The sequence below is a fragment of the Cupressus sempervirens genome, chromosome 9 (genome assembly GCF_028749045.1).
Source record: "Cupressus sempervirens isolate cs-2001-9-10 chromosome 9, ASM2874904v1, whole genome shotgun sequence".
NCBI lineage: Eukaryota > Viridiplantae > Streptophyta > Pinopsida > Cupressales > Cupressaceae > Cupressus > Cupressus sempervirens.
This window is the reverse complement of record NC_143126.1, coordinates 599,312,327-599,384,415: the sequence shown is the minus strand read 5'-3', so window position 1 is coordinate 599,384,415 and position 72,089 is coordinate 599,312,327.

Here is a 72,089-nt window from a genome sequence, read left to right as displayed (position 1 = left end):
ATGGTCATTTATAATGATTGTAAAAAAATACCAATTTATTAAAAAATATATATTTTTTTTTACAAATCTGAATATTTTGATCAATTTAATTAATAATACATATTAACTATAAAAATACTTTATATTTAATGAAGTCCAATAAATAATCTAGTTACTATTTTAAAACATAATATTATATATACAAAAATTTCAAGCTAACTAACCAAGTTTGTAAGTTCACATACTTTATTTTGATACATATTCTAATTAATAAGAATATATAATAAACAATATAGAAATGCATGTATTATAGACTAATTTTAAAGACAACCATCTAACAATTATTAGTAATAGAAAGTTTCTAAATTTATATTAAAATATTCTAAAATTTAGAGACATTCATATATTACCATTGAAAATATTCTAAATCATAAATATTATAAAACATCACATATATTTATTGTACATTAAAGTAGTATATTGCTAGCCAAGAGCCTGCAACACATTGGTAAGTTGTGAACCATTCGTCAGGGAGGTCTTCAGTTCAAATCCACTTGAACTTAACATATATTAACCTGAACAAGTTATAATAAATAAATATTAAATAATCTAGGCTTCAACCCATTACCTATCAAAATAAAATAAAGTACTATATTGTTTATATAAGAATTTTATAGTGTATTAATAATTTAAAGTGTCATATTTATGATTTTTTGAAAATATAGTCTATCAATTAGCATGGTTTAATTTTCATGTTGTCATATATGATCCAAAAGTGAAAAAAAATATATTACCAAGTATCAAATTCTAGGCTTGGTCTAGAAGGCACAAAATTGGCCATAATTTTGGATCTACTTTTTCTTAGATTGGATTTTTAGACACCTAAATCCTATTACACAATTTGTATCCTGTTTAGTTATTTGTTAAGGATTATTAAAATTAAATATTAAATATTAAATAAGTTTATGTCACCCCCTAGGTAATTATTTCAATTCATTAACCATGTTCAAATTAATTATCTAATTGATAACCCATAGTTTGATATAATTGTTTAAATCCCTATTAATCTATTAAGTTGAATAAATATAAAATCCTATTTTAAAATTTAATTTCCAAATTCTCCTTCTGATTAAATAATTCCTATTTAATTAACCTTAGCCCAAGCCTAACACTTAACCAAACTCTTGACCCTTGGTTCTGATTTAACCCAACCTACTCACCCATACTTAACCCACTTAATGCATTAATTAGCATTGATTAATTAAGTGAACCACTTTTATCCACCATAAACTCCCACTTGTACCCTAATCAAATCCTAATCTAATCCTAATCTCACCCTAATCATTTGCACTACCGTAAGTATGAGGATTAAGAAATTCTAACCCAAACATAAGTCAACTCTTGTCACATCCTTACATCGCCTAATCTCAAAATCTTATGTCAAACTTAAATGCTCTTACATCCCTCTTACACACTCCTTCCATATCTTACACTTTCCCCCCCTCTCTCATCTCCTAAAATAACCATATTCCCCCATCTTCATGAGTCTCTCTCCTTGTGATACTTCTCACTATGAGAGTAATTTGAGAAAACATAATTCATGTACTGTCTCAAATACATCCTACCCACTTCTAAGATTTTTTTCTCAATATTAGATACCAACCATCCATTCCACCTTCCCTTTGCCTATAGATTGAATTCTCTTCACAAATCATCCACCATTAAGAAGAAAAATTATAACACTAGTTCAAGAGCTCAAATCTATCAAAATATCATTATTACTCTAAAATCCCTCAATAAATCCTCACTTGAATCTCTGTTGTTAATAAATCTATCACCTATTGAATTTTGAACATACCATTTGAGCACAAATCCACTCCATATTGAAGGCTTCTTAGAGGGAAAGGTTTTCATCCTCTTTGGTTTATTTTCTTGTATTATGTACATCTAGTCTTAAACATAGTAATATGATTTATTGTTGAACGTTTAGCTTGCTTTCCCAATGATTAGTTTTTATTTCTTACAATGCCCAATCACATGAAGATAATACTTAAATAGAGAATTTAAATATTTAGAGAAAAAATACATTTTCTTTTTCAAATGTACAATTGTGGAAGCAACATGTTTTCTTTTTAAAAAAATATTAAGAAGATATGTAGATATTTAGATAGACAATAGTAAAATTGATAGGCTTTCTCCTATAGAGATTCCTATTAGTTTGTTTAGACTTCTCGATAGTCTTATGTCAAAAATAATGGGCTGACATGATTTTTTGACAAACAAGAACCTTCTTGCATGTAATCTATTGGAAACTTACAATTGGAACAATTGTTGTTTTGTCATTGATGTCAACTATTGATAAGAAATTTCTACCTAATCTAAATGTCATATCTATTTGATTGATGAATAGTGTTTGAGAAATTTCTCATAATAATAACACCTAAAGGAAAGTTTGAGTTATGAAAAAGAAGCTACAATTGGACATTTATCTAGATAGAATTTGATGAGACAAAGTGATTGTTTATATCAAGAAAGCTAAATGAAGTCAAGCAATAGAGTAAAATAATAAGGAATCTTGAGTGATGCTTGTGTCAATCGAGCCACAATAAGTGCCGAAAAAATCTAGTGTTGACCAAGCATCAATATCGACCAAGTAAGATAGTTGATGTTAAGCCAAAAGTTTTACAATGACTAAGTAATTCAGTGATGATTGAATCTCATAGTTTAGTGATTACCAAATAAAAATGTTGAGAATGAATTTGAGAAAATCATGATTCCTAGCCCACTCAGTTTATTTCTTGGGAGATGTAAACTGTGTTGAAGATAGGATTGATGAGTTGGATCATTAAATTTAAGGCAAGGATTAGGTAAAGACGTAACATACAAATCTAAAGAAGTTTCTCAAGGATAATTAAGAATATGGATAGATACAATGAATTATGTTTAAACCTATTGTAAACCCTAAGATCTATGATGATTGTCAAAAATGGTATAGCACGAATTTCCTATTTAAAGAAGTAAAGAGCCAAAAATGAAAGAGAGAGAGGAAGAGGCACATAGAGGATGGTGGATTAGAGTCACATGTGGGTGAATACAAGTGTCAGAGTGAATGTGAAGAAAAAGGAGATTCATAGATGTTGCTGATATTGATAAGTAAATCTAAGCAGATGGCTTAAGTTTTGTTGAGATGAGAAGGTTGATTTCTTGATGGGTTGCCAAGAAAATCAAGAACAAATATGAAAATGGGAAGCTTATTAGTGAAGGAAAAATATGTATCAAATAGTGCTCTGAATTGACAAAGTGAGTTGTAATCATATAGATCAAAACCTACTATTTTCTTTCTAATTATTGTAAATGGTTTGTATTGAAATCCTTTTAATATAAGTTCACCTAAAAGTCATTTGAAAGACTTAGCAGTCTATGTAAATCCTTTAATAAGGTGATATTCTAAATGGAATGATCAGAATCCTCTGACAAGGCCATTACTAACTAGGTGATTCAATCCTCTAACTAGGTCACATTTAACAATGCATATTGTAAATGTTTAACAGGGTTGGATCCTAACAGAGCTCACTTCGAAATAGTGAAAAGTGGTGACATGTTGCTGGTGGTTTTTTAAAAATTTCATTTCCATGTAAAATCCTAGTATCAAATGCATGTTGAACACTTTATATGTTTTACATTTAATAAAGTTTACATTCAACAAAATATGTTATGTTTGAGACAATATTTTTATCAATACAATAGAGACTGAGCAACAATATGATAAGCAAAAAAATGAATGTTTTATTGTTTAAATGTTCATATGGTACTTATGGACCTTGAGTAACTGATTCACCCCCCCTCTTAGTTATTTTAAACATTGCTAATAGTAATTAGTAGATTAGTTCTGAGTCAACAATCATCAATATTGTCCCATATTAGGGTTAAATCAAAATATGTGAAAGGATGACAATACTAGTATTATGCAACCTTGAAACCCAAGAAAATCTTGCAACCTTGAGCACTTGTAAAGATGAATATAAACAAACTATCCTCAAAACCCAAAGCATATTTGAAATATTTAATCATAAAAGAAAATGGATATAATTTAATTGAAATGCACATTTTTTATTTTCAAGTTTTGTAAATAAGATAGAAAAACACCCACACACATATTTAAACAAAGCTAAATTCCAAAATACACTTTTGGTTTAAAAAAAGTAATATGGTTCTATAAAGCAGGTGACATAAGGGATTTAAATAAGGTAAGAGTAAATACCCGAGATACAAGGCCACCTTGTCTAGGAGGTCTCTTCATATCCACAAGTATAGATTTGGTTAAAATTTCTAGAAGCACAACACCAAATTGTATATGTCTTTTTACTGCAAATAAAAAATGTTATAAGAAAATTTTCTACATTAGCATTACAGTGACATCATTACATATATATATATATATCAACATAACCCTATATATATATATATATATATATATATCAACATAACCCTTGCACCCTTCTAAGATGCAAGTGCTTATTATGTGATGTTTAAATTAGCCAAGAAGTGCATGTTAGATAATTATATGATACCAATTGATCCTTTGTATGCAATCCACACCATTTCTTAGAATGGTAGAACTATCTAATTTAAATAAAATCCTATTGAATTCAAGCAACCCATTTTATCCTTTTATATCTATATAGAGAAATTTTATCTTTATATAAAGTAATTTTATATCTATATAGAGGAATTGAATAGTTTTAGATTCTATTGCATTTAAAGAAAAATCTAATCTTCTCTTGATATAGTTGAACATTACATTCTCAAAACACTCATGGGAGTAATTTTCACAATTTGACCATAATAGTGCACTGTATGGATGGAGATATGGAGGGCGGTGACGTTAACATAGATAACAATTGCACATAGAGGATGTTACCCCCCTAAATTTAGTATTTACTCAATTTTAACAAGATGTAGCTAAGCTCCTTATAGTTGACCAATTTTCAAAATTCACAAAATATACCATATTTTTACCAAAATTTTACCAAAAATTCTTGATAATTTGCATGGTTAATGTTAAAAATAACAAGAAATTTGCAAAAATAATTGCTATATGTGCATAAATCTAGAAAAATAAAATCAAAATATGGATTATGTCTGAAGCTTAACCCACACCATTTTAATATGTACCTTTGGTAAATAGACAAAGAATTAATTACAACTTTGTAGTTAGATATGGTAGGAGGAAACTGTTGCTTAACAAAAGTCATTATCCATTTTCTAATCCGTGAAGATTCAATTTTTAGTCCCTACCATTAAGGTAGGAGACTAATGTTTTCAATAGATATTTTAGCATTAATATATTTCTTGAAAACTTGGAAATGGAGAAAAATTTCATTAGAAACTATAACCTTTCAATTTTTCTGAAGTTAATGTCACGTAAAAAACAATTTTTTTTTTTCCTATTGGTTGTTGGCAATTTTCTTGGTAGTCTTATTCTTTTATTCATGGGAAAATTGATAGAAATTTGTTGGAAATTACATGTGACTTATTAACAAAGTGATGCTTGAGAAAAGTGTTCTTTCATAGTTGCATGCTATGGGGATTTGCAGTGTACTTTTTTTGATGACCCTCCACTCATTTGTTCATTTTTGTATTTAAAATAAATTTTAAAATAGTGTTTGGTTGCATGTGGTGAGGTGGAGGTTAATTGAGTTGCTTGGTGCACAATGACTTTAAATGTAGGAATATTAAAAGTTCTCTACACTAGATGCTCCAAACATGTAGTGAATTTCTTGCTTGTCTTTGTGAATATTTTACACTGTAAGTTTTTTTTGCTTTTCTTACCATTTCCATTATGTTACCATTATGATTAGTGTTTAGCATTTAATTTTCTCTTTTCTCATTTAATAGTTTTAATAGTGCCAAGATTATTGTATGCACTTTGAATTCAACTATGGCTTCTTAAAGTATTCTGTTAGATTGTGTATTAAAAAATAAAAGTGTGATTGGCTTACTCATAGTTATTTATGTTGAACTATAGTGTAAATGAATTGTGGTCTAGAAATAAATTTGTATGGGATCCTAATGTATATGTGAAAATGTTGGCTATGCTAACACATACACTTCAACATGGTCCTTATTTGCGGATTCATCCCGGAATGAACATTGGATTGTTCATCCAAAAATTAGCCGGAAAAGTAACCTATTGCCTTCTATCTAAAGGGAATTTCTTGTTAGATATCCTTTGATTGGAGGTGTTAAGCAACCAGACCCTCTAAGAACGAAGGATTTAAAAGAAAGTGTGACTAATCTATATGATATGGAAGTAATCTAGATGAAGTGCAAGCAATTAATCTAGGAAATAGAAGGCATTTATCTAAATGTATGCATTGTTATTTTAAATGAGAATTTAAATGCAATAACAATATGAAAGCTAGAAATTTGAGTACTCAATTCGACAGCAATTCAATACTATTCAAATTCCAACCTCTATAATGAGGAAATGAGGGTCTCTTAAATAGACTTTCCTGGAATCCATCAACGGTTGAAATCGATTTTAATCAACGATCAGGATTGAAAATGAAGTTCAGTCATAAAGGAAGATTCCCAAATCAAAGGGAGTTAACTGACTCAAATCTAAGTGTAAGAGTCAGTCAACTCAGATAGACTTTAGTGTAAAAGCAAGTGATCTGGGTCACTTCTAATTTGATCAGCAGTGAACTGGGAATTTCCTTTTTGAACTGAAGAGAGATTTTGGAGAGATATTTAATTTAACAAAATGAGATATGCTCTCATAATTACCTTTTTAATTTAATTAAATAATTCTATTTAATTAATTAGAGGCACTTTTCTTATTTAATTAAATAACTTCATTTAATTAATTAGGAATAACTTCCCATTTAATTAAATAACTTTGTTTTAATTAATTAGAAGTAAGTTCTCTATTTAATTAAATAATTTTGTTTAATTAATTAAAATAGGCATATTTATTAAATTAAATAAATTTAATTCCATAGTACATTAGCCTTAGGATATAATTTAACTTAATTAAAATATAAGTACTTAATAATTAAATTAAATATCAATAAATAGGTTTAATGTGACTAATAAGAGTAAATACTATAGGAATTAAATAATAAGCATGATGAATGCAAATTAGGGTTTTCTGCATTTGACAATTAAGTCAAGTAGCAAGCAGCAGAATAAGAATTTGCCTAGTGAAATAGGACTTAAGATTCATCAAAAATAGACCAGAATTGGTATCATGGCAATGAGCCAATTTTGGGGTATTACATTTTGCCCCTCTTTGAATGAATGTGCGAGCAACACGTTCAATTCAAAGAAAAATCAAAAAGCATGATGCGAAGATGAGATTGTTTCTAAAGTCTATGACATAGAGACCAATGTATAAGCTTTTAAGGACCATCTCTAGAATAGAGCTTAATCCTAAGGGATCCAAGTAGAGCACTTAGATACCTAATATTGATAGCATTTAAAAGACTATCTCCAGAATGGAGTGTAATCTTTAAGGATCTAGACAGAACGTCTAGATACTTAAAATTAATAAGCATTTAAAAGGTTTCTTCAGAATGAAGTTTGACCTTTAAGGATCTAGATAGAACACTTAGATACCTGAGATTGAAAACATTTAAAAGATCATCTCCAGAATGGTGCTTAACATTTAACAATCTAGATAGAAGACTTAGATACCTGAGATTAAAAGCATTTAAAAGATCATCTCCAGAATGGAGCTTAACCTTTAAGGATCTAGATAGAACACCTAGATACCTAAAATTGATAAGCATTTAAAAGATTATCTTCAGAATGGAGCTTAATCTTTAAGGATCCAGATAGAATGTCTAGATATCTGAGATCAATAGCATTTAAAATATTGTCTCCAGAACGGAGCTTAATCTTTAAGGATCCAAATAGAACACCTAGATACCTAAGATTGATAGCATTTAGAAGACTATCTCCAAAATAGAGCATAACCTTCAAGGATCCAGATAGAACACCTAGATACCCAAGATTGAAAAAAAAGATAACAAGGTCCAATCATGAGTCATAGAATCATCCCCAGAACGAGGCTTGATCCTTAGGAGTCGAGGTATAGACTATCCCAATACCTGTCCATCGAACTCCGAGAAGAGTTGTTCTAAGGTTGATCAATTGATGAAAAGATAAGATGGATAGCAAAGATTCTAGATAGAAAGGAATAAGATGCCTCGAGTTATGAGATGCCCTGAATGATGAGGACATAAGATGGGAACGAGATGCGTTGAGCAATAAATATTCAATGATGTAATCATCCTGCCCATTCAGGAGCAAAGTCAAAAGATGACACACCAGAAATATGATATGAAGTAGTATATCATGAGATTAGAAGAAATATGAGAATTAATAGAATGTAGAAGAGATTAAAACAATTTGAAGAAAAGAGAAGTGATCAGAATGATCTAAAGAAAATTCAGAGTTGCTATGTAACAATTGCGAGGTCTAAAAGACCAATTTTGACCAAAAGTTGACCAAATTTAGCCATAGTTGACTTGAGTTGACTATTTCCAAAATGGATTTTGAAAATATGGAGAATGTAGAGTTGAAAGGATGCCAAGAATCACAAAGTATCAAAAAGATTTGGGCTGCACAAGTGTTCGATCGCATTGGTCCCCAAAATTTTAAAACACATTTTTGAGGCTCTTAGGTGTGTCAAATTTCAAATTTGATCCCGAAAATGGTTTCATAATGGTCAAATTAGCTAAGGGTGTGATTTTTGCACAAATCTGAGCACTTTGAAAATTTTGGTCAACAACTATATAAGGGCCTGAGGGGTCATTTTCAATTCATTTGTGCTTTTTGTCTTCTATTGATTTGAGCTCTGAGAGAGACATGGCAATGAACATGAGATATCATCAATTTGAGTGCTCTAGACGACATAGCCAACCAACAGACTATAGACCACTAGTGAGTCATTGATTCCCTTCCTTCGTACTTTTTCTTTCATGTATTTCGATGTCATTTATTGCATTTATTAGCATGTTTTAGGTTTGTCCAATCGGTCTTCGTGTGAAACCTATCTCTTTTTGCGCAAAGATCTTCTTTCTTCGCATGAAGAAATAGGGTGCACTATTTCTTTGGGCGCAGTGGGGAGGATCTTCGTGCGGGAGACACTATATCTTGCGCAAAGAATGAGATTCTTTGCATGAGGCGATTCGTTTCTCGCACAAACAACTCTTTTCACATGCAGAGAGCTCTTTTCTTGTGCGGTGACGTGATTCTTCATGCGAAGAAAGAATGTTTTCGTGTGAAATTGGGATAGCTTCGCATGAGATTTCATGAATTTCATGCGAAATCCCATGATATTCATGTTTAAAATTTTTATTTTTGTGCTCAAAAATTGCATTTTAATTGTGTCTATCACTTCTTGTTGTGCGTGCAGAAGGTCTTTGGTGACGTTGCATTCATATTGCATTACCCACCATATGGGGAGTTATTACGGAGTCTTGATGATGTTGATCGGGCACACATTGCGTGATTGGGTTTATCTTCACTATGTCAGATTCCAGCCATGATGGTGAATCATGACCTTCTCACTACACTGGTAGAGAATTTCCATTTGGAGATGAACACATTTCATTTACTAATGGGTGAGATGAAAATTACCTCGAAGGATATATGGAGGATCCTGAGGATCCCATTTCACGGTGCCCAGGTCGTCTATGATATAGTGCCCTGAGCAGGGATAGAGGCACTATCTATTGTTTTTGAGAGAGAGCTACTGAGGGGTAGGGCCATCAGTTGGGATGAGATGATGCACACCTATGGACCAATGTACAGGCTGGCATCTATGCTAGCTATATTTTTGAGTTGTTTCTTATGTCTTGACAAAGGACAACATGGCTTGGAGTGCAGGTGGGGAGTCATGCTCTACAGGATGCTAGAGGCACCAGAGATCTTTGGGTGGGGTCAGTGCATGTTGGCTCACCTTTTTCATGAAATGCACGAGGTTGTCTTCCATGAGAAGAAGACCATGGCAGCTGGAGTATATGTGTTGTAGATCTAGGCTTGGGAGCATCTTCCCGTATGCATGCCAATTTTTGAGGATGCTAGAGAGCCCATGAAGCTATATATATGCAAATATCGAGGGCACATTACCCAGGTCCACTTGGGTAAGACTGAGAACTGGCAAACACATCTTGATGATCTTGTGTCCATTGTATGGTGACCCTGGAGAGAGACAGAGTATTGGGATGATTCCCCTAGAGAGCTACCATGGATGTTCAGTTCTTGATGTCTAACGGATAGAATTACATTAGTTATTGAGAGGTTTGTGATTTCATGAGTGTGGCAGCAGTATGGCTGACCACATGACATTTCTACTGAGTACTGTGCCTATGCAAGGTTGCAAAATGATGTTGAGCGAGGATGGCTAGCACAAATGGATCTAGGGTGGTCCATGATAGATATTCATAGCCTACCTGTAGTTCAGTGGGACTACCTGTCAAAGGTAGTAGATGCAGGGATGATGCCTGTGTATTAGGCATTTTTGATCAGCCATCCATTTCCACTATTTATAGATCTAGTGGGTATGGCAGGGTAGGCATAGAGGCAGGTGCCCTAGTAGCAACAGGCATAGCCATAGCCACCAGGTCAACCACAATAGCAGTCACGGGTCTGGCATTGGGTACAATAGATGCAGATTCCCCCATGTCATATGGGATTAGACCCAGGTGCTGAGGGCAGTGGGACATAACATAGTCAGCGACAGAGATAGAGGATAGAGGAGTAGGCCCCTTAGTAGGAGGCTCTACAGCAGTAGGTGCCACCACAGTGGGAGGCACCACCATAGCAGTAGGCATCAGAGATTCTGGATGAGGATATGCTGAATGAGCTAGTAGGTGGGGTGCAGTACATAGTATGATGGTACCGAGAGTGGATTCATGTGGCCTCCTGATAGTTGGGAGAGTTACAAATTTCAGTGGCAGTCTGAGATGCATAGCTGGTAGAGAGACAACAGGATACAGATTGATGGAGAGAGCGTGCTGAGACTGTGGAGCAGAGATTGGAGTTGGCATAGGATGAGGTCCACTTTTAGTCAGCTTGGGCCACCTACTATTATGCTGCATATATGAGTGCAGTACCAGATGAGACATTGCAGGTTCAACACTTTTCTCAGTATGCACAAGAGTCTGGAGGCACATGACCTCCTACCAGACTAGATATGCCATCGCTGTCATTGCCACTTGCTGCTCTTACTCCTTCTAGAGGCGAGGGTACAGGATAGAGTTAGACACTCTATGCCTAATCTCTGATTTTGATCCTTGGCTATGTATCAATTGGTGTGCCAGGACCACATGTATCATTTTTGATCGATTACGCTCGTATAGCGCCCATTTTTGTACTGATCCATTCTTTTGATATATATATATATATATATATATATATATATATATATATATATATATATATATACAAGATCTTGAGTTGAGTAATAGTGTACATATCAATATCTATTTTCCTTTACTTTGATGTACATGAGATGTCAATATGATGATGATGAGATGCATGTTTGATTTTGATTATGATGCCTATGTATTGTGATGTGGTGTGATGTGATGTGATTATGAGCATGTAGAGTAGATATCATGAGAATATGGATGCAATGCATATGGAAATGGACTGACATCTCATGTAGTGTTGCGTGTCTTTGCTTGACAGTGACAGGTATTCCATTTAGGAGTGCAAATTGACGAACCAAAAACTTGTGCAGCCATGGAGGAACTTGATACATGTGGAGATGCCCCCAATCCTTCATCACAAAGGGTAGGAATAGAATGACCATCAAATTACATGCTTATGCAAGTGAAGAATGTAATGCAAGACTAAGTGAAATGCAACCTTAGGTCTGGTTACAAGCCTCAATATTTAATCATCATCGGATATAAAACAAAGCTTGTAGGTCATACAATTCCCACTGACATTGCAATCATGGAAATATGAATATAACATACATTATTGGTTTGTTGGGATGGAATGTAAGCATTCAAGGCACAAGAAGCTAGAATGCCCAGAACATTTGTCCCTTTTAATATAGCAAGTTAACATAAGCATTAGAGCATAAACGCTAGGATGACCTAAATGTTGCTTTTATGATAGGCACACCAAACACACGCGAGATCCCTTTTATGCTAAGTATTTAGTATTCATTCTATCTGCAACAAAGCTTGCATTCATAACTTGAGACAAAAGTGTGCTAGATATACTCGTAGTGACCCGTACATTCACTTAGCAGGATGAGTATCAATATTTACTGTAGCATGAAGAGTTCACTCCAACAAACAAGGAGAAGAACCAACATTATTGGTGTATTCATATAAAAGGAGTCAAGGTACACATAGCCATCCAATACGAGATGGAGGCTCTTATAGTGGACACCCCTTTTATAGGAATAGATCAACTTGTTGGAACTAAACCATAGACAGAAAGCAAAGAAAATATCATACCCCCAGTCATTACTTCTCTAGTCAAAGATGACATCATCGAGTTGCTTGAGGAGATATGATAAAGAAAAACAAAGAAAACAAAGAAAATGTTCAGTATATCTAGACAAGTATGTTGTTTTGAAACTATTATTTGTCATGGGATTGATGTCAAGTGTCAATGTCCAGAACATGTTTGAAGGAAATATCTTCAGCAGGGTGACAACAGTAGGCAAACGCAGTCAGAATTACTGGTGACTATCGCGAAGGAGATTCTATGAGGAGAATCTCAAAAAGAGTGATACTAGCGACAATAGGCAGATGTAGTGAGAACCACTATGACTTTTATGAAGGAGACTCTATGAGGAAAATCTCAAAAAGAGTGACACTAGTGACAATAGGTAGATGCAGTGAGAACCACTGGTGATTGTCGTGAAGGAGATTCTATGAGGAGAATCTCAAAAAGACTGACACTAGTGACAGTAGGCAGATGCAGTGAGAACCACTGGTGACTATTGCGAAGGAGATTCTATTAGGAGAATCTCAAAAAGAGTGATAGTAAAGGGGAATGCCCCTTAGCTATGACAAGACTCAATCCATGGATACATGAGCAGAAAATAGAAAAATCAGGAAAGAAAAAGCATGAAAGCGACTGTACAGAAAGCCTGAAGGTGCACTGTGAGATGAGTGTTGGGAACAAGAGGTGCTTGTTTACTAGGTTTTCACCTTCTTGGTAGGATTTTCCTTTTTTTGCTACCATGATGCCTATTTCTAGGTTTTCACCAGTGGCACTTTTTTCTTGTTTTTCAAATTTTTTGGTATTTTTCTTTTTTTTTGATTTTTTTTGTATTTTTTTTGTATTTTTTTTTTTTTTTTTTGGTGTTACTAAGGTGCCTATTGCTAGGTTTTCACCAGGGTAACAATTTTTTTTAGGACTTTTTCTAAGTTTCTAGATTTTTTTTTTCAGGACATATAGATATGTACAAAGAGCTTGCTGATATTAAATCAACTGTAAAACTACTTCAGGTGGAGTGTGTTGACAAGTTCTTTAAGCATGTCTCCTTTGGTTGTGGAAAGCTGATAGGTGCCAGATCCATATACTGCAGTAATGATGTAAGGATCGAGCCAGTTTGGTTCAAACTTTCCCTTTTGTACTCATTTTTGTTGATTCTTAGGGTTCTCTCTCAGGATGAGATCACCTAGCTGGAAGTCAAGTGGCCTGACCCTCCAATTGTAGCTTCTTGCCATTCATTGTTGATATGCTCGTAGATGATCACATGCCATTTATCATCATTCATCTAGTAACACAAGCTCTTGAAGCTGAGCTATCATGTAGTCATCATCAGTGATAAGGCCCTTCATAGAGATTCTCAAGGTAGGAATCTCAACCTCTATTGGAAGCATATCATCCGCCCCATACACCAACGCAAAGGGAGTCATGCCCGTTGGAGTCCTGATGCTTGTCCTATATGCCCACAGGGATGGATTGATCTGTAGATGCCAGTCTCTCCCCAATTTGTTGACTGCGTGATGGAGAATTTTGAGGATCACCTTATTGGATGCCTCAGCCTAGCCATTACCCTAGGGGTAATAAATGGAAGACCAATGTTGTGTGATTCTAAATTTCTTGCATAGTTCCTTGAGGTCTTTGTTCTTGAATTGTCCTCCATTGTTAGTAATGATTGAGGAGGATACACCATATCTATAGATGATGTAGTTTGTGATGAAAAGTGCTACAATTTTTCCATCAGCAACTGTGAGAGGTATTACCTCTACCCATTTCGTGAAATAATCTGTAGCCGTGATGATGAAATTATGTCCATTAGAGGAGGTTGGGTGAATCTGCCCCACCAAGTCGAAGGCCCATTGTTGAAATGGCCATGTTGTAGTAGAGGGAATCAACTCTCTGGCTAGAGCATGAATGAGATTCCCATGTAACTGACATTGCTTGCAGGACCTAGCATACTTCTAACACACACACTTCAACATGGTCCTTATTTTCGGATTCATCCCGAAATGAACATTGGATTGTTTATCTGAAAATCAGCTAGAAAAGCGACCTGTTGCCTTCTATCTAAAGGGAATTGCTTGTTAGATATTCTCAAATTTGAGGTGTTAAGGAACCAGACCCTCTAAGAATGAAGGATTTAAAAGAAAGTGTGACTAATCTATATGATATGCAAGTAATCTAGATGAAGTGCAAGCAATTAATCTAGGAAATAGAAGGCATTAATCTAAATGTATGCATTGTTATTTTAAATGAGAATTTAAATGCAATAACAATATGAAAGCTATAAAGTTGAGTACTCAATTTGACAGCAATTCAATACTATTCAAATTCCAACCTTTGTAATGAGGAAATGAGGGTCTCTTAAATAGACTTTCCTAGAATCCATCAACAGTTGAGATCGATTTCAATCAATGGTCGGGATTGAAAATGAAGTTCAGTCGTAAAGGAAGATTCCCAAATCAAAAGGAGTTAACTAGCTTAGATCTGAGTGTAAGAGTCAGTCAACTTAGATAGACTTTAGTGTAAAAGCAAGTGATCTGGGTCACTTCTAATTTGATCAGCAGTGAACTGGGAATTTCCTTTTTGAATTGAAGAGATATTTTGGAGAGATATTTAATTTAATAAAATGAGATAGCTCTCATAATTACCTTTTTAATTCAATTAAATAATTCTATTTAATTAATTAGAGGCACTTTTCTTATTTAATTAATTAGGAATAACTTCCCATTTAATTAAATAACTTTGTTTTAATTAATTAGAAGTAAGTTCTACATTTAATTCAATAATTTCATTTAATTAATTAAAATAGGCATATTTATTAAATTAAATAAATTTAATTCCATAGTACATTAGCCTTAGGATATAATTTAATTTAATTAAAGTATAAGTACTTAATAATTTAATTAAATATTAATCAATAGGTTTAATGTGACTAATATGGGTAAATACTATAGGAATTAAATAATAAGCATGATGAATGTAGATTAGGATTTTCTGCATCTGACAATTAAGTCAAGTAGCAAGCAGCAAAAATAAGAATTTGCCCAACGAAATAGGAATTAAGATTGATCAGAAAAAGACCAGAATTGGTATCATGGCAATGAGCCAATTTTGGGGTATTACACCTAAAATGCTTACGTTCATTACCCAATGCTTCATTCATACTTTATAATTCTCAATTTTATATATCCATTTTCTTTTGTGGGATGCTTTCATCAAATGATACTAAATTGATGATTTTAACAATGTTTAACTTCCAAGTTGTGGGCAGTTCTAAATAATTAGTATTTCAGGTATTTGTTTGATTTGGATGATCCCTAGTTGGATTATCCAAGATTCTTTTCTGATATTGATTAGAGTTCAATGAGAGGCCCTCATTCCAATTCAGATGTTTATGAATACTAATGTGATCACCCTTAGACCTAGGATTATACTTACTCATCTCACTTAGATTGGCATTGCTTCCATGGGTGAAATTATTTTTTCATTCATCTCCTAGTATAGGTCTATGATTAAGCATATATTTGACAGGTTTGTTAGTTACCCTAATTTTTGATCTAGTAGATGGTCTAGGGTTACCAAGTGGGGCCCTATTCACACCTAAGGCTATATTATGGCTTGTGATTATAGATGTCCTAACTTGGTTGATCCTTTTGATTGAGGCTTTATGTTGAAAACATATTGATATAGGTATGATAAATATGTTTCAATTATTGTTTTGTCACTGATGTCAAACCTTCTACTTGCTAGTAAGACAATTGCTTATAAGATTTAAGTTCTCTCATTTATTTGATTGATGAAGAGGATTTGATCAAATGAGGTAACAATAGCAGCTAGAGGAAAGGTTGAGTTACGATATGAAAAAGGAGTATAAGAATCAATTAGGACACTGATATTATAGTGCATTGATAATCTACTTAAGGTTGCAAAGGTTGGTTACATTGAGTAAGATTAGAAGAACAAGTTAAATGAAGTTTTTCTGCCAAGCTTGACTGAGTGGATAGTAAGTGTCGAGAAAAGTTAGTGCAAACTGAGTAGAAAATCAATTGGAGCTAAGCAAAGTCAATTTTAGTGAATGCTGAGTGAAATAGTGTAAGCTAAGTAAATTTTAGTTGATGTCAAGCACCAATAAAATTTAGTTCATGCCAAGTGTTTTGATAGAGGATGCCGAGAAATGTAATATGTGCCAAGCATTAGAAGCCAGTTAATGCCAAGTGTCAACATTATGAGAAAGATTGAGAATTCAATGAATCTAAGTTGACAAGTTTGATTTCTTGGATTGTGTGAACTGTGTGGAAGATAATATTGATGACCTAGTTGCATAGAATTCATGGTGAACCATTCTGAGGTGAATACAAAGAGAATTGAAGGAGAATCTTCTAGAAGGGAATGAAATGGAAAGAGTGGTAGATTCATTGAATCCTACCTAATCTGACCTAATCCTAAAATGGAAAATGGAGGATAAATGAAAAAATTTCTTAATTCTCTACTCATAGAGATGGCTGATCAAAAGAAAAGGTTGTCATGTGCGTGAACCTAAGGAAGACAAGGAGTCCAAGGCATTGCTTTATTCAATGACCTAAGAGAAAAGTATGTATTGGAAAACAAAGCAAGAAGGCTTAAGGGTGTGGATTCTTGAATGGTAAACAAGCTATCAAAGCTGAAGTGTATGAAAGCAAAGCATACTGGAGGACTAAAATAGAGATCTATAATTTTCAAGTGTGTTGTAAGTTGTTATCAGATCAAACCTTACTGTTGCTCTCTAATCATTGTATCAGTCTACGGTAAATCCTTTAGATTAAGGTTGACCTAACATTCATTTGTAAATTCTTTAACTAGTTGGCATTCCAAGTGAATGATCTAAAGTCCTCTAACAAGGCTCACTCCTAATAAGGTGATTGGAATCCTTTACCCAAGTCACATTTAATAGTGTGCATTGTAACCTTTAACAGGGTTGGCCTTTCACAGAACATCACTTCAAAAGAGTGAGAATGAGTAGCATGTTATTGGTGGTTTTTCCCAAATTGGGTTTCTATGTTAAACATTGTGTCAAATGTGTTATTGAATTTGTTATGTTTCATGTTTACATTTCTACAAATTGATTTGATAGTAACCTATAAGTTTAAGTGATTGCATAATGTAATTGATGCATGGATGATGAATTTTTTTTATGGATATGGGTTAACAAGAGCTATGAAAAGTTTTAATTATACATCTGGACCTTGGATAACTGATTCACCCACCAGTTCTAAAGACTTTCAATAATTGGTATTAGAGCTAATATGCTTAAAAGGACTAGTTTGAAGGTACTAGAAGCATACAGATTAAGATGTCAAAAAGAGAAGTACCCAAGCTTAATAGAGATAACTTTCCTACATGGAAAAGCCTGATGAAGCTACACCTAGGAGGTGTTGGAGCTCATGCACAATCTACCATTACTATTGAGCATATTAATCCTATTGGAGCCCTAATTACTAAAGATCTAAAAAAAAGAAATAACACAACTAGAAAATGTTGGAGATTGCCTCTACCCTAAGATATGCCAATTGTGATGATATCAAAGGTTGTGATAGTGCAAAGAAAGTGTGGGATTCTCTACACACTATCTATGGAGGTGACAAGAATGCACTAAGAACCAAAGCTAAAAGTCTCAGAGGTAAGTTCAATGAAATGAGAATGCAAGAAGGTGAGAATATTGCTCAATATTGATCTAGGATAAAAATGTTGTTAGTGCAATAAGAGGAGCTACTGGTAAAATAGATGATGATACTATACTAAGAAAAGTTTTGAGAACAAAGCTGCCTATTTATGTTAATAGAGTTTTTGCAATACAAGAATTGAGCTGTATGCCAAGGAATGATTTAAATCTTGAAGGTCTAGTAGGTAGGCTCATTAATTTTGAGTTATCTAACTTTGATAATTATAGACCAAAAAATATTGAATCTTCTTTCAAAGATAAGCTGTCATTAAAGGAACCTAATGAGAAGAAGAAGAAAAAACATGTGTCCAATGATAGTGATACAAATGAGGAAGATGTAGATAAACTTGAAACACTATTAGCAAGGAGATTTCATAGAGGTAAAGGCAAGTTGAAAGGTATGTTACCTATCATGTGTTTCAATTGCAATGAGGTTGATCATATTGTTGCTAGATGTCCAGAGAAGAAGAATTAAAAAAGTGGTGACAAGTACAAAAGTAGAAGAGATGATGACAACAAAAACTAAAAAGAAAAAGGCAACAGGTCTTGCTACATTGTTAAAGTGGAAACAAAATGATGATGATGAAGTGGTGTATGTTGTAATGAAGGAAGAATTTGGCGAGGATGAGGCAACTACATTAGTTTCTTGTATGAACAAGATTGACATATAGATCATTGATAGTGGGTGTTCACATCACATGACTAGAGATAAAAGTAAGTTCATTACCTTAAAATAATATGATGGAAATCATGTAACGTTTGGTAGTGATGCACCATGTTTTATAAAAGGAAAAGGTTCTATGAACCTCTCAGAAAATATTTTATGTGACAATGCTTGCTATGTTGGAGGACTTAACTATAATTTGTTGAGTGTGTCACAACTGAATAATTTGGGATATAAGGTTGAGTTTGAGAAAAAAATTGCTAAGATATATTATACTAATGGAAAACTGATCAGAAAAGGTGATTAAACTAGAGGTAATCTATTCTACCTTGATATAGAGGATGCTACTTGTTTATTTGTAGAATTTGATGATGTGTGGCTATGGTACAAGAAGTTATGTCATGCTAATTTTGATAACTTGGTTAGTATAAGTAACATGAGAAGAGTCAGAGGTTTTCCTAAGTTGAGGAAGCCTAGCAATATAATTTGCAAACAATATCAATTAGGCAATATGAAAAAGACAAGATTTAAGAGTAAGACTCATACCTCTAAAGGAATATTAGAGATTGTTCATACTGACTTGTGTGGACCAATTGAATTGCAAAGCTACAAAGGAGATAAGTATATTATGCTGCTTGTTGATGATTATTCTAGAATGATTACTGTTATGTTTTTGAAATAGAAATCTGATGCTCTACAAATACTCAAGTGGTAGTTAACAAGAGTTGAGAAGGAAATAGGTAAAAGTCTAAAATGTTTGAGACTTGATAGAGGAGGAGAATTTACATCAAATGAGTTTGAGATGTTTTGTAATGATAAAGGAATCAAAATGTAGACATATGCTCCTAGAACCCCTTCACAAAATAGAATTGCTAAAAGGAGGAATAGATCTATAATGGACTGTGCTAGAAAACTCATGATGGAGAAAAATGTTGCTTTGAAATACCGGAGAGAAGCTATAAGTACTATTGTTTATACCTTGAACAATGTACAAGTCAAGAAAGGTACTCATTCAATACCTGTTGAACTATGGTATGGTTACTCACCAAATGTAAAATATTTTAAGGTATTTGGAAACAAATGCTATATTCTTAAAGATTTTAGGAATGGTAACGTAGATGAAAAAAGTGAAGAGGGTATATTTCTTGGTTATTCAATAAGAAGTAAAGCATATAAGTGTTTAAATACTAACACTAACAAAGTTGTGGAAAGTGCAAATGTGAAATTTGATGAATATATAGAAATTTATGAGGTTGAACTTATGATGGAACCAAAAGAATAGAAATCATTTATATACTTTTATGAAGGCATTCCTGTTGATGAAAATGTTGTAAATCAAGTTGCAAACCAACAACAAGTTTTAGTGACTACCGAGTCACATACTATGAATGGTGAGTTGCATTCAAGAACTGAGCTACATTCAAGTACTAAGTTACAGAATGAAGTTGAAGCACATTCTGATTCTGAAATTAGTGTACATGAAAGAGATGTTGAACTACCTTATAGAGAGGTTCATGTTGATTCAGAATTTGAGAGACCAAATATAGAAGCGAGAGCTAAACCAAGATTGTCTAATTATGTCAAGAGACATCACCCTAGTGCACAAATCATTGGAGATAAAGATGATAGACCAATGACAAGGAACAAGTTGAGAAATGATACATGTTTTATGAGCATGCAAGAACCTAAAATAGTGAAGGATGTCTTAGAAGATGTGGACTGGAGTAAAGCCATGGAAGAAGAGATTGGACAAATTGAGAAAAATAAGACATGGACTCTAGTTCCTAGACCAAAAGGAAAAAATGTGATTGGTACCAAGTGGTTATACAAAAATAAGTTAGATGAAAATGGTGAAGTCACAAGGAACAAGGCAAGATTAGTCTGTGAATGATTTGCACAAGAAGAAGGGATAGACTATGGAAATACATTTTTCCCTATTGCATGACTAGAAGGAGTAAGAACTTTGCTTGCTTACTTTGCATACAAAGGTTTCAAAGTTTAAAAAATGGATGTTAAGTCTGTATTTTTGAATAGTATTTTAGAGGAATAGGTGTATATAGAACAACTAGAAGGATTTTTGATGCTAACAACAAAAACATGGTATGTAGACTACACAAAGCTTTATATGGTTTGAAGTGCCAAGAGCATGGTATGAAAGACTTTATAATTATCTAGTGAAGATTGGATTTGAAAGGATTGATGATAATAACAATCTATACTTGAAGATAGAAAAAGGCAAAGGTATTTTGTTATCTAAAATTTTTGTTGATGATATCATATTTGGAGCTCAAGATACATTATGTAATGCTTTTGTAAATTAAATGATGAAATAATTTGAGATGTCAATGGTTGGAGAGATCAATTTCTTTGTGGTTTGCAAGTACATCAAATGAAATATGGTATATACATCACTCAGTCAAACTATGTAAAGGAGATACTAAAAACTTTTGGATTGGAGGATTCCAAGCCAGTAAGTACACCTATGGTGACAGGACATAAATTGTTAATGAATGATGATTTAGCTGAGGTGAATTAAACATTATAAATGTATATGATTGGTAAATTAAAATATGTAGTACATAGAAGACTTGATATTGCATTATCTATAGGGATAGTTGTGAGATTCTCTATTAATCCTAGGGAGAATCACTTGATGGCAATTAAGAGAATAATGATATCTAAAAGGAACATAGGACTATGGTCTATACTATAAGAAAAATGAGAAATTTGAATTGAGAGCCTATACTGATGCTGATTAGGCTAGAAATATTGATGACAGAAAAAGCACCAGTCGAGGAGCATTTTTCTTAAGCAAAAGGCTGGTTACATGGACTAGCAAGAAATGAAATTGTATCTCTCAATCTACTGTTGAAACTAAACATGTTTTTGTTGTAATAAAATTATACCAACATTTTATGGATTAAAAAACTACTCAAAGGTATGAAGGAGGAAATCGCTGAACCTGTGAAACTTTATTGTGATAATACAAGTGCTATAAATATATCAAAGAATCCTATGATGTATACAAAGCCTAAGCACATTGCAATCAAGTATCATTACTTGAGAGAATTATTTCAAGATAAAGATGTGAAGATGGAATATGTTAACACAAAAGAGAAAATAGACAATATCTTCACAAAAGAATTACCTAAGGATGTTCATGAGTATCTAAGAAGTAAACTAGGGGTGATACCCCTATCAAAGGCTATCTAAGAAGCATGAGGAGTGTCCTGCATCAAACAAGTTGATTGACATATGTTACATATTGATGTAGTGGATCTTACCTTAGGAGTTGCCTAAAGTAATCAAAGAGTTGGAGCTATAAATCAGTGACAAGTAAGGTGACAGAGAGAGAAAATGTAAATATTCATATCTGCATATGAAGATGACACGTCTTTGACATTGTTGTCAAAGAGGGAGAAATATTGTTGTCAAGACAATGTACAGAGTTTAGAAAATCACAGAGGGAGAAATTTAGATATAGAAGATATAGAACTTTGGAATATCGACTAAGAAGGAGAAAGTGTACAAGTGTACCTACTAATTACATCTACCTAGTAAGAGGGAGATAATGTTGAGAGAGTAATAAGGATGAGTTGATTGATTGTCTGTTGAACATAAAAAAAATTTGTAACCTATTCAGAAGATGGAAGTTGTTGATAGAGGGAGAGATTTCAATACATGGAATTATTTTCTTTTCTAGTATTTTGTTGGTCATACTTATTAAGTCTAGTAAGTTTCGTTTTCCATCAATGCCAAAGAGGGAGATTGTTGAAAATAGATTTATACAAGTATGATAAATGTGTTTCAATCATTTTTTTGTCATTGATGTCAACCTTGCTACTTTCTAGTAAGACAATTGCTTATATGATTTAAGTACTATCATTTATTTGATTGATGAAGAGAATTTGATCAAATGAGGTAACAGTAGCACCTAGAGGAAAGGTTGAGTTATGATATGAAAAGGAGTACAAACATTAGTTAAGACAGTGATATTATAGTGCATTGATAATCTACTTAAGGTTACAAAGGTTGGTTACATTGAGTAAGTTAAGAAGAACAAGTGAAATGAAGTTTTTATGCCAAGCTTGACTGAGTGGACAATAAGTCCTGAGAAAAGTTAGTGCAAGCCAAGCAAAAAATCAGTTGGAGCCGAGAAAAGTTAGTTTTAGTGTAAGCCAAGTGAAATAGTGTAAGTCGAGTAAAGTTTAGTTGATACCAAGCACTAGTAAACTTTAGTTTGTGTTGAGTGTTTTGACAGAGCATGTTGAGCAATGTAGTATGTGCCGAACATTAGAAGCTAATTAATGTTGAGTGTTAGCATTATTAGAAAGATCAAGAATCTGATGAATCTGAGCTGACAAGTTTGATTTCTTGGATTGTGTGAATCATGTGGAAGATAAGCTTGATGAGGTGGTGGCACAGAATTCATGGTGAATCAATTTAAGCCAAATACAAAGCGAATTGAAGAAGTTTTTAGAAGGGAATGAAATAAAAGGAGGGGTAGATTCATTGAATCCTACCTAATCTAACCTAATCCTAAAATGGACGATGGAGGATGAATGAAAAAATATCTTAATTATCTATTTATGTAGATGGCTACTTCAAAGCAAAGGTTGTCATGTACGAGAACCTAAGGAAGAAAAGGAGTCTAGGGTATTGTTTCATTTAGTGACCTAAGAGAAAAGTCTATATTAGCAAACAAAACAATAAGTCTTAAGGGTATGGATGCTTGAAGGGTGAACAAGCTATCAAAGCTAAAGTGTATGAAAGCCAAGAAAAATGGAGGACTAAAATAGAGATCTGTGATCAACAAGTGTGTTTTAAGTTATTACCAGATCAAGCCTTACTATTACTCTCTAATCATTGTATTAGTCTAGGGTAAATCCTTTAGATTAAGGTTGACCTAATAGTCATTTGTAAATCTTTTAATTGAGTGAAATTTCAAGTGAATGATCTAAAGTCCTCTAACAAGGCTCACTCCTAACACAGTGATTGAAATCCTTTAACAGGGTCACATTTAATAGTGTGCATTGTAACCTTTTATAGGGTTGGCTTTTCATAGGGCATCACTTCAAAAGAGTGAGAATGGGTAGCATGTTATTGGTGGTTTTTCCCAAATTGGGTTTCTACATTAAATCATTGAGTCAAATGTGTTATTGAATCTGTTATATTTCATCTTTATATATTTGCAAATTTATTTGACAATAACCTAATCTAATGGATGCATGCATGAAGAAAATCTTTTATGGATATGGGTTCACTAAGTTGTGAAAAGTTTTAAATGTACATCTAGACCTTGGATAACTGATTCACCCCCCTAGTTATTCTAAGGAATTCCAACACTCTAGTCTTGCAATGATTACATATATTAACCCATTATGCAACAAAGTTTCTTGTGTCTTGAATACCACAGATTGGAAATAAAGGCTATTTGTAGGACAATGAAATGGCTGCCGCTACTATCTTGCGATTAGGTGAAGGATAAGTGAAAAGGAGTGGAAAAAATGTATTTTTATACTAAGCCAAATAAAGAACCAGCAAAATGAGTGAAAAATGGGATTTAATCTTATGAGATTTGTGGACAGTTGTAAATAATTAGTATTTCACTACCTTTTGTGTGTTTATTCCATTCCTCTACTTTGGGGATTATTAGAAGCTTGAACTATGGTCTTTTATGGAGGTTGAATGGTTTTTAAGCCCATCTTGTTAACTAAGAAACTCTTATTTTTTATAATATATTTTGGAATATATATGATTTTAAATAGGCTTTGATGTTCCTTTGAAAGAATTATCTCTTGTGATGAATAGGAAATTTCATTTGGTTTTTCTCATGGAGTACTCTTTAATATTGATTTGGCAATAGAAACAAGACATAACTTTCCTTTTTGTCTTTTTATTTGGTAGTGATAATTTTGAATAGAATTAAAGTGAGACTAGAGGTAGTTTTTAAGTGCAACATTTGATATTAGAAGCCCTAAACATTTGTTTGTAGGAGTACCATAGTAAGGTTGAAATGCTATTTTCAGCTTAATTATATATGAATTAGCCACTAGTAGGGGAGTTTTTCCATAACCTTGGTCAAACAATAAAAAATGTGGCATTCCTTGAATCTGAATATGATCAATATTTTTATCTTATAACACAAAAAATTATTAATGACATTTAGTAACTATATTTGGCTCTTTGATCATGCATTATGAAAAGTAAATCTTTTGTGTCTCATTTAATTTAATTTCAACTATATCTAATTAGTTTTATTTTTTATGCAGGAGCATCATGGGTGCAAGAGAAATCTTTCATCACCCAAAAATATTTCCCTTTTATTTCTTGAATAAGGGTTGTCTTAGTGCAAAGTTATTTTCTGTGAAGACTTGTCACTTAGTAAGTTGGTCATACAAGCTTAGGATGTCCTAATTTCAAAGGTGGATGTTCATCTTGGATATACTAGCCTACCATTTGAGGCTTAGTACCATATCATGAGTATTCATGTAGTTATTGTAGATTTTTGGTGTGCAATTGTGGTATAAAAACTCTAGACTTAGTGTTTAATGCCTTAGAGGCCCAAGATGGGCTCAAAAATGTGGTTGATTCAAGATTGCGCAAGACAAACCTTATAGATTAGAAGCTGAGGATTTTGAAAAGGGGTTATAATAGCCAATTAGAGAAATGGTTCAAATGGTGTAGTCTTTTGAAGTTGGGCCAATGAAAATTTCCAAAATTAGTGTCAAACATGTATTAAGCTGACTCTATATGTAATTTTAGGGTTAGTCGGTCTTAAGGGTTTAGGTTTGATGTCTAGAAACTTGTTGGGCGATTAAAAATGCCTATATAAGGAATGCTCGTATATTGAATAGGACAACTCTTGTTGATAGTTTACAACCCTATGTTGCAAATTATTCTAAGGAGGGTGCCGATGAGGGTTCACATAATGTATTTCAAAATTTTGTAATTTTGCATTTGCAAAAATAACAAGAAGCCCATATTTTTTTCTTGCGAATTACTATTATTTGTTTGTTTCTATTATATATTTGTGTTATTAAGGGGAGAACCCTTCATCAAGTGGTATTAGAGAAAGAGTTCTTAAGTGTGAAAATAGACCACCAACTATGAGACAGTTACACCAAGATTGTTGTTTGGGCTGAGCATTTAGATACATTGTTGATTGTGAGGCCATTTGCACTAGGGCTTCAACATAAGAGTGAAAATGCCTCCACAAAGAGAGGGTGGTGGAAGAGCCATAGGTGTTACACCTAAGGGTTTTAGAGCCCTCTAGAGATAGATGCAAGCATTGGAAGAACAATTGCACAAATGAATAAATCTTACTGTAAGAGATGAAAGTGAGGATGAAGGAGGAAGAGGTAGTTGTGAACCTAGAAGAAGAGAGGTTTTTTAGGGTCATCTGCAAGATTGGAAAAAGGCCTAAGTTTGAGGTTCCCATATTTTTGAGAATTTTTAAAACAAAAGAGTTGACTAATTGTATCAACAAATCAGAGGAGTACTTTGAGTATGAAGATATTGATGGTCCTAATATGGTCAAGTTTGTGAAGGCCAAATTGAAGGGCCATGCAACGTTCTAGTGGTAGGAGATTTAGTTGGAGAAAAATATAAGAGAAAAGAAAAAATACTAGATGGACCAAATGATAGGTAAATTGAAGCAACAATTCATTCTCATGGATTATGAGCTTGAGTTGTTGAAGAAAATGCAAGGGTTAAAGCAAGTAAGAAGATCTATTCAGGAGTATACCAAGGAGTTCTATTGAGTTCTCATAAAAAATGACCATGTAGAAGATGATAAAGAGAAAGTTGCCCATTATCTTAATGGGTTAAGGCCAAGTATTTAGGAGGAGCTATGTCTGGTATATATGAACAATATTGAAGAGGCACAACAATTTTCCCTAAGAGTTGAGGAAAATTTGAACAAGAAGTTAGAGAACAACAATAGTGGATGAGGTCATAGTGGAAGATGTAATGGATGGTCTTATGGAGGCTAAAATAATGGTAAGAAGAATAAGGATGAGGTCAGTAGTAGAAATTAGAAATAGAGGGGAAAAAATTCTAATCATTTCCATTACCAAAACAATAGAGATCAAAAAGGAAGAGGCAAAGGGAAAGGATCTAGAAGAGTAGGTTTTTGAGGAAAATATTCTCTCTATGGAGAAGAAGGGCATAGAGAATTTGAATGTTTCCAACACCAAGGAAGGATTGACAGAAGCATAGAAGACTAGGCTAGAGTTGTGTATGTTCATGAAGATGCCGAATCCTCACATTTTGAAGATTCTAAAAGAGGAGAAGTCATAGTTAATAGATTAGTCTTGCTGAGTGGTGAGGATGAACCTAATCAAAGGAGGAGCTTGTTTCCCACAAGGTGCAAATGTGAAGATAAATGTTTTGATGGGTGTAAGTACTAATAATTTGGTATCATAAAAGATGGTCACAAAGTTAAAGCTGAAGAGGCAGAAACACTTGCATTTGTACCATATTGCCTAGGTATAGGACGACCACAAGGACATGGTCAATGAGTAGTGCCTAGTGAAATTCGAGATTGCAAGCTATTAGGATGAGGTACTTTGTGATATGATACCTATGGACATATGTCATTTTTTTTGGGTAGATCATAGAAATTTGACAGGCATGTTATACATGAGGGACGTGTAAATACCTACATGTTGACAAAGGATGGGGTGAAACATAAGCTGAAGTCATTGAAGGATACATATAAAAATGTATGTAGTGCTACTAGGATATGTTTTGTTGATAGAAAGTTGTTTCTTGAGGGTATAAGGCATGAGCATATGTGTTTTTCTCTAATTCTAAAATATGGTAAAGAAGAAGTAGAGGAGGTGCCTGCAGAAGTTGCAAATTTGTTGGAAGAGTTTCCAATTATTGTGTCAGATAATGTACCTAATGGATTACCACTAGTGTGGTAGGTCAACCAATAGATTAACTTGATTCTAGGAGTAAGTTTTCTGAATAAGGTAGTGCATAGAATAACACTGATAGAAAATGAGGATTTAAACAAACAAGTGCATGAGCTATTGAAGAGTGGGTTGATTTGAGAGATTTTGAGTCCATGTCTTGTACCAACAATATTGGCACCAAAGAAGAATACAAAATGGAGGATGTGTACAAACTCTCGAACTAGCATTAAGAACACAATAAAATATATATTTCCATTGCCATAGATGATGATATTATGGATTGTTTGAATGGAGCTATGTATTTCATAAAGAGTGATATGAAGAGTGGGTACCATTAGATTCAAATTAGAGAAGGAGATGAGTGGAAGATTGCCTTCAAGATGAGGGAATGATTGTATGAGTGGTTGGTCATGCTTTTTGGGCTAACCAATGCACCAAGTACTTTCATGCAACTCATGAATGAGGCACTAAAGGAGTTTCTTAGTAAGTTTTTCATGGTTTACCTAGATGATATTTTGACATTTAGCAAGACATTAGAGGAGAATTTGATACACATTCATAAGGTATTTTCTAAGTTGATGGAATAAAGATGCTAATAATGTGAAGAAGTGTAGTTTTGTGAAGGAGTTGGTATACTCAGGATTAATAGTTTTAGTGGCAGGTCTAAAAATAGACCCTAAGAAAGTAAAGGCTAACCTTGAATGGCCTACTCTAAGGAGTGCAACTAAGGTAAGATATTTTCATGGACTGACTAGTTTTTATAGAAAGTTTATCAAAGGTTTTATTAGTATTCGTGGACCTTTAATAGAAATAATGAGAAGGGATAGGAAATAATTTAAGTGAAGTGTAGGAGAAGATACAAAGTTTAATAAGTTGAAATATAAAGTTATAGAGCAACCTATTTTAACACTTCTAGATTTTAACAAGGTGCTTCAAGTAGACTATGATGCTAGTGGTAATGCAATAGGAACTATTTTGAGCCAAGAAGGTAGACCTGTTGCTTATTTTAGTGAGAAGTTGAATTATCAAAAATAAAGTAATTTGTTTAAGATCAGAAATTTTATGCTATAGTTCACACATTGAAGAAGTGGAGACACTATCTTCTTCCCAAGTTGTTTGTTTTCTATACTAATCATCAAGATTTGCAATATTTGAATAGTAAGGGAAAATTTGACCAAGGGCATCTGAAATGGGTTGAGTTTTTACAAAGTTATAAATTTGTTTTAAAACACAAGAGTGAGAAGTCTAATAGAGTTATAGATTCTCTTGGTAGAAGAACACTTTTGTTGACAAAGATGCAAATTGAGTTGGTTGGATTGAAGGAACTCAAGAATTTGTATCTAGAGGATCCTAATTTTGGTGAAGCTTGGAAGCCTTGTACATAACTTATTACACTTGAAATGACAAAGTGGTTGTATTTCATAATCCAAGATGGTATGTTGTTCAAGGGAAGTCAATTGTGCATGCCCAAAAGTTCTATGAGCGAGAATCTTATTAAGGAGCAACATAGTGGATGATTAGCTAGATACTATGGTAGAGATAAAACTATTGTTTTTCTTGCTAAGAATTATTACTAGCCATAATTATAGCAAGATGTGAAGAAGTTTGTACTGAGTTGTAGAGTATGTCAGATGAAAAAAGGAGTGAAGCATAATATTGAGTTGTATCAGCCATTACCCATACCAATGAAACCATGGGAGGATGTCAGTATGGATTTTGTTCTTGGTATACCAAGGACACAATGAGGGCATGATTTGATACTTGTGGTGGTTGATTTTTATTTTTTTTAAATGGTACATGCCATTCCCTACAAGAAGACAAGTGATGTTGTTCATGTGGCTGAGTTTTTTTTCAGAGAAGTGGTTAGACTACATGGTATTCCAAAGAGTATAGTTTCAAATTGAGATACCAAGTTTGTTGGTTATTTATAGAATATATTATGGAAGAAGTTGAAGATAGATTTAAAATTGAGTTTATCACATTATCCAAAAATTGATGGACAAACATAGGTGGTGAATAGGAGTTTGGGGAATTTGTTGAGATGTTTGGTTGGAGATAAGCCAAAAGGCTGGGATCTAATTTTACTACAGGCATAATTTTCATATAATAATTTTTTCAACAATAGTATTGGTAAATCACTATTTCAAATTGTATATGGGAGTAGTTCTAAAAATGCTTCTAAATTGAGGTAGTTGGACAAAGGAGAAATAAGTAGTGCTGAAGCAAAATATTTTTCTAAACATTTGAAGAACATCCACGTGGAGGTGAGGAAGAACATTATTAAGAAAAAGATACAATAAAAGGCTAAGGAAATGTGAAAAGGAGGTATAAATAATTTTAGATTGGAGATGATGTCATGGTTCATTTGAGAAATGATTATTTTCTAGTACGTGCACATAATAAGCTAAAAATGAAGAAGTTTGGACTGTGCAAGATAGTGAAAAGGCATGATTCTAGAAATTTCTATGAAGTGGAGTTTCCCACTTAATTGAATATTTTAATAGTATTTAACATCTCATATCTGTTAGAATATCATGAAGGAGGTGATGGAGATGAAGCTGGAGATGTATAGTGGAGTATTTTAGCAGCTAGTTTGGCTACAAAGGAGATTGAGGAGGTACTAGATAATCGTACCGGAAAAAGTACAAAGAAAAAACTTATGAAGAGTACCTAGTCAAATCAAGAGGTATGCCAGTAGATAATTCATCATGGCTATCAAGGGAGAATGTTAACCATCTTGGTTTTCCTTTCAACACTTGACACTTAACAATATAATTTCTCAAACTACTCTAGTGTCTGATGCAGGAGAATCCTAGGTGTAAGAGAAATATTGCATCACCCAAAAATATTTTCTTTTTGTTTCTTGAATAAGAGTTGTCGTACTCCATAGTTGTTTTTAGTGAAGGCTTGCTAATTATTAAGTTGGTCATACAAGCTTAGAATGTCCTAATTACAAATGTGGATGTTCATCTTGGATATACCAGCCTACTAATTGAGGCAAAATACCATATCGTGAGAATTTTTCAAGTTATTATAGATTTTTGTGCAATTTTGTATAAAAAATTTAGGTTTAGTTTTGAATGCCTTAGAGGCCCTAGATGAGTTCCAAAATGGAGTCAATTGGAGCTTGCACAATTTAAGCCCTATATACTAGAATTTGAGGATTCTAAAAAGTGATTATAATTTCCAATTGAAGAAATGGTTCAAAAGTTATGGTATTCCAAAGTTGGGCTGACCAAAGTTTCCAAAATAATTGTTAAAGATGTATCAAGCCAACTCTATATGTAATTTTAGAGTTAGTTGGTCTCGAGGGTTTAGGTTTGGTGTCTAGAAACTTCATGGGTGGTGTAAAAATGCCTATATAAGGAATGTTCCTATATTGTCCAGGACAACTCTGGGTGATAGTTCATAGCTCTATGTTGCAAATTATTATAAGGAAGGAATTAATGAGGGTTTGTATATTGTGTTTCAAAATTTTATAATTCTACATTTGTAATGATAATCAGAAGCCCATATTTTGTTCTCACAATTTTTTTTAAATTTCTTTGTTTCTATTATGTGTTTATGGTATTAAGGGGAGTACCCTTGATCACTTTTCCAGCATCTAACTTCTACATTTGACACTAGGGATGGACTCTAGCTCAAATAGAGCATGTGGTTGTAGTCATGAGGAGTTATTAATCTTAGAGATCTAGAAGCTGTGTCAATTTATTTGGCATATAGGTTGCACATTGGTGGGAAGAGGTTTAGTACTCCACCATGAGAATTTCTCTTTCTAGTTGGCTACATCTAAGATGAACTCAAGAATGATCAACACTTCATAGACTTACAGGCTTGATTTCATTTTACTACAAGTTTTGATCACGTCAAAATTCTTGTTGAGCATGTTCTATGTTGTTTTGGCCCATGAATATACTTATGTCTATTTTACCTTATTTATATATTGCCTACTATGATGCAGTTTTCTATGTTACTTGGATGCTTTGTGTTCAAGTCCCTTGGTGCGTATTTGATATTTCACCCAACACTTCTTAGATTTATGGGCTTGATTTTGTTTTACTACAAGTGTTGATCTTGTCAAAATTATTGATACAAATGTTCTATGTTTTTTTTCCTCATGAATATATTTATCTCTATTTTCCCTCATTTATATATTGCCTACTATGATGCATTTTCACTATTACTTGGATGCTTTGTGTTCAATTCCTAGGGAGTGTATTTGAGATTTCACCCACTATGTGTATAACTTATTCTAATGGAATTCAGGCACAATGGTCATCTTGATCATGTCCTACATCTTGTTGATTAGAAGCAGAGAAAATGTAGTTGCAAGTTGTGTGAGAAGGAGAATACAAATTTGAAATATTAGTGTAGTATGCTTACTTGTAAAGTGAGGTTGGACAATGAACTATGCTATGGTAGATTTTCAAAGCCCAAGTGAGGTAGGAAAATCAAAGGGTACTTGTAGCTGAGGAGATCTTATTGTTCGCAATAATATTTATAGGTTTATTACTTATATATTTGTAGTGATTATATGTTTCTTTTATGTTTATCCTAGGTAATTCTTATGTAGAGATGTTCAAGAACGGTGGTGGGAATTATACTTATCTCCCACAAAATTACTTTGATGCTAGGCATCTAATTTTGAGAGTGGAAACATGGTTTTTAGTGTAAGGCACAAAATACACATTTTTACTTTTTTCATTCTTATTTTTAAAATGATTTAAATTCTCTTGGGTCTTCTTGTTAGGGTTTTTAGTAGTGTTTAAGATATGATAATGTTGATAGCATTCATGTTTCATTTCAAGTGAAATGCATATTAGTTAGTATTTGTATTCATTATTTATTATTTTTTAAGATTCCTAAGTGTTGAAATTATATGTGTTGCACACATTGCATAATATTGTTTATCTTGTATTAAATTAAATTATTTTATTATGTAATGTTGCACCTTGATGGGCATGCACTATGTAGAGATTCCCATGGAATGTCCTTGATGAGTTGTATTCTAACATTGTAGTAATATTTGATGTAATTATTTAATAATGACATCCCCAATATTAAATGTGGGTCAATAGGGGTTAGGTAGCACATGGTTTATGTAACCACTTAGTAGTTTTGTGGGAGCTTGCTACTATAAAAGAAACCAGAAGGGTAGTTGTTGATAAAAGATAAAACAAGACAAGGTGAGATGGGTTAGCCAAGGGAGCAATCGTAAAGCTTGGAAGTATGGCATGTGATGTGTAGATTCATGCTTGTTCACATGGATCATTTGGTTCTAGCTATGGATTTGGAGGCTTCCATAGCTTTATTGTAATGATATTTTGTTGAATAATGCATTCTGATGGATGATTTTGGAGGTTGGGTTTTTTTCCTCAATGAGGGTTTCCTAGGGTATATCTTGTGTCACTTTTTTATGGGTATGTTTTCTATTCTCTTGCATGTGGGTTTAAGTGTTTATTTGACTCAAATTTATTATGGGTTATGTAGAAATGGTAATATTTTTGGTTGCAAGTTTCCTTACAAGTGGTATAAGAGCTATGGTAGTGTTGTTGTAATCCTAGATTTAATCCACAGGGATGCATGAAAGAATAAAAGAAAAAACAAGATATATGGGTTTTGTAGGTTGTTTATTGTAGATCTAAGAGTTTAGGTTGTTGGTAGATTTTGGGCATGTGAAATTGTTGGTCAAATTATTTTTTTGGATGTTTCATTTAAAAAAGGATTTTAGGGGAGCTTGCAAAAATGTCCTCCTAGCAAAAAATAGACCTGATCATTGGATCTAGGTTGGCCTTTCCATAAATTTTGATATATAATTTTCTCTACTTTGGCCATGTTGAGAGCAAATGCAAAATTTTTTTAGTTGTAGGTCATGACGACCATCAAATTTAAAACAACCATAATGCTTACTCAAAATATCAGATTTTAGACTGCTTATAGACTTTTGGGCTCATAAGACCTAAAAAAATGTTATAAGAACTCAAGTTTTATGAGCCCAAAAGTTAGACATTAGTTATCTTTTACATAGATTTAGGTATATCTTGGGCATACATAGTTAGATTTTGGACTTCAAATAGTCAATAAGAAGCTCTTGGAGAGCTCTAAACATTGGTTTAAACTTGGTGCATGTTTAGCATGGTTTATTATGTGATATATTGATCTAAATAGTTTATGATTCATATTGACTATGGTAACATCATGAGTTTATGACATGGTATATTTTGGAGATTTGAATTATGATGTCATTATATACTTAGCTTATATTTTAGGTTTTTCTCTTGTTGACATGGTTACTGGAATTTGATTTAGATATGTATGATGACTTGTTGGGTCGACAAGCTACACAGTGTTGTAAGTGATCTATACTTACAGGTTGCATTATTGGCTTGGATATGTATCATGTTTACCCATTGATATTTCATTATTGATGCATATTCAGATTGGTAGCTTTCATTTGGGTTATATATGCTCTTAGTCACATGACTTGTTGATTTGTCTTCATGTAGATGGGATAAGATGTTGTTACCAGGTATAGTTATGGTGGAGGATTGTGGTTGACTATTTTATGCTGACATGTTGGACATTTTGAGAGTTAGATGCTTAGTTCATGGATATGGTCATCATTGATGATTATTTTATTTGGATTCCTAAATTGGTTATGGTGGTTTATCTTTTTGGTTGAGGATTATGGTTTTTAATTTCTTTGAGGAGCTCATGATGTGCACTTTGAGTTCTTCAATGGTTTGATGCCTTGCATTATTCTCATGGTTAGAGGATGGTTTTCATTAAGATGTCACAGATAGCTTGGATACATAGTTTAGTGGGAGCTTGCGATAGTGATGAGGTGATAGTATATGATTGGTTTTTTGTTTAGTTTGTATCTTCTTGTTTTGAAGATCTTGATTTCGCTTGGTAATGACCCTTTTATTTTGTGTGTGTAGACTTGGAGGATCTTCATGTAGGAGATGGATGCTATGATTCCATGAGTGTCTTAGGACCTCGATTGAGTGGGAGTTTGTTAGAATTCATATATTTATTGAGTGTTTTTAGATTTTGGAGGATGTATTAGATCTTGTTGCTATAGAATCATCTTTGACATTTTCATGGTACACTTTTTGGTGGTGGTTATCTCCATGCTATGGGGAGAAGGTTGTTGAAAAGGAAGATTGTTGAGTATAGAAATGAGGGATATTATTGAAATCTATCATGAGAAAAAATATTATTTTGTCACTAATGTCAAACCTACTACTTTCTGGTAAGACAATTGCTAACTTTGGTCTAAATACTATGATTTGATTGATTTATGAAGATGATTTGAAAATAAAGGATAATGAGAGTACCTAGACAAAGATTGAGTTATATGTTGTATAAAAGGAGCACTAAGACTTGTTGTGGTTTCATAATACATGCTCCATTTTTTTGAGAAATGGGGACCCCCTACTTTAATTTTTTAGCATTTTAGATCCCTAGTCTGGGATCTAAGTCTGTTTTAGGGTTTTACCTAGTGTTTTTGCCTAATTTGGGTCTCTACCTGAAAACCTAGATGCTGAAATCCTATTTTTAGAGGGAGAAAATCAAATTTGCACTATCAAGGGACACTATCACATGTAGCACACCTTACCAGGTGCACTAGTGTGCTAAGTTACATGGGAAAGCACTTTCCTCTTGGAAGTGCGTAGCTACGCACCTCCAAGAGGTGTACCTCTGCACTACCGCACCCTTACACCTATACACAACATTGTAAAAACCAAGTTAAAACCTATACAATAAGGTGTGCACCTAACACATCTCATGAAGTGCACAAGGTGTGCACCTTACCTTTGTTACATTAACTAAAAAACTAAAAAATCCTTAAAAAACCTAAACTCTAACTAAGACTTCATCTAGTGAAAGGTGAGCAGATGCGAACCTATCCAAGGTGTGTAGCTATGCACCTTTATATTGACTAAAGATTTTCTAGTGGGTTAAAGGGTGCACACTTAGCACACCCCATGAGGTGCACTAGGTGCACACTCTCATATTTTAAGAGTTAGATAAGGAAGAAAGCACACCTAACTCACCTCTAAGGTGCACCAAGTGCACTCTTTTGTGGTTTTGAGGGTTTGAATGAGCTTTTTGTGTGTTTTGTGATTTTTTTTGTTCTTAGTCTTTTTTTTCATAATTAGGGTTTGTTTAAGGTTTGATTTTCAACTCTTTGGACTAATGTTTGCTTCTTTGTGTAGATGAAAAGACATCCTTAACTTGGTGGGGTCATAACTTTTGACCTAGAGCTCATAATTCAAAACCGTTTACACAATTGGAAAGAAGAACTAAAAATACAATCTTAGTCCCTAAAATTGTGAGCCTTTGGCTACCCAATTTTAGCAATTGATGAAAGTTTCAACTTGAAATTTTGAGCAAAAGATCTCCGAAAAAGCTAGTTAAAAGGACCTAGAAAAACTTATAAAAAAAGTATGAAAAAGTTTCAAACATTTGATCATTTTGGATAATCTAGATCACTTGGTCTCTAACTAGGAAAGATTAGGCAATTGGAGAAGAAAGAATCAAGCAATTTACATTGAAGATCAAAGATACAGAGGTTGGATACATGAACCAGAATAGGTTCTTCACCTTATGCAACTATTAACGACAAGATTCAACACAGGTACCTTGTGATTTTAGAAGCATAAGGAGTTTAGGTCTATGAAATTTTTTGGCTATAAAGAGGGTATAAATCATCAAAATGATCAAACTAAGTACACGAGAGTGATCTAATACCCCATTTGAGAAAAACCCAAAATTCATTTCCAAAACTAAGAACTTTGATTTTTTGGTGAATTAAGCACCTTGCACAAATTTTTCTCAAGGTGTGTAGATGCACTAGTGCACATGTGCACTTCTTTTGAGGTGCACCAATAGTTAACTACCAATTCTAAATTTAGAGCTTTACATGCACTAGAAATGCATTTTGATGACAACTTAACTCCTACAAACATCTAGAGAATGTTGAGCTTCTATTTGTGGCATCTTCTAATGGATTTCTTCTTATTCTTATTTTCTCATGCTTTCTTTGTTTCTAAGTCATGTAAAGGATCATTCATCCATTAAATGATATAAATAAGGATGGAGTCCTACTTAGCACTAGTTAGATAGTTAGTTTATACATAATTAGATTTTTTTTATTAGTTTAGAAGCATATGTTTCCATCAAGATATCTCTCACTCTCAACACAAATTGAGGAGAAGATTTCTTATAAATTTAGGAATGTAATATGTATTCCAAGCCGCCATTATTTTGATGCAATAATAATTTCTATAGGTGCTTGCATTTGGAGTGTAGTGATTCTTTCCTAAGTGTGTTATATATTTTGAATGTATATTCATGGAATGTAATTGAGCCAATAGTTTTTTTGTGTTATTCTAGTTGTGTGATCTTTTAATTCTAGTGTTTGCTATGGGTCTACAAATTCTATTGACAAACTTAGTTCGATAAGAGATCATCATAGTGTTCTTGCATAGCTTTTCATCTCGCATGAGTGCACTTTCCATGGCCTTGCAATTTGATGAAAAGTGAAACATCTCATGGTTACTAAATTCCCATCGACGATTGCATTAGTGGAATTAAGGAAGCATTGCTCCTATTTTCATTAGTTTCCCATTGATCTTTTCAAAGGCTTAACTCATAGACACGTTGTTTTCGTGGCTTATGTCCATTAGGATTTTACCTTTGATGTTATTTTCTTAAATTTCTTGTTACCCTATCTTTGTTATTTGTTTTACTAACCCCTTGGTTAAATTAGGAATTCATATAGTTGCATTGTTAGATTGCATTCTTTTAAAAATAGAAAATACCAAAAACATATCTCTTTTGTGGCTAATTTTGAAACAACAAGAAGATTGACCATTTGATCTAAAATGGGTTCAAACTAGCAAAGGCCTCCCTATGAACAATCACATTTATCTTCAACTGAGTGGATTCTAGTAGGTCACAAGATCACTTAGAAACTTGAAGTTGATTCCAAATCAACTTTTCAAGAGAGGAGTTTGAAAGGATTCTCATTGTTAAGCATCGTGTAAAATGACAACTCAACAAGACCAAGTAAGACTTTGATGATATAGTGTATTCTGTATCTACTTATGGCTACAATGAAAGGATACTTGACCAAAGACAAGAAGAGGACTAAGAATTTTTTTTTTCTTCCAAGCCTAACTGAGCAAACAATGGAATCTGAGTAATTTAGTTTAGGTTGCGCCAAAAGTTAGTTGTGACCAAGAAAATTCAATATGTGCTGAGAAAAGGAAGTTTAGTATGTCCCAAGCACTAGCAAAACTTAGTATGTGTCGAGTTTCAAAGAATGGTAGTAATGATTGAGCAAAGACTTAGTGTATGTCGAGCAACCTATTGTTGATCGAGCATTAGAAGATAGTTATTATCAAGAAAACAACATGTTATCACCGAGTGATAGTAGAAAGAGTTTGACAAAGATTTGACAAATCTAAGCTGACAAAGTTGATTTCTTGAATTCTGTGAAGTGTGTTGAAGATAAGTATGATGAAATGGTGACACAAAATTTTGGATAAACCATTTTGAGGAAAATTTAATGAGGATTGTAAGGGAATTGTCTAGAGAGGGAACAAAATAGAAAAAACAGAGGATTCAATGACTCTAACCTAACCCTAAGATGGATGACTTTGATGAAGTGACAAAAGATCAAAATTATCAATATAAGGAGATACAAGGCTAGAAGCAAAGTGTGAGTGCAAAAGAAAAAGTGTTCAGAGGTGTTGCTTTATATGGTGTCTAAAGGAATGAACCTACAGTTGGCATACTAAGCATGAAGACCTAAGGTGGTGAAGGCTTGAAGGGTGAAGATGATATCAGAGACAAAGGGGAACGAATACCAAGAATAATGGAGAGCTGAATGAGAGATCTATAATGTGAGTTGTTTTATTATCAGATCAAGTCCTATTATTACTTTCTAACAACTATATTGGTCTAGATAATTCCTTTGGATTAAGGTTGACCTAATAGTCATAAATAAATCCTTTAAGGAGGTAAAATTCTAATGGAATGTTCTAAAGTCCTCTAACTAGGCTCACTTTTAATAGGTTGATTGAAATCCTTTAATCAAGGTCATATTTAACAATGTGTATTGTAACCTTTAATAGGGTTGTCTCCTCATAATGCTCACTTCAGAAGAGTGAAAATTGGTAGCATGTTACTAATTTTTTGTCCCAAATTGGATTTCCACATTAAATCCTTGTGTTAAATTGTGTGATTGAACTTGTGGTATTTCATGTTTACATTTATGCAAAGTTCATTTGACCTAGGATAGTAATATACTAATTTTTGAGATATGGGATGATCTAATGAATGCATGCACATGTATTTGCTGAGTACTGAAAAGATTTATCTGTACATTTGGACCTTGGATAATTGATTCACCCCCCTCTTAGTTATTCTAAATTATTCCAACAATGGTTTCATCTTGAAAAGTCATGGGGTTCTTGGTAAAGGTGTGGTTTATGCTTTTATTTGACATCTTATCCTTGGTGTGAGGATTGTTTCATTATTCCATCATGGTATACTATTGATGTACACATTTAGATTTTTGACATGTTATGGTGTGTTCATATGGACCATGTTGTCTCTTTGGTTGAGATGGTTAGATCATGTTTATGTTCCTAAGCCCATGGTTAGAAATTTGACATTGATAATCTGATGGATACTTCATGATATTACTATGTTTCATTTGGAGTTGAAATGGATTGATTAGTCACATGTGCTCATGGATACTTAGAGATGATGGTGATGTTGAATTGTTTTATGATTACAAATGTATTTGTTGGGATGGTTAATAGTTTTATTAGGAAGTCTGAGGAGCATTCACCTAATATGGACTTGAGATGAGATTGTTTTTAGATTAGTGTTGGTTAGAGACTTGGATATCTTGACAACCATTCTAATTATCCACTCTTGGATATCTTGATGAGCATTAAAATCCATAGCAATATCTATCTCCTTGAGCATATGTTGTTATGTTGGTTGAGTTTGGGAGATGGTTTATATTGTGCATATTCCTTGGATTAGGAATGGTTATTCCTCAAGTTAAGAATGGTAATCAGTTTGATCTTCTTGTGAGAGGATTGCATCTATGATTAATTATATATTACGGTTTTGGTATTTTTTATAATGATTCCTTATTCGGGGATGTATGGAGGATATCTTACTTGGCATAGTTTTCATCTAGAGGTGTGTGCAAATGATTTGCATGGTTTCTCTTTGGCCTTGGTTATCTTCAAGGATGTTTAGTTTCACATACATTGGACTTGGGGTTGGTTGAAGATTGTAACCATTGGTTTGTGTTAATGTATGTCATGTGAGAGATGGAATGGTTGTTCTTTGTCTCATTCCTTTGTTGGTTGTGGAGAACTTGGGAGAGCGTTGGAGACTTGTTATGAGAGTTATTCTTGCAGGTTATTAGTTCATGTATTTTGATGTCTGATATTGCATAAATTCACTTCCATGAGATGTTATGAGTAGATTGGTTAGAGATTTTAAATTATCTTTTTTAGTGAGAGCTTCTTGGTATATATGTGATAGGTATTGCTCTTGAGGCTTGTGATTGAAGGGAATAGATTATATATGTTGATATTGTGAGATTCACTTGGTATACCTTTATAGGTATATATGGGTGCTATTTCAGCTTTGGATAATGTATACATGTGATTACCTTTAAATCAAGTGTTTGTGCTTTCCATTTTAGTTGGTACAAGATTTTATGATTCTTATATGATAAGTTGGGTGGCTTTCTCTTTGGATGACTTCTATGTATGTCCAGTGGCAATGACATAATAGGAGGTGGTTGCATTCATGTTTGAGATATTGAATGCTTTGATTTTGTTGTAGGTACCAGGATAGAGCACATGGTATACTTTGATTCATGATGGTGGATGTGCTAGTATAGATTATTCCCTTATTCATTTAAGTGGCTACAGATTGACCCTATTCAATGTATACAACAAATGGGAGATTGTTGAGATTATGTGTATTGCACACATTGGATAATATTTTTTATCTGGTATTATTTTATTTTATTATGTAATGTTGCACCTAGATGGACATGCAAAATTTAGAGATTACCATAGAATATCCTTGATGAGTTTTATTGTAACAGTACAATAATATTTGATGTAATTATTTAATATTTGGAAAATTAATTAAATGCCTAGGATTGAATGTGGGTCAATGGGGGTTAGTTAGCACATGGTTTATGTAAAACCACTTAGTGGTTTTCTAGGAGCTTGCTACTATAAAAGAAACCATAAGGGTAGTTGTTGATAAAAGACAAAGTTAGACACAACAAGACATGTAAGCCAAATGAGCATTTGTAAAGGTTGGAAGCATGACATGAGATGTGTGGATTCATGCTTGTTCACGTGGATTTCTTCATTACAGCTATGGATTTGAAGGCTTCAATGGTTGCTTTGTAATGATGTTTGTTTGAATAATACATGGTGATAGATGCTTTTGGAGGCTAGGTTTTTCTCCTCGATAAGGGTTTTCTAGGGTATATCTTGTGTCACATTTTTATGTGTACATGTTGACTTTTCTCTTGCATGTGGATTTAAGTGTTTATTTGATTTAGATTTATTATGGGTTATGTAGAAATGGTAATATTTTTGGTTTAAAGATTCATTACAAAAATCACTTGTGCTTGGTTTGATTTTACTTTGTTTTTAACTCTTCTAGTGTGAATTCTACTCAACCTATACCTTTCATCTATCTTCATTCATATATCAAGGATGTAACATATTTTTGAATTTTCTTTTATGATATTTGTGGATCCTTGAGGAAACTCATGTTCTTGTACCACATATAGATAATGTCTCTTTCTCTATGCATATGCTGGTTCACATTGTCCATTTAATCATTTATGGAGCTTTATATCACCTTTGCATTCATTTTGGAGGATTTTAATTCATTCTTTTACATGATTCATAATGGTTATATGTCTTGTATGGAGATGGGGATGAGGATATAGCCCTATATTTTCATGAAACATCAATCAAAGCTCATTTATGCTTTATTCCTAACCAAGGCATCAAATATTGTCTTAGTGAAGCTAACTCAAATTTGAAGGCATTCTAGAGGAACAAATCTTGACTTATCTTGAAGTAGAAGTAAACCAAGTTCCTAGGGAAGAAGTTGAAAGTAATCCTATCCTAAAGATGAAGAATTATTGAAAGGGATGAACATGCTTCCACTGACTTCTCATATTCAACCTTTAGAGGGTCATCAATTTTTTTCCACAACTGAAGAACAATGCATGACTTTTACACTTAAGAGATCAAGGGACCATTGGAAATGATATTTCACAATGAGTCTAAAGAGATTGTTGATCAAGACATAGCTATATTTGTCTATGTGCATAGATTGAAATTCAATGTTGTTTTATCTCCACATTGGGAAAAGTGGTGAAATAAATTAGTTTGGTTCTAAAGGGGTTGAAAGGACTAGGTTATGAAAATATACCTACTAGTTTATTGGACAAGGAGCTGCAATATGTAGAGGACTCCTTGAATCCCATAAATTTATTGGTGGAAATCTTCGTGTTCAATGTATTTGATCAATGGAAATATACAAAATAATCACCCATTATTCAATATCAAAATAGTGTTCCTTAAAGGGAACAATGCTTTGGAAAGGAGTGGATCGTAAAGGAAAGGTGAAGAGTGGTGCATTTATTATTAAAATTCTTTGCTAGGTTGTTAAGAAAGTGGGCCCTTCAAATGTTTTGAAAGTTATATTAAATCATGCCAATATTTGTACAGGTCTTTGGTTATTGAGGAACATTAAAAACACATATTTTCAACACCTTATATTGTTTTCTCTCTTAATCTGATGTTATAAAATATTGGAACAATAATTGAATGGATCAAATAGGTGAATATTGTGGCTAGAGGGAGCAAAACATTTGTCCTAACCATCATATGTCACAATACATATTTAGAACATATTTGAGATTGGGGTTGTTAAAGGTAAGTTAAATAATAGTAAACTTTACAAATTTATTTTAATTTCAATGTTTTTAAGTATGATTTGTTCTTTATTTTGGTTTTGAATTATAGTATTAAGACCCCTTTTACCTCAAACACAATTGTGTTGAGATGACATAAAGGTTCATGAAGCACTATGTAGCATGCTAGTAAATCCAAATTAGTCCATATGGGTGAAATCTAGTATTACAATGGATCAAAGGTTAAACAAAATGACCTTACATGCCATTTGGTCAAGATAATGTTGAGTATGTTCTCAATTTCATTACACTGAAGGTGTACTATATTGAAGAAATCAGGTTACCTTTGTTGATCAACGGTTGATAGTAGATTTAATGCCTTGCAAGACTATTGAAGAGGACTCATCCACCAATCATTTACTGTTTACATTTACTACTATATTTGTCAACATTTATTGGAAGTTGAATAATATCATGGTTTTTGGTCTTACAGAGGATGCCACAATACACTAACAACATTTATTAGATGTTAAAATATGTTTCCTATGATTGTGAGTGCATCATGCAATTATCGTGCATCCAACATGCGATTTAGGGGTCTTCATTGCAAACTTCTATAATTAATGTGCATCCAACATTGCATTTCCTTTTTATTGCGATGTTAATATCTTTTCTTCCACATATGTGTGCAGCATGCCCACTATTCATGTCTTTTGTTGGAGATCATTTACTTCCCACTTTCATCTCCTTTGTATCAGTTGAAAGAAAAAATAATTTGTATACATGTAAAACATTTATTATTATATCTATCATTTTAAAAATTCTATTGTACCAACTTTATCATTGAGTTTTGTTTTAAATTTAAATGTTGCTTCTCTCTTTTTTTAATTGGGCAAGGATGATAATGTATGAGAGCTTGAATATAAACACTATTTTCTCCCATGACTTCATATATTCTTTAATTTTTTAATTTAAAAATAAAATAAAACTATTGTACATTATTATCAATGACCTATACATTCATAAAATATGAAAGATATAGTTGACTCCCATGTGGTCAAGATGCAAAGATCAGAGAAATTTAATTTAATTTTTAATTTTTTCTTACAATATAGATATAAAATATATATTTAATTTTGGATAGTATCAAATTATATTTAAAAACATATTTGTGAAATGCTTGTCAAATTTCTGGAATTTTGATTGTGCTAAATTTTAATCATCACTGTTTTGGAAATGTTGATGTTAAAACTTTATGGACAATCTAAATTCCAAAAAAATTGTCATGTATTTCTAATGAATTATGGAAATATGATAAATTTAATGTATTTGTGGTTTACTTATATTTTTGGATTGTAATACATTTGATTTGAAGGGGAAAATTAATATAAAATCATAATATCAAGATGGATTTATTTTGACACAAAAATGACATTTGTTTTCTTCTTTACTTTGTCATACTACTAATTATTCACAATTATCAACAATTTATTGTCTTCTTTCATTTTTTTAAAACTTTCTACTTTGTGGTTACTATCATGATTTGAGGTAGATTTATTATGATTAAGTTGGAAAATTACATTATAGTTAGTATTATGTTTAAGTTTTGAATTTTGATTAGGGCTAAGGTTAAGTTTAGGTTGAGGTCAGGCTTAAGAATATGATCATCTTTTCTTTGATGAAGTTATGATTTTTATTAGAGTTGGAATTAAGATAAAGGTTAATTTTTATGTCAAGATTAGGGTTAGGGTTGTTTCAATATTTTGTATTAAAAGTTTGTGATCAATATTTGTGACAATGTTTATAGATAATAAAAATTAGTATCCTTAGTAGTTGTACAACATATGCAAAACAATATACCAATTATTTTATTATTTTATTGATCTTTAATATTTCTTAGGCATACTCATTACACCCCAAGGTGTGATTTCTAATTTTGCCTATATTGAGAATGATTCATTATATTGATATGGGTAAGGTCTTGTTTGGTGAGTTATATGATGGCCTCAACTCAAACTTATTTTTGTTGGAGGAAGAGTTCCACAATATAGAGGTGATGAGTTTTCTCCTAAGTTACCACACACCTTCTAAAGGCTAGCTTCAAAAGTTTCTTCACACCAAAGTTAGATACAAAACAAATTTAGTCAGATTGGACAATTCAATCAAAATTCTCTAAGAAGGACACTACAAATTTCTAGTGACTTTGATTAATCCATGATGAATTTGGGAAAATTTGCAATGACTTCAAAATAAACTCTACATTTATGGAGGAATAGGCTTGAATTTGAATATAAATGATTCATGATGATCTTTCTCATGCACCAAAAGCCAACACATGAGTCCAAGGGAAGGTCTCAATCTCCTTTAGTTGATGGAGAGCATGATCTTGCAACTAAATAATAATTCTTGGCAGTGAACTTTTTCGTTCTTCTTGTCGATCCCCTGAGTGATTTAATTGAAAGGTGCTTGAAATGAATTTTGTGTAGAGAAATGGTATAGATTTCTACATACATTAATAATATGTTGAAAATCATTATGAAAAATGTCTTTCGAAGATGAGTTTTTAGAGCCTTGGCACCATTGCAAATTATAAGCCGAGGAGATTAAATAATAGGTTATGTTATAAGGTAAAGAGATGTAAAGTAATTTGGATGCCAAAGTCCCAAATTCCATCTTGAGTTTAAATTTATTTATATTTTATATATAATATTTAGCATATTTTTTTGATAAATAATAGCTAGCATGTTTATTATTGCATATTTATAGATTTAAAAAAGTTAAACATTTTTATTTTTATATTATAATATTTGATAAATAGTTGTATTGTTTTAAAAATTCATAATATATTTATTTTCAATAATTTTAATTTAATAATCTTAAAATATTTGTTGTAGCAATATCCCTCTCCCTCATAATACAACTTGATCTCACATAATGTATAATTAATGTTACAATCATTGCCATTAAAACATTCATAATCCCAATAGGAATTATCTTCACCTTCTTTCATGCTTGCCCACACACCAAAATTGGTCACAATAAAAAGTCAATACAATAAGAATAAGAATATTATTCATGAGGCAAGTAGACCTAGTATTGAGCATGAAGTAAAGAGATAAGAAAACTCATATCAAAAACATTAATATAATCCCAATGTTGGAGGACTTGTTAAAAGACTCGAGAAAGTCTATGGTGGATTCTTGCAAAATTGAAAGGTCTAGGTGAGAAGATTTTGATTCAGAAGAGAGTTTTTGTTGCATGCACATTTGCTTCTTTCTTGAAAATGCATATACCTTTGCAGCTCTTGGCATAGTTTTATGGTATTCTTTCAATTCTTTGCTTTGGAATCAAATTTGCAATGACTATGTTTATTCCATATTGGATCAAATTACCGAGGGATTCTGCATGCCTCCAACTAAGAAAATTCAAATTTGCTAAAGGCCAAAGAATATGCAAAAACCTCTAAATCAAGCCAAAAAAAATTAGGGCAATCCATGATATTAAGAGCATTAAGGAAGCAGATACAAAAATCAATAAGAAGTGATCTTATCAGTTAAAAAAGAGAAGGAATTACTATAAACAACAAATTCCATCTTAATATAAAATTATTTCCTTCCCAAGATCAGATGAAAAATTATTTGGAGGGAAGAAATTTTTTTTATAAGCTCTAAAGAGGTGCAAAAATTAGAGGTGAAGAATCATATCAAAAACTTGATTGCAAGGATTTACATTACATTGCAATTTCCTAAATCAGAAAATAGTCAATCACATCCATGTTGATAGAGAAATAGAGAATGGAAGTTCTCATCAACAACATAGCAAGAAGGAAAATGATAAATAGACAATGTTGGGGTAGAATAACAATATGCAACATGTTGGTCCCAACTAGTACTAAGAGGGGGGGAGGGAGGGAGGTAGAAAAAATACCAACTATAAGAGTGGTTACTCTCCTAACCATTCCAAATATACTAACTGACAACCACTTGACTCTTACAAACAATTATGAATGCAATAAAATAGAGGCAAGTAAACTCACACACAAAAAAACAAATTCATCAATAAACACACTAGTTTTTGTATGTAGAAACTATCAATGAGATGATGAAAACTATAGTGGGGATAATATACCCACTAGCCTTTTACTATAGATAAAATGTTGCCTGGTTAAGAGCTACAAATTATTCCTTCTAGTAACTCATTCTATTAATAATGTTAGTAACCTATTAGGATTACAATCGGCCTGTTAAGGCTACTTGGTTATAAGATTTAGCACTCCTTCTTAGAGGTATCTTGATAAAGGATTTAACATATGCTTTCTACTGAAGCACGCTCAGTTAAGAGCTTACAAGATGATTACATTTTTAAAAAGAAATCAATGTGATCTAAAATGTATATCAATACTTTCTTGATAGATCCCTAATGAATACCTTTTGAGATGGTGTGATCTCCTCTTTTTGCTTAGGTGCACTCTATGATATCATTTTACATCACTCTTCTTTTCTCCTCTTTGATTACCCTTGTCTATAGTGCACAGTACTACTTCTAGGTAGATGTGACCTTTATTCTTGATCCTATGATTATCATCTTCGGTCTTTAATTTTTTATTCCTTTCTATTGGCATAGTGCATCATGCTCTCCTTTAGCTTTTTCTTCATATTGTTCACTTTTTGCATACACCAACACTCTATTTGTTTTTCTTCATTCATACACACTATCAAAATGTGTAAGTCTCCTCCCCTATTTTTAATCTCTAGGTGTTGAAGCCCTAGAATATTATCCCACTCAAACTAGTGAATTCAAAATTTGAATTTGAACTACTAACTGGTTCATGAGAAACCCATGATACCTTAGATATAGGGTCTATACTAGTAGTCATGTGCATCTATTCTAGATCTTGCCTTAATACATTTTTCCTTTTTACATTCTGTAGTTCTTGCCAGAGTACAATCCAAATTTGAATTTTAACGATGCCTAGTTTTCCATGTCATATTGATGACTCTTCATGTTGATAGTAATAGTCTCTACCTCCTCCTATTCTCTAATGCGGATTGGTGAAGATGTCTACTAGTACCCATGAGATGATGTAATCTCCTTGACTAGTTTCCAATCAATGACAATATACTTATGTCAACTCCTCTTCATTATACTGATGTGACTGGTTGGGTCAACAATCTCCACCTTTTGAATTGATAGAAAACACATAACTATGTTCATCTCCATACTTTGTCTTAGTAGGGTTTGATACTAGTAGAATCTTTACTAGTAACTTTTTCAACTTCTTTCTATGTCTTCATTTTATTCCCCTTGTAGTTTATCTCAGACTTGATTTCTTCTCCTAACTATCTTTAGGGTCAACTTTCCCTATTATTATCACTTCTTTGTGTTTCCCTCTTTTCTCTTGTCTCCTTTTTATCAATTTCCAAGTTCTTCATCATCTCCTTCAAGCTTTATCTCTTTATTTCTCCCTTTGATCTTTACCTTTTCCTTTATCTTCCCTTCTAATATCTTATATGTCTAATCATTATATCCCCCTTACCTTATTTTCCCTTCTAAATTCACCTTATTATCTCCCCCATTTTTTCATCAATGACAAATGATATCTTACATCTACAGATTCTAGTTGTGACTTGCATGTATCCATGACCTTTTGGAGTGCCAATGTCAAACTGGCAATTGTTAGTAGGTGCTCTTGCTCTTCCATACTTTCAATGGTGTCCATGGGGTATGTGGATAGTACAAAATATTATTCTTTAACATGTCCTTAAATAATTCCTATTAGGGAAGTATGAAACATTGAAGCTCAAAGAGTGTAGAGTTCCTCTTGTATTGTTTTGCAGTGACCTGGTTGATCGGATGAATCTTTTCATGAATCTGACTAGTGTATACTCAAGATGAACTAGTCAATATATCAAATGATGTTTTAGTGACTTGCAATCCTTCATGATTTTTTCTCAGAGTATCATTTATATCTATCAAAAAGTTTTGTGAGTTTGATATTGTATGAACTATTAGAGAGATATCCTTCAGTAATTAAACTATAGTATCTCTCACCTTAGATAGCTTATGCAAGTGATGCTCAATGAGTTACTTGAGCTTTTCCTATTCCTTTCTTCTATTAAGTGGACTTGGTACTTCAATGATATTTTCATTCTTGAGTATGTGATCTAGTTGATCAATAAGATCTATATCATTATCATGCTTCACATCACCAAGTATTCATGTGAAGTTATTATCCTTGTTGAGATTAAGGTTTGTGCTCATTCTTGTCTCATATGAGATTTCTTAGATACTCTAATTTTCTAAAAATGATTATGATGATTGATCTCTTCACTACTCAAGTCCTTCATTCTTCTGAAAACCTTTTCTAATTTTTTAAGAATTGTCATAGGCTCCTCTAATTTTTGAGCATGCTACTCAAATAGTTCTCCCTCATCTTAAAAACTTGAAGATGATGATGATGAGGAGAGTAGTTCTCTTTTCCTCTTCATCCCTTTCGCTTTTGATTTTTTAGACTCATCTCTTCCTATTTGTAGCTTCCTCTTTGTAGATTTGGGTCTTCTAGAGATTTTTGACTTCTCTAGTGCTAATTGTTTTACAAGTTGGTCAGCTTCCTATTATACACATCTATGCTTGTATGGGGGTTTATTAGTAGTGCCCTTTCTTGGAATCCTTTTGTCTTTGTCCTCTTCTTCTGTGACCTTTGTGGATGTGATTTTATCCACATATTGAGTCTCTTCTTGTGTACTTGGTTGGGTAACACCTTCTTCTCTTCTTTCTCCATGCAAAGTTGTGTATGATTTCTTTGTGTTTGTTACTGGTGGTATCTCAGCTGGCTTGAAGATCTAAACTTATTTTTTTTTTGTTAAAGTGACTTGAGAATTCATCAATCCTAGTGATATTTCACTCACAATGATTTTCAAACTATGAGCTATTGTATATTTAGGTTTCCTTGGTGAGGTTAGGGGGTTCAAGTTAATAGGTTCTTCATCTAATTCATCGACATATCCCTCAAACTCCACTTCTCTGCTAGGGACAAAAGATTTAATTTTCTTTAATTTTTCTTTATCAATAAGATCTATCCTTGTTAGACCCTTCATTTTTCTAGTAGGCTTATGTATGCACATGAACTCCATTTGATCTTTAGTCAAAATCCAAGATTTGATTGCTCTTTCAAATACTTCTCTTTCTTTTTCTATTGTTATTAATGCAACATTTTCTATAGTCAAGAATTTTGAGATGTGTGCTCCTATATACATTTTCCACTTTGTTTGGGTATATTATAGCCTAACCTTTGATAGTGAGTCATTGAGAATTCCTTTGAGTTGGGCTGCACCAGTTTCTCATTTATTTGTGATGACTTTTGCTAACTCATTTGGTAGTACCTTCTTTACCTTATTAGACATTTTTTTTAGGTTCTCATGCTAGCTAATGATTTACTTATAATACTATTATGATCCTTCTCACTCATAGTGTATATCTGTATCTTATCATGTTATAGTTTCTATTATGAAAAAATGTCATTTATTATGTCATCAATGGAAAGTGGAGGAGTAGGATTGCTACCTCTTCTTATTGGTTTCACTTTCCTTGATGATGATTCACATGTAGATGGGTTTGGTCTTTTATGTGCAGGTTTTGGTTTCTCCTTGTCTTCTCTTTTAGTTCTCTTCTTCTTGCTATCATCTTCCTCACTTGAATTGAGTTTTTGTAAGGTTGACTCTCTTCTTGAGTCAATATTCCCTTCTTCACTTTTATGCCTTTACATACTTATAGGCTTGGTTTTGGTTGTCTTTGTAATGCCCCACTAGGGAACCTAAAAGGATAAGTCTAAATGTTACAATGTTTGGTGAATATATTTTTTTGAGTAACTTTTTCTTGATAAGTTCACTTAATCATAGATGTATAAGTCCTAACAAGTTCCATTAAAAAATATTACTTAATTCCCATTAGAAAATTCCATCCTTACTATGTAAGTTAATCCATCTATTAGTGTAATGTCTACTTATAATTTGATACATTATCCATCCTAATATCCCTTTCTAAACTAGGAACTAGTGTCCTAATACATATAATCAAATTTATCTACTAAATGTGCAATAAAGATACATGAAATAGATTTACACCATTAACCATACATGTAAACTTAATCATATTTTATTCACTAATTACTTAGATTGTCCATTTGATAATGTTATGAAGAGTGTGTGGTTCATTATACAGTCATCTAGATACAAGGAAATGCACAATGTCATGTCATCATAGTAACTTTATTCATATTTTGAAATAATACAATATGCTCATTGCTCACATTTCCCTTTTATTTCTCTTTAAAATACCCTTTACCCTTTACATAGCTTTTCAATCCATGATACACATATTTATGATCTTTTACTTTCTTCAAGATTTTACATTACACTATTATATATATTTCTTCCAAAGAGATGCAACACATAGATTTCAAGAATTAATCTTTAACGACTACTCAACAAGGAACCATATAAGCAATCCATGAAAACTGAAACAATACCTCAAAAATATTTACCACCCAACCATGTGGAGCTATAAATGATCCCCTCCCCTGAAATAAGAGATAAGACCATGATCCACATAGGTTCTAAGGTAATCTAAGGCTTATAACCCAAAGTCAAAGTACAAAGGTAATATAAAGCCACATAAAAAATAATGCCCCAAAATGAAATTACAACGAAAATGGATAACCAGAGGAAAAAGTAGAATTAGGGGTTCAACCACATTTAGGTGAGTGTCATCATACATTCCTATAGAGTTGGGATCCTTCCCTTGAGCCAAAGACCATATTGTTATATAAAATATCTTCTCCTTGAGTACTCCAACATGATATGTACGATCATGTAGTGTTGGGATCATTCCCCTATGTCAAAGACTGTCCTACTAAATAAAATATATTCTCTCAAAGTTCTCCAAAAATGTATCCTCATTATCTTAATTAATGTGAATTCCCAAGCCTCCATAATTGATGAATTTTATTAATATTTCCACTTCATTACAAAACTCACATGTAGAACCAACCTACACAATACCTTGGCCTCTAATAAATAGGATTCTTTGGTGGACATTTCTGGGGCTGAGCATCTATGGTGAACCACTCACCTAGGGAATCTATCCTAAAAAAAATCCAAAACCAAAATCAAAGAAGAGTTTAGGTAATAACATTCTTAGAGTCCCATACCCCTAGTTTAAATGAGACCCCAATTCATCATATAAGCATCAAAATACATAAAAAAATCATAAGGCACAAATACTATAAGCATATGTCTTTAAAATCATCAATTTATATATCACATAATAATTTGACATTCCTGTAGGGTCTTAAACAACAATTGGGAGCATGAAAATATAATTAAGAGGTCAACTAGTTAAAATCCCCTAAATCAAGCACATATAATCCCAAAACTTATAAAAAAGAGCTATAGTATATAAAAGAAACCATAGATAAATCACATGGAAGATATCCTAATACAATATTCCTTTCCTCTAGTTAACAATAACCCTCTAATAGGAGATAACATATCTCCAAAAACTAGTGGCTAAATACCATAGGAAAATACATATCTATTTTTACAAAATAACTCAAAACTTTTAATAACTATTGGAATTGAATATACAAATATAACACACCATGATAACATATAAATAGACATATTTCTATGACATAAATAATGCAATCAATAAGTTCAATCCATACCTCAAGTCCTACGAAGATTTAGGGGAAGCAGGAGCAAGGAGATAAATAGAGTAAAATAAATCCATTTGAAAACCATCACTCAAACCTCTCCAATTTCACAAATCTCTAAGGTTGAAGATGAATCAATTCCACAAAAATAAGTCTCTCTCTCTCAACCCTTTAAACTCTTACATATAACACTCTCCAAAAGGAAATAAATTTACAATTCCTTAAAGAATTATACTCATAAACTCTCCCTCACATATCATTAAATTTTCTCCATAAAAATATTCATAAAAAGTAGAACCAGTCTCTCTTCTACTTTTCATCCTTCCTCCCCCTTCACATTTATATTTTACACCACATATGTATGTCCTTGAATAGCTTCCATACCCCTTTAGGGGAATAGACACCACCCTTTTAAATAAAAATAATTCCAAAATCTAAAATTGGCTTATCTTATGTAACTAACTACCATTTTAGAAGTTGTTTAGGAACATTAGGGGTATATAATGAATAAATGGTCCCAAAATGATGCAAATACCCCCTTTGGTTCTTTAAAACTCATTTTCATATGCCCAACATTATATTCATGTCTTGATCTCATATTCTTCCACATGGGTAGCACATATTACCTTTTTCTCTTCAATGCATATTATAAATCCTCTTCTAAGTACTTGTGATTTTTATTTTATACCTTTTAATTTCTTTCTTTTTTATATTCTAATATATTTATCTTTATATCTAAGTATATAAATAAATCACTAACAATAATTTATAACATATGAAAATACTTAAATACATTAACTATGTAACAATGTATATTTATACAGGCCTCTATGTGTGCACCCATATATGCCTATATAAATATACCAAACAAATATCATAGAAAATTTATATGAAAATGAAAATATCCAAATCATGAACTCATAACCCTCAACACGAGAATCCATCGATAAAACTGTATAAAAAGAAAGATAAAAATACAATCCATACACTAGGTGACTGACTTCCTATTAGATTTCTAAGGATATAACGATGCTTACACGGATCATGGTTCCATATCCTTTTAACAACAGTTGGTTCAAGGATTTTGAGTCACACTTAGACCTATGCATCTAGGTGGAGTTGATGCTTGGTACCTGCACACCTACATCACCAAGTGACAAGATACTATATATATATATATATATATATATATATATATATATATATATATATATATATATATATATGAACAATAACACACAAGGAAGGAGGAGTGCGACATTGTGTAAATCTTTAGAAGAAGTGACTATGAATGCCTCCCTTCATCTGGAAGACACAAAAAGTATAGTAAACACACATATATATAAGGAATCAAGGGTTGAACAAATAATAATTTTAACATTATAAATAAGGTATTAAAAGCATAAATAAAGAAAAAATCATGATACAATTCAACCATAGAACCAATCTCCTATAGATATTATATAGAAAATGATCAAGTGTCTAATGTGAGAAATATTTAACATCATAATAAGGAAATCATGTATATGATCTAGATATAAATATATTATAGCATAAGAACCTAGTTTATTACTACTTTTAGAGTATATAGATACCATTCTTTTTTGTTAAGAAAGTGAGATGTTATCTTATAGTTTTACCTATGCATGAATTTGTAAAATTGTGAAATCAAGCAGTACTAGAAGTATTACAATTTTCTTCCTTTTTCTTTCTTCCTTGTCTTTTTCTATTCTGGCCACTGTACTCCTCAATTCTCTTGTACCATATGGTGGTAGCCTACTGTCAACAAGTATTGACAATATCAATTTTATGACATTCATTTTCTCTCTTTTTGTTAGTTTATACTATAATGTCGTAAGTCAGTGGGTTCTTGTCTTCACATGCTATATCATACAAGTATTTGTCCATACTAGGAAGGAAAACTCATTTCTATATTCTTCTAGTAGGATAAAGGGTATCATTCCCATTTTCTCATTAAATCCTTGGATGTATTAAAATTGTAAGAATTTTCCTTAGGGAAAAATTCACCCAAGACCAAGGAACTCAAGCAAAAGCACAATAGTAGACCAAAGGAGTATGATAAAAATGATGATATTATATTCATTCAATATATTGAAAGTACACAAGGAGTACCTATATATAAAGGCCTCTAGAATGCTTTTAGAATTCCTAGGAATCATCAACATGATAAGTCATACAACTAGGCACATGTCCACCATATATGGGTTATCGTCCATTAAGCACAAGAGTAAGTGTGATGATGAGAGGATAAGCCTACAAAGGTGTAGCACACAATATTATGGTGTAGACACCATGTGCTAAATTTTGAGTGTGAATAACTATGTTGTCTACATGACAACTCAATTAATTATGCAAACTCCAGTGTTGTAGACACCATGTACTGAATTAGAGTTGCTTACTCCAGTGTTGTCAACATGACAACTCATAAGATTATGCAAACTCCTAAGTGTCTCACCTAAGAAATAATAAAATAATGCATAATAATAAATTAATGCATTAACCTAAGTAAACTTAAGTAAAGTGTAATAAGTAAATACTTATTTACACCAACAACCCCCCCCAAGTGTAACTCAAGGGAATGCACTTAAGCTTACGAAAGCTAGAATGAAATACATGATGGGTCCTGGATACTAGGCCATGTTAGGTACCCATGTACATAATGAAATGCAATCTCTCATAAAGTGGAGAAAGAGGGAAAACCTCATGGGAAAATACCTCCCCCAAAAAGAGAGATGAAAAGACAAGATGCATGGATAGATGGAGTAATCAAGATCCTCCCATTATGACATACATCAAGTATATACAATAGAGAAATGTGAGAAGAACACTATCCAAAAAGAGGAAAAGGTCCCCCCCATAAATGAAGAGTGTCAATTAGTGATAGCCACTCTGATGTAGAATTTGATCCAAGACTACTAAATAGTGTTCCTCCCCTTTGGAAGAAGCAATACCATAGGTACAAGTGAGATGCTTCCACTATTGTCTCCCCCCCAAATGAAGAGTGTTGATTAGTGATAGCTGCTCTGATGTAGAAGTTGATCCAAGACTACTAAATAGTGTTCCTCCCCTTTGGAAGAAGCAATACCATAGGTACAAGTGAGATGCTTCCACTGTGTGTGGAAAGAATCTCGATGACGGATGATGTCTTTGAAACTTTCTCAACAATCCTTGTGTCAATACTGACTGTCACCCCTTCTAATGTTGCTGAAAAGAACACTATTAGATCCGGCAAGGATGGATGTAGAACTTGTCCCAAAGAACATACTATCTCCTTAGATGATAAAGAGACCTCTTGCAATTGCTATACATAAGGATCCACATTCACATCAAGCTGTGAAGATCGGTCATGTAGAGAATGGACATGAGGGTCAGAGTGAGCCCTCACAAAAACTCAAGAAGGATCTTCTCAATCAAAGAGAAGATGTATATCATCAATGATGTCTCCCAAATTCTACTATATATGAATCCACAAACAAACTTGAAATATCTACTATGTAGTCATCCTCTGATGCTAGAGTTGGAAGACTAGGTGTACCATGGTGTGCTGGACCTATCACTATGGTGATATATGCATGTGGAATATGCTGATGTTGTGACCTCTCACTGCAATTTTTGATAGAACCCCATGTATCTAAATCTATTGAAACACTATCAATAGTGTCACTATCAGTTTCCACAATGTATGATGTATAGAGACGATTAAAGGATAAGCTTGATGAACTTTCCTCAAAGTGTACATCCTTCTCTACAAAAATCTAATGTGTCTTAGGATCCATAAGTCTATATGCCTTAACACTATCTTCATATTCATTGAATTACAAGGCTTAGGTGGTGGTGCCTTGCATCTCTTGGAAGAAATGTTTTCTCATCTAGACAACCGAAGACTTTGAAGTGTGTCACAACTAGTTTTCTATCACACCATACCTGAAAAGGAGTCTTTCTATCTAAGGTAGGATGAGGAGACATATTAAGTATGTGATTGGCACTTCTGATTGGTTTGACTTCAAGAGATGGATCTAGAGACTTGGCTTGTATCATGCAACTTGCCACTGACTTAAGAGTTTGTATCCTCAGTGCTACAACATTTGTCTTATGTGAGCTAAATGCTGGTGGATTCTGAAGATCAATGCCCTCAAATTTGCAAAAGTATTTAAGTATTTTGTTCACATATAAAATTTCATTGTCCTTTTGAAGAATTTTGATGGCTTTCCTTGATTTTTGTTCAACATGAGTCTTGAAGGCTAGAAACTTATCCAACACTTCATTCTTGTGATGAAGAAAATAGACCCAAGTATACTGTGAAAAGTCATCAATGAAAGTAAGTATGTAGCAACCCTGGTTGACTGATGTCATTGCAAAAGGACCTCCTAGTACCATGTGAACTAATTAAAGAACAACTGGTGCTCCTGAAGACTTCCCTTTATATGACTTCTCCTTTGGATGCATATTCACTAAACATGTTCAACATTCACCATGGGAAAAATTGATTGTAGGTAGACCTTTGACCATATTATGTGAGAAAAGTTGCTGAAGATAGCAAAAGGCAAGATATCCATACCGCTCATGCCATAATTTGGTTTGTGAATTAGATTGATTCAAAAAGGCTTGTGAAGGAGACTTGGGCACAAAGTGGGATAAAGAATACAACCTTTTGCCATGATTAACTTTCCCCACTACAACCAATGAATCATCTTTTAGATTGTACACCTTTGTTGAGTTAGGAAGGAACTCAAATTTATGACCATCTCTAGGGTGAGTGATTTGGTAAATTGAGAGGAGATTAAAACTTAGGTTAGGAACATAGAGAAAATCTTTGAACTCCCCATTTTCCATTTTCACATTTCCTTTCCCTTCAACTTCCATTTTTGTATGATCTCCTACAAAGATGTGTGGTACCTTTGACTACTTTAATGAAGAAAAGTCTCCTTTTGAAGAACCCATATGATATGAGGCACCTAAGTCAAGAATCCATTCCATTGAAGAACTTGAATTTTCCATGAGTGCTTGACCTTTTCCATTTGAATCTAAAGAAGACCCTTTCTCCTTATAGGCATTAGGCAGTGAAACATTATTTTTCTTTATGATGTTAGTTAACTCATCAATATTTTTATGATAACACTCATGTTCTTCATGACCCAATTTATTGCAATAAGCACACTTTTTCTTCTCCTTATTAGTGTACACCTTCTTGTTTGAATTTGAGGAAGACTTACCCTATTGATTTGATGAAGGTGTTGTCTTTTTTGCATCTTCTAATTTGTTATTCTTCCACTTCTTATTCTTGCCCTTTCCTTTATTTGAAGATTGACCAGCTAAATTTTGAGAACCCTCATTATTTGCCACCAATGCCTTTGACTTGAGTGTTTTGAGAATCCCCATTGATTTCAACTTCTTTTCTTCTTCATCCAACAATATAGCATAGTGATCAAAAGAGACTTTATGATAGGAAGACCCTAATGTATTCTTTGAGGTGTTATAAGAAGAAACAAATGTAAAGTACTTAGATGGCAATTTATTATGAATGAGATAGATTAACCTATCATATTTAATAGGACTCCCATAATCATCAACCTTCATTCTTAATTCATTCACCTTTATGATAAAATCCTATATGGAATCAAATGTCTTTAGATCTAAGGAGACAAGATCATCTTCAATTTTGAAACCATCTTCCTCAGAAATTTTACCATATAGGTTTTGGAGGGTATCCAAAGCTTCCTTGGATGTATGAGACTTCTAAATCTAATATATGATCTTCTCTTCAACCCCCAAAGAAATATCGCCCATGGCTTTCCTATCAATTATTTTCCAAGCTGAATTTTCAGTTGTAGATACTTGATCACTTGTTGGTTTAGGAAGGGTACCGTCTACATATTGAGAAACTCCTTTATGCATTAAATGACACCACATTTTAATGGACCATTTAGCATAGTTATGTGGAGTTAATTTTGGAAACTTAAAATGTCCCATGATGTAGAAAATGAAAGAAAATAGTAGAAAAAAGAGGAACACAACACCAAGAACACACCCCCTTTTCACTCAATGAAGAAACCCCTCGAAAAAAGATGTTTTTGGAACTTTATATGTAGTACATTTAAAATGTCAACTTGCCAATTTTGACCTTAGTGGAATTTTGGTTTTGCATTTATATAACCTCCTTATGTAGTTCAAAATTGGATCATTACAATGTATCTAAGATATAGAACAATTCTGAAGATATATCAAAGCATTACAATGCAGAAAAGGACCTAATTCTTAAAGTGATACTTTTTTCCACAAAACCCTATAATTTGATTGCAGATCTGGAAAGTAGACAAAAAAATGCACTTTCAAAAAAATGGAACCTATTTTCATTTCTAGATGAGCCTGTACGGAGCAATAGAAGTTGTAAAATGAAGGATTGGATAGGTACAATCACCAAAAGATTCAATTTCTGACAAATCCATGCACCAAAACTAAAAAAAACTATACCACTAAAAAGTTTAGGAAATTCTACCTAGAAAAAAAAAAGCGCACCTAATTTGGAGTCTAGATGACTGAGATATGGCCTCCCAAAGTTAGACTGTCAAATTGAAAATCAATCTGGAGAGGGGTTGGATTAGCAAAAGATGTGGTTATATTTGATGGTCATATAACTGTCACACCAATTCTATTTTGTCCCTAGATGATGGTCAGACAATCATTAAATTTAGGATAGTGAACTGCTGATATTAGCATACTCGGGCCCTCTGATGATGTCACATTGACATAATAATGACATTAGCTTGTATGGATTGTAAAAAACCATACAGATTAGGATGATGTGTCTACTGAGGTGGCATACAGATGTCCATGTATACTATTGACTAGGCAGATTTGCTAAGAGGTCTACATTGAGTTAGGGTTCTGTAGTGTTTTGTAGGGTGTCCATGTGTAACAAATGTGACTTCGCTGCGTGGCCTAGGTTGACAGGGTTAGATGCCATGTGGACAGCTATTATACTACTATGTGGCTCAGTGTTCGTGCTAGATTTTGAATGTTCACAACAGATTTCAAACACTATCGAGATCTTTTCATGAGAGTCGGAGTCGAAGGTTTAATCCCACATTGGTGAGAAGGAGAACCTTTGCTGATTTTATAAGGTGAATCGTGCAGAAGCTAAATGAAAAGGAAGGCCATTGGGACATGAATTCCATCTACCAATTCTTGGCTAGAAATATACGTTGGCTGGTCAAGATTTGAATGCCATTGGATTTGTGGGTTTATCTCACTGGTATAGTTGCCAGATTATGCGAAGGTGCCCATAATTAATGAAGATAGAATATCTGCCAAAATAAAGATGAACATTCTGTGCAGGGCCAGGGTGTTACTGCCCAGCTTTGCAAAAAAAGTTTCTCTATAGGGGCATGTAGGGCCAAAAAAAATCCAATTCAAAAATAATGTAGAGAATAAATAAAATTACAGATCTAAAACAATTGAAATCCACAGATCTAATAAATGACCATACCCAGTTTGCAAATTGGGCCTTTGGGTGCTGGTTCACAAAAGTTTTTTGCCTCAAAATTGACTTTGGCCAAGAATAGGGGAATTTATAGCTGATTTTCATTGAATCGATGTTTCAGACAGAATGGTGAGGTCTGATTTGGCTCTAGATGCTCCCAATTTCTGCAAATTCTTTGGATCTGGGTTGAGTTGCTAAAGTATTAATGGTCTTGAATGGCTATGTGTAAAGAATCTCCCCAAGCTTTGATACCATGTAAGAATTTTCCTTAGGTCAAAATTCACCCAAGAATAAGGAACTCAAGCACAAGCACAACAATAGACCAAAATTGTATGATCAGAATGATGATATGATATTCATTCAATATATTGAAAGTACAATAGGAGTGCATGTATATAAAGGCCTCTAGAATGCATAGGAATCATCAACATGATAAGTCATACAACCAGACACATGTCCAGCAGATATGGGTTATCCTCCATTAAGCACAAGAGTAAGTGTGATGATGAGAGGATTAGCCTACAAAGGTGTAGCACACAAAATTATGGTGTAGACACCATGTGCTAAATGAGGAGTGCAAATAACTATGTTGTCTACATGAAAACTCAATTAATTATGCAAACTCCAGTGTTGTAGACACCATGTGCTGAATTAGAGTTTCTTACTCTAGTGTTGTCAACATGACAACTCATAAGAGTATGCAAACTCCTAAGTGTCTCACCTAAGAAATAATAAATTAATGAATAATAATAAATTAATGCATTAACCTAAGTAAGCTTAAGTAAAGTGTAATGAGTAAATACTTATTTAAACCAACAAAAATATCTTTTGAATATGTCATCTTTATAATCTCCTAAAGTCATGTACGATTATAGACTTGTTCACAATTTGTCATATCCTTAAACTAATTGATTACACCTTTTCTAGAAATTTATTGTATAAATTATAAAAATATACATATTATTAGAGCTTCATATTCAAATGAATGTACATTAGGATCTTCTTTGATCTTTGTGAGGTTCATCATCATCTTCTCATACAACCATCCACCTAATTCAAGTGGGGCACTTTCATGAATAATTTTATATGTTGCATGTATCGCTCCATAGGGTACATAGCTAGCCTTACTTGTGAAATAGAGTATATATACAATTACCATTGTAAAAAAGCTCATATTAGAGTCAGATATCTCATCAATAGCAAATGTTCATCCTAATTTCCTTGCCTTAGTCAATCTTGCAACTTTATCAGTTGTGCCTTTTCTAGTGTTTAGCCTTGCTTCTGTGTCATTGAGCCCTATTTCCCCAAGGATAAATATCTTTATAATTGCATAGGGTCTATCAAGCCATGTGTACTTTTCATGTACTCTACTTAGTACAACTCTCACCCAATTTTCTTTAATAAAATTAGTGATTTCAGGTTATGTAGTTTAGTTTTGTGTTCATCAAGTGTCACCATTCTTTCTTCATTATGCCTTCCTCCACAAATGTTGTGAATGCCTCATTAACCTTGTCCACTCTCAGTTCTAAAATGTTTTCCCTTAGATAATGAATGACATATTCTACCAATAGAACATCTATAGGCAACATGAGGATAGTTTCATTGTTTGGTTTCTTGCATCTCCCTTTAGTGAGGTAACCACATATTCCAGTTCTGTCAATTCTTTATTGGTAAAAAGATCAATCTTGTGAATATTGTATGCCATTATTCTCTTTGTACCTTCCTAAAACTTCTCAGCTCTTCATCCCTTTTATCCTTACCTTACTACTATTAGAAGACTTTTTCATGGGCAAAATGGTGCATAGTTGCTTTACTAGGTTCTCTCAGATTTTAATCAACTCAAGGATTTGAGTTTGCAAAGTGATAATAGACCCATATTAACCTATTTATAACCTTTGATGAGCTATCATTATGTTAACATGAATAAAAAATGGTAAACACAACACTTACCTACCTATCCTTTCATAATTAATGTAGATAGCCCATGCAACGATGATCGTTATCTAAACATTCTCTAGTCATGACACATTCTCCTTATGTTTTTTTCATGCATTATTCTACCAATTTTGATTAGGGGAGTAGTATATGGTGTGTGATTTAAAATTCAACCCCTTCTATGATTAGAATAGATTAGTTTTCCATAGAAGTCTCACCAACAATAGGTGAGATGTTAGAAATTAAAGTCCACCAAGATAATTGAGAGGGGGGGTGAGGGGTGAATCAGTTATGTATTTTAAAAAACCCTCAATATTTTTATTAATTTTGAGACATGTAAAAAATTGATACAACAACCATAGAAAGATAGCCATAGAAACTAACACCACATATGTTAACTAGGGAAACCCCCTATAGCAATGATGCCCACAAGATGATGTACTAATATAAAAGTTCCTTGTGAAAGGATACACCCTATTAGGAGTTAATGAAATACAATCAATACATACGAGTCCATTTTAGGAGACTTTGAATCTCTATTAGGATATTGCAACCCTATTAGGAGTCTTGTCAACCCTATTAAGAGTTGTAAGGAGGACAACTAAACCCATTGTCCAAATAATCTCAGTACTATTCTCACTGAATAATACAAATATAAAGTAACAATTGTCCAACCAACAACTTATCTTGCCAAATAAATTTATTTTAAGCTCATCGTGCATCAGTAATACCAAATTCTACTTTGATCAAAAGATATTCACATTTAGGTTTAGTCATACATTAAGTACCATACTGTATCTCATTTTCAAGTTCACATAACCAACAAATGATCTCACTGATCACACAAGCACACATACCATAAGGAAATAATTTTTTGTTTATGTTAAGTCTTAAAGGATAATTATTGTGTCTTTCTTGAGGCTTTCCCAATTTACAATTATAATATAAGACAATCTTAAGATATTACAATACACATTACATCATATATTTATATCTTTTCAAGATTACAAACAAACTATCAAATCATAATCTTCATAACTTTCCACACAATTATCTTCTGATTATGCCCTCTTAACCAAGGATTCTATGATATTTATTCAATCTTTTTTTCAGTTTTCTTAACTAATTCCATCCCTATGAGAAGATATAATCAAAACAACAACATCCACTTTTCAAAAATGTTGTTTGAAAGCTGCCTTCATCAAACTCCTCACAACTCTATCCAGTCTTTTGTATTTCCACACATGATCTTAGTTGTAGCATGAAAACATAATTTAGAACATAACATCAATTGTACATAAGCTAATATTTAATCCTTGAACCATACCAAATGATCCAACCTTTGTAACTATGATAGTCTTTACAAAATAGCAAGTATGTTGACATCAATGACAAGCACTATCATGAATGCAACACATAACTAATGCATCATATCTTCAATAATGATAATATACTCCTCCATAGGAATATCATTAACACTCATGCTAACACAAACTTCCTACTTCTTCAAATTTGACCTCTTTTCTTTCGTCTACTTTCCTTGTCCATACCTTGTTGAAGTCCATTCCGAGTTCCTCTTTTTTTTGCTATCTTGTTCTTCACTTTGCTATTAAAATATTGTACTTCTTCATCTATAACATGCATGCTAACTTGAACTTCCTACTTCTTCATACTTGACCTATTTTCTTTCATCTACCTTCTTTGTCCATACCTTTTTGAAGTCCATTCTAACTTCCTCTTTTTCAACTATCTTGTTCTTCCCTTTGCTATTGAAGTTTGGTACTTTAGATGCTTTTCTTGATCCACAATCTTTAGAAAGATGAACTATCTTGCTATAGTAATAATAGATCATGGTTGTTCCTCTAAATGGTCCTAATTAACTCCTTTGATTGATTCTTGTGTGAAAGTGGTCAATTGTATGTCCTTTGTTATCATAGGCTGAACATACATGTGTACTATATTTGTTCTTCCATATTGGACTGGAGATTCTCTCAGATTGTTGATTTTTCCATTCTCTTGATCTGCATACCTCTACCTTATATCCATACTTATTATAGTAGTAATAGTAGCCATCAAATATTATCTCATGAGAATGAAATCTACACTCTTGGGAGGAGTGACCATACCGATGGCATGTGTTGTAGTACCCATAAATAGTATATTATGCACTAGGTGCAACCTTTCTATGCCATCATATATTTGAGGTGTGACCTACTTGGCCACAACAATGATAAGTTGGTTTCTTAGGCTTCTTACCTTTAGACAATATTTACCCTTGTCCTTATATGGTTTGGTTCTTTCTCTCAAATGTCTTTCTACTTTTAGTCTTGTTGTATCCTTCATAGCCAAGATCAGTTACGCTCTTAGTCTTCCTTTGAGCTTTGGGCTACTCATCTACCTGATCAGAGCTTCCATTAAAATTTCTCAGCTTATCATTCCTCTCATTGGTACCTCATTTAGTCTTTGAATTTTCTCAACCTTTTATTTGGTGTTATCTTCATCTTCTCTTTTTTCTTCAATGGGTTCACTTAGTTCTTTTTAAACTTTCTCTAGTGCTTGTGCAACATCACTTTTCTCTTTCTGTGCTTGGCTCAACCTCTTTGATGCTTCTTCTACTTCTTTCTTCAATTTAGCAACTAGCTTTCTCAACTTCTTGTTATTGGTTGTGAGGTTAGAGATAGTTTCTTTAGATTCATTTGTATCACTTTTCTCTTCCATTTGGTCAATGATCTCAAGAATTTCATCAAGTTTCTTCATAAGGTTCTTTCTTTTTGCTAATGATTCTCTTAGATTTTTCTTTAGATCCTCTACAGTGCCAAAAGACTCTTCATATTGTAGAAGTTAAAATATCAAACCCATAGCTCCCAAGAATCACCTACATTCAAACACCTATCACAGAAAGAGAAGCAAAAATTTATGGAGGCAGGAATTTCTAGATCCATAGATGAGACATTCTTGATGAGAAAAAAGAGATTTCTATTATCAATAATGAATTAATCTCACTAAATGTTTATAATGAGAGATTTCCCTTATAAAGGATATCGAAACCCTAAAAAGTTCTAACCTAGGTTGCATCATAATTAATAATAAAAATAATTAATTATTAGATGCCTAAAGTTTAGCTTAAGAAAACTAGAGTTAATTAGAAAATATCTAATTACTCTAACACCTCCCCTTAAGATAAACTTAGGGAGTAGCTAAAAACCTAGTAAATACTACTAAAAGTATATTTGGCTCCTGATAACAAGGCCTAATGAGGTACCCAAGCACAACCAAATCTCTAAAAATAGGAGAAATAGAGAAAACCACATGGGAAAAACCCTACTCCAAAAAGAGATGGAAAACATGCTAAAAGAAACTAGTGAAGGAGTGAAGAAGCCTCCAAATTAGGGAATGTTCTAGAAGATAGGAACAAAAGATGATCATGAAGAACATCACTAAAGCATGTAGAACCTATAAAGCTCTATCAAAAGTAACTATTGATCAGAGGGACCTCCACTGAAATAGAACCTGGCCAAGTAGAGAAGACTATAATTAGCATCAAATCAAGAGGCACATAAGGAAAGTAGTTGAAATCAAAGATATAGATGGCATGAAACACCAAAGCCTAAAGAGTTGATCAATTGAACCAAGGAAGCATGAAAAATAATAGAACCCCCCTAATGTAGACAAGGGTGAGGTGAAAAAAATTGGAAAATGGTCCAAAAGAACTGCATTTCAAGGAACCACGATCAAGATGCCAAAAATAGTACATATGTGTGTACTGAGGTGATCAATCTTAGACACATCATGAGGCTAATGTCATGGAAGGGATACTCACTAGACAAAGGAAGATGGCAAACAAAGGAAAAACATCAACCCTCCATGGAAATTTAATCATGAGTAGTGCATGTACAATAAGGCACAGAATACGGTGAATCCTAAGAATACAATAATCAACATGAGTGCCCTTAGATGACATTTCTCGAGTCAGAAGGCAAAACAACTAAAAAAAATGTGATATGAAACTTTATCTTAATGCACTTGCAAGAATGCATAAAAATGATGTCTAAATAGACCAAAAGAGACATATGACTAATACAATAGATTGTACAAGTTATGAAAAATCATTTGAAGCAAAAAAATTGATCCTCAAACTTGAAACAACCAAGATATCCACCAGAATGAAAAAATGAAAAAGACTAAATAGAAAGTTCTTGGATCAGAATCTAGAAAAACAACCAACATTAATGAAATAAGTTTGGAACAAACTTTCAACCAATATAAAGAATTCCCAAATCGAAGATTGTATGCTCAAGATATATCTCCCAGAGTGCAAAACTGTACCCCTAACTTTGATAGTAGAAAAAGCCACAAAAAAGCATCAAAACTAAGAAACACTTGTACCATTGTGATGGGCTTAGAACCAAAATTTTGATGATATCTCATTTTTGGAAAATGGAGTCTATATGCTTGAGATATGAACAAAAATGCAAAGGTAGGTCCAAACAAAGCCTGAAGAGGTGATAGGAATGCTGATGCAATGCTGATATTGTGCTAATGTTAGCAAGTGACAAGCCCAAATTTGACTATCAAATGACTGTCGAGGAAAAAAAGCCATAAAATGAACCCTATCTGAAAAATAATATTTGAACACTAGAAAAAAGACAAAGATTGCAAAAAATCAGTGTCACCGATAAAATAGTCAATGTTAGAGTAAAAATCTAGTGGCCAATAGTGAATCTCTCATGTAAATAAAATGCATTTTGCATCAGCAAATCAAGCATGACTGATAAGCAAGGATAGGGCATTGCCCCAAAACACACCACTGAGTCTATACGAAAAATGGCCATTAGCTATCTCATATCCAAGCCAACCAAACTAAAAAACTAATAATACTACCAACTACAATGACAAATATCATGAGACATACATTTGCAATTATAAAAATGGCTTGGATAGTTGCAATATCTTTAATTCCCATGCATAAAAGTCCAGTCACAATGATTAAAAGGATTCCATCACATCACCAATATCAAAAAATGGTGATGAACTAAATTTTTTAGCAAGTTATCTTCCCTTCCAAAGAATAGAGCCAGATTGGGAGAGATACCATGGGATACAACAATCCCACCCACTATATAGTCCAATATAAGTGCCCAACCTATCAGCTAGGCAATCCCTTCTCCAACACAAATGTATGAATAATGATGTGCACTACATCCAGATGGACAATGACTTGCAAGTTCAGGATAGAAAAATGTTGAAAGGGCAACAACTATTCCGCCTATTAAAAAAGAAATGGTAAGTGTTGGCCCTATCTTCTCTTTGGAAACTTCCCCAACAAGGACATATACACTAGCTCCAATTGTCAACCCAACACCAATGGGAATGAGAAAGGATAGTAAAGTAAAAAAAAAACACTAGTAAAGGCACCCAAGAATAGCTAAAAATTGCATGGCTCTTTCCAATATGCCAACAAGAGCATGGAGCCCAAAAATGCCTCCACTAAATTTGTTGGAGAGTGCAATCACCAAAACTCCATGAAATTGTCAACTGACCAAATTAGATAGTGAATGACAAAGATTTGCATCCCCAAAATATTTAAGGAGCCCTATGTGAGCATAGTTAGCCAATACTTGATGCATATGATCCAAGGATAGAGGTGTGGAGTCCAAAGTGCATGGATGCAAAATCTATCTTCCAAAAGTCTATGCTTGTGAAAGAAAGACCACAGATTGGAAAATTACAAAAAATGCCAAATGGGTGAGTAGGCAGCATTCCCAAAGTAGAGTCATAGACCAAGGTGTAGACCTCCCCAAAAAAGCATGTCTCCTCTTAATTTTTTGATTAAAAATTTAAAAAAATTATTGTCTCGTTTTGTGTGCCCAAGTCAAAATGACTTGGGTGCAAAAATTTTCTCTTCAGATTTCAACATTGTCCAAACTAGACATATTTTATATGAAAATGGGGTTTTCAAGCACTTTGAGCTCAATGGTGATGTCCGTTTAGGCTCAGAGTGCTATGAAAATATGTCCTCCCTTGATCCAATTCAAAATCCATTAAAAGCTTAGATCTGAAAATTGATGCTAAATCTCTCACAAATAGAATAAGGGCATGGAGATCTAGAGCTCTGATACCATGTAGAAGTTGATGAAAGATCTACCCCACAACTTCCAAGAATCACCTTTATGCAAATACTTGTCACAGAAAGATAAGCAAAAGCTATGGAGGCAATAATTGCCAGATCCATAGATGAGACATTCTTGATGAGCAAAAAAGAGATTGCTATTATTAACAATGAATTAATCTCAATAAATGTTTACATTGATAGATCTTCCTTATAAAGGAGATCAAAACCCTTAAAAAGTCTAACCTAGGTTGCATCATAATAATTAATAAAAAGAATTAATTATTAGATGCCTAAAGTTTAGGTTAAGAAAATTAGAGTTAATTAGAAAATATCTAATTACTCTAACACATATAACTTCTTGTACTTCATGCCCATTATTTGATCTACCCTCAAGCTATAAGGCTTGCAACTATTAGGCTCTAAAATCTGATACCAATTTTTGGTCCCAACCGATATCGAGAAGGGAGGTGTAGTAGTATTGGCCATAAAACTGATTATTCACCTAACCATTCCAAAAATACTAACTACCACTTGAGTGCTAACACAATTTGGAATGTAGTAAATAGAAGCAAGTAAACTCACACATAAAAGCATTCATCAATAAACATACTAGTTTTTATACATGGAAACCCTCGATGATAGGATGAAAAATATGGTGGGGATAATATAGTTATTAGCATTTTATTTTAGATAAAAGGTTGCTTAGTTAAGAGACAAAACTTGTTCCTTCTGAGAAATTATTCTGTTAAGAATGTCAGTAACTTATTATCAGCTAGCTAATGCTACCTGGTTACAAGATGGAGGTGTGCATAGTCAATGCAGAAAGCATTAGGTTCTTTGTTTGATGGAGGTATGTTGAAAAAAATTGAAGATTTAGGAAGTTAAAACATGTTGGAAGAAGTGAAGGTGTCAAGAAGACCATCACTAGACATAGGTTTAGCTATATGATTTTTCTCAAGAGAAGTGTCCTTATCACATGAGTCATTAGAGTTCTCCGTTCTAACTACCTTGTCATCAATAAGATCTTGTAATTTATGCTTCAACCTTTTTTTTCCTTTTTTTTTTTATGACCTTTGTTTTTATGATAATTACAAAAGTGATCATCTCTCCACCATGGAGGTTTGATTTTAGGTTCATAAGGTCTAGAGTTGTTTGGTAATGTGATGAACTTATTATCAAGAAGTGTTTGCAATATGACATCATAAGAATCTTCCAAGGGTATAAAAGTTCTCTCAAGAGTATGTCTAGGATCTTCTTGTTGTTCATCAAGTGTATAGGATGCATTCATGTCTTTGTCATAGATAGGTTTATCATGAAAGTTTGGCATATTATCCAAGGAGGTTTTACTTGCGAGCTCCCTAAAGTGGTCTTTAGATCTAGAAGATGTAGATAGGTGATGTCTTGGAGTAGAATATGTAGACCTTGAAGAAGATAAATCATATGCATATAAATGTCTTAAGGAAGATTCATTGGTAAAAGCAAAAACTAGTGTAATCCTTTTGTAAAGGAAAATGCTAAGAAAAGTATAAATGTTCACCTTCAATGACATAAAATTGGTATTTTTATTTAGAATTTGAAAATGATGTAAACTAATGCAATGTGTAGAAATGGATGAAGGTTAGGATTATAATTTTTTAATTATTTGGAATAATAATTGATATATTTTTCTAATTTTATATATAATTTTTTAGTTGCTGAAAAATACTAAAAAATTAGGGGTCTAGTTCCCACCACAAAACTATATGGAAATAAACTTATTTCCCTTTGATTTTTGACAATTTTATAGATACTATATATAGCTAGCACAATCAAAAATAAAAATTGGCTTTAGACCTAAATTTTCTCTTTTATAATGATTCAAATTTAAACTTACTTGAAATCAATAGTCTTCATCTCCAACCAAATTTTTAAAATTCAATCTATTCTAACAAGAAGAAACATTAGACATTTTGAAAGAGGACTCTCTCCTTAGAACATCACATAATTTTAATTTTTTTAATATGATTTAATATTTTTTATTTCTCAAAATTGACATATTTATGAGTGTTAAAATATGTGCTTGTAGAATTTTTTAATTACAACATACTATATCTAATTAAAACACTATAAACTCTATATGAGAATATTAATGACTTTGAGGTATATAAAATGATGTTTATATGTTATAAGAACAATATCATAAACATATAATAAGAGTTGTTGATGTAGAAGTTGTGAAAACCAACTTCACAAATTGCCAAGATCACCTGCATGCAAATAACCTACTGAAGAGAAACCAAAAAAAGAAGGAAAAAGAAGAGCTTGGAAAAACTCAACAAGATGAGAGAAAAATTGTGTTCCTATATTGATTGAATGAATGGATGAAAAAAGAATTACAAGAGTTCAACCTTAAAGGTGAACGAAAGCCCTAAATCCTAAAAAAGCTAGGTTGCACAATATAATTAATATAAAATATTAAAATTTATATGCACCTAAGAGATAGCTTAAGAAAACTAGAGTAATAGGAAACTTATTTAATTAAATCAAAGTGATTTAATTAATAAGTATAAACAATTAATCGCTCTAACACCCCCCCTTAAGCGAAGCTTGGGAGGTAAGCTAACCTAGAACAACTAAGAAAGCAAAAAAATTGGGTCCCGGCAACAAGGCCTGATCAGGTACCCAATCACAACAAGGAAATCTCTGTAAACTGGAGACAAAGGAGAAAACCCAGTGAGAAAAATCCCTCTCTAAAAAGAGATAGAAAAGAATGTTCTAGAAGATAGGAACAAAGAGAAGATCATGAAGAAAACCACTAAAGCAGAAGAAGCCGCAAACTCTGTCAGAAAGAAATTGCTGATCTGAAGATCCTCCATGAAAATAGAAGGCACAAACTGAGAGTTTCTATATGGTAGGTGATCCATATCACCAAAATGCATAAGTATCTAGCCACTATAATCGCCTAGTATATAGGATCAAAATACTGAATACATAGCTCACTCCAATGAACCATCGAACCAAGGAAGCATTAGAACCAACAATATAACCCCCCCTTAATGCAGACAGGGTGAGGTGATAGGCAACTAAAAAGATGGGCCAAAAATCTCCTACAACACAGGAACCAAACACATCAAGAGTGAGGTACAGACACCTATAAAGGCACGTGTCACTGACACTGCATGAGGCAAAAGAGGAAGAGGGCACAAAATCAGAAAACAACTATCCCCCCCCCCCCATAGCACTTTATAAAATAGTGTGAGTACAACAAACCACAATGATGAAAAGGATCCTGAAATGCAAGAGTGGCACTTTATCTCAGTGCATTTGCATAAAGATGCTTACAAATGATATCAACAATGATCAAAACAGGAAAAAAGTTGATACAAAAGATAGTACAGCCCAAAAGAAGAGATCCCATGCTAAGAAAATGATCCCCGGACCTAAAATACTCAAGATATCTATCATAGAGGAAAAAATGCCAAAAACATGATAGAAAGAGCATGGGGAAGAATCTGGAAGAAATTATATCATTTCTAAAAAGTAGATAGAACCAGCTTTCCAAAAATATCACATTTTCAAAAAATAGAGATGGGACACACAAGAAACCCTTGTCGGAGTCAAAAATAGAACTTTGGAATCTAACTACAAAAACAAGAAAATAAACTACATCAAAACCAAAAAATCCTACACCACTATCTCCATCTCAGAACCAGCTTTCTGATGCTTCTTTTGGATAGGAAAAAGACCTTCGTATGCTCAAGATATGGCCAAAAAACTGTGAGTAGGTCAAAAAAGGACTTGGATTGCTAGTAGGGTTGATGATGTAGTGCTAACGTCATGTTGACGTTAGCAAATCATGATAAAAAATTTGATGGCCTGCTTGCCATCACAGCCAAAAAAATGTGACATGGCCTGCCACGTGGCATCCATGTGGTAGTGCTGACTGGACCTACTAATGTGGCAGGGGCCATGTGGCAGATGCCAACATGGCACCCATGCCACGTGTGAGTTGCAGGTTGGTTTAAAAATGCCACGTAGGTTGCTGAGGAGGCAGGAACACAGGACGACGGCAGTCGCTGGCGGCGGCGGTCACAATGGCAGTTGGATCCGGTGGCA